This window comes from Oryzias latipes, chromosome 3, assembly GCF_053564925.1.
Source record: "Oryzias latipes strain Hd-rR chromosome 3, Olatipes_Hd-rR_3.1".
Classification (NCBI taxonomy): domain Eukaryota; kingdom Metazoa; phylum Chordata; class Actinopteri; order Beloniformes; family Adrianichthyidae; genus Oryzias; species Oryzias latipes.
In genome coordinates, this window is record NC_136239.1 from 6294398 (window position 1) to 6366486 (window position 72089).

General features: G+C 42.5%; 2 protein-coding genes across 2 annotated transcripts; both read right to left on the bottom strand.

Moving 5' to 3' along the window:
• Positions 1–17686: 17686 nt before the first annotated feature.
• Positions 17687–24304, bottom strand: fgf4 (fibroblast growth factor 4). The gene is made up of 3 exons (XM_004066804.5): positions 23851–24304; positions 22691–22794; positions 17687–17917 (listed from the first exon to the last, which is right to left on the bottom strand). Exons 1-3 carry the CDS (start codon positions 24134–24136, stop codon positions 17741–17743), a joined length of 567 nt encoding a protein of 188 aa, XP_004066852.1. The 5' UTR covers positions 24137–24304; the 3' UTR covers positions 17687–17740.
• Positions 24305–29203: 4899 nt separating this feature from the next.
• Positions 29204–34631, bottom strand: fgf3 (fibroblast growth factor 3). The gene is made up of 3 exons (XM_004066825.5): positions 31139–34631; positions 30502–30605; positions 29204–30364 (listed from the first exon to the last, which is right to left on the bottom strand). The coding sequence occupies exons 1-3, from the start codon at positions 31380–31382 to the stop codon at positions 29975–29977; spliced, it is 738 nt and encodes a 245-aa protein (XP_004066873.1). The 5' UTR covers positions 31383–34631; the 3' UTR covers positions 29204–29974.
• Positions 34632–72089: the final 37458 nt, after the last annotated feature.

Here is a 72089-nt window from a genome sequence, read left to right on the forward strand (position 1 = left end):
AATAAAATTAAATAAATTCCCTTTAGTGCTATCAGTTGTCTTTACAGCGTCACATGGTTTGGCACCTGCCCACCTGTCTGAGTTGTTGCACCCTCATGCCCCATCTCAATCTTTACGGTCAGCAGATCAGCTGCTTCAAATATTACAGACGTAGCTTATGGTCAGACCAAACCACGCTTTTGGTCAGCTGCTCCAAACTTTGGAGTAACTGTCTAATTTTTAAGTCTTTGCATAACAAACACATTTTTGACTTAGCTTGTAATGCACTGATATCTTCTTTCATATGAGTTCCTGCACGATCTTTCCACAGCTCTTATATGCATACTGTCTCTTTTTTTGTTGATTCTTTGAAACTGTACAGCACTTCAGGTCTGTATAAATCAGTGAGCTGCTTCATGAAAAAGGTTGGCCTGTTGACTTACACAGGGTCAGGAACTGGTGGTGGAGAACCCAACATGCAGGAGAGCAGGCTTGGTGACAGGAAACAAAACAAATAAACAAATACATAAATAAAGTAAACAAAAAAACAAATAAACAAACTGAAACATGACAAAACTAAGGGGCGAAACAAAAAGGTGACACAACAGAGCAGATGACCTGACAAGGATGACCAGAAACCAAGACACTTAAATAGGCTGAGGGTAATTAACTGAACTGAAGACAGCAGTGGATCATGAACCGGAAACTGGAGTGACTGACAAAATGAAAACCAAAAACATGACCACAGAATCCTGACACACAGACAGCTGATAACAGGATGGGCTCCATCTGTACTAAGAACTGTCCTCACATCTTTCCTTTTCGTATGGAAATGTGCTTAGCTAATGTTTATGCCAGTTCTAAGCGCTGTAAGTTGTGTCACAATCTTCAAACATGACATCAAATCTTGGGCCGTTGTATTATCAGTGCAGATCCTACAAAGTGTGGTTTAAAGCATGAAGACATAAATAAATGCAGAGTCCTGATATTGTCATATAACTTGTGTGTAGATGGTAGATGTATTAACAGAAGAGGTTAGCTTGACATTAGCAGTGTCTCCCCACCGGGTCCTCAAGTCCCCCCCTGTTCTGCATTTTTAACCCTTGTGCTATCCTATGACCCCCCCCCTTACATTGACGTGTTCTCCCTACCATGACAAAGGTGGATAAAGGTGGAAAGATTTCATGTAATCCATGGACACCAGTGAAGATCACAAATCATTGAAGAAAAAAGGTTCAGCACACTGTCTAGTGGGTCTAGATGACCCAACTCCCAATGTTAAAGTGGCTAGGATAGCACAAGGGGTTAACTAAGGTTGTGTGGCACAGTAATGTTCTGAGAGGTCAGGACGTTGTTGATAGCAGATCCTTTTATCAGATGGAGTCCAAAAGTCTAAGTGGCATCAAGCTATAATGTGTAACTAATGATGGTTTTCAGCCCTCTCTTTTCATGCAATGCCTGAACTCTCCATCCCAGGAACAACGATAATTTAATTGCTCGCTCAGCTGAATGTCATCCCTTCTAAGTTAGTTTCTGTTTTTGCACAGAACCTTAACAGCTGGTTGCCCTGTTACTCTTTTAGTGACATCCTACAGACCTCAGGCGACCATGAAGGCTCAAAAGCTGCCGAAGCGCCGAGTCCTCTGGGAGCACTACTGGAGGAAATACGGAAAGCAACAAGAGATCTGAGAGATCAAGTATCAAAAAGAAGGGAAAACTGGATGGTTGTATAGCATGGCCAAACTGAGGCTGTAGCATGTAAATGTTTGCATTATCATGCAGCAATTGTTCTTTGGCAGCAAAAACATGGATGTCAGGATTCATACATGTAACAAGCAAATCAGTCTTCCAGTAGTCCAATCTAAAACTAAACCACTAAAGTTAAATAATTTCTGTCAAGTCATTTTGTGTTGTTTCCAGATCAATAAGTTCCCCAAAGATCCTGTGGGACTTCCAGATCCAGAATGATAGGATGGTAATGGTGAACCAACCAGACATGGTAGTGGTGCATAAAGAACAGAGGAAAGCCGTTGTGGTGGATGTGGCAGTGCCAAGTGATGGAAACATCAGGAAGAAGGAACATGAGAAACCTGGAAAGTGAAGGTGACAGTGGTGCCTTTGGTGATTGGAGCACTCGGGGCAGTAACCCCCAAGCTGGAGGAGTGGCTACAACTCCTTCAGATACCAGATACCTTAGCTAGGAACAGCTAAGTTACTGCAGGACCCTCAAGCTCCCAGGCCTCTGGTAGAGGAGCTGAGCTTGGAGGAGAAACCACCCATGCAGGATCAGACAGAAGGGAATCTTTTTGGGATGGTGTGTTCTTATATATAACACCAATCTTTTCATCATTATAATTAGTGTTATAAGATAGTCTTGTTAGTTAATTATATTGATTGATTGATAGTTGTGTTGATAATTCTTCCACTTTAAAGCAGATTTTTTTTAACCAAACCATCATGTTGGATTCAGCTAATCTTTGTCTGCTTCCTTCTGGTTCTTTTTCTTCTTCTAGTGATCCCACTGCACAATTAAGTTACACAAAAATGTCACATTCATTTATTTGTGCAGTGGGTAAAGTCTGCAGATTGGCTCAAGCTGAGCTTTGGGAGCGGGTCATTCCTCGTTCCAACAACAGGCTTCTTTCCGATCTTATCACATTCTGGCCTCTGCTTCCGCTGGGCTGCCTTGCATTTACATACAAGTTAAACTATAATCAAAGTAAATATCACCATTCACGCAAATGCACTCTGAGGCCCAGATTTCAAAGCTTATCTCGGAATGTGTTTTTTTACATTTGAAAGCGGATCCTCTTCTTGTGTTTTGTAGCACTTTGACAACATTTCATGCAGAAATTGGGCAGATTAAAGGAGGATTTGGAGTTTTTTCAGTGTTTGTCCCTCATTCCGAGCAGCTAGAATGCTACCAAGAGCATGTTATGGAATCCAAAGCGCTCATTCTAAACTCACTAAAACCCACCAAGACCACAAAGATGTCAGATAGAACTTTACTTTGTTCAGATTTCTTGTTTAGCTTTCAGTTCTTACTCATTTTAATTGTTGAGACTCTGCTGTGAGTTCAGAAGAGAACCCGGGTGAAGAAGCTCCAGCCATCAGCTGAATTCTCCTGATCCAGAACTTTATATGAAACATATAAATCATTTTCCATCATTTTATCACTCTTTTTATCATGGTGTGCGTATGTGTGTGAGTGTGTGTGTGTGTGGGGGGGGGGGGGGAGGGGGTTGTCGGCACGGTTTGTCTTGTCATCTTGTTTTTAAATTTTATTGTATTTCATGCACAGCACTTTGAGTGACATGTGTTGTTGTAAAAGTGCTATATAAATAAAGGTTGATTTGATTTGATAAATAATATTTGTTTCCTCTTTGAGCAAAAAAAAAAAAAGTTATTGTTGGAAAAAACAGGTCAGCTTCTTCTTCTTTCTCATTTTGCTCATGAACCTTATGAGCAAAAATGTCCGTTTACTTCTGCCAGTAGATGGCGGCCTAGAATAATAAACTCATCTGCTACAAATGTGATTAAAAAAAAAGTTTGTTATGAAAATCAGCAATAGTTTTGACTTATTGAGCCATGCAGAATTTTCTTTGCAGTTTTTTAGATTCATTGAGGAGGAAGAACGACAATTTTCAAACAAGAGCCTGAATAATGGCCAAGCATCACCTGTGTGTCTAAGTGACACCACTTTACAGCAAAACAGGAACAGCCTGAATAAGGAGGGCTGCATGGTGGAAGACTGGTTGGGACTCTCACCTCATCGTCAGACCCTGGTCCTGTTCTCCTCGGCATGCATAGCTTTTCTCCAGTTTCCTCCAACAGTCCAAAAACCGGCTACGTTGGTTGTTCAATGATACTAAATAACATCCACTTCTGCAGCAGTCCAGCTGACTCATTGTGCAGCGAAAAGAGAAAACCTTTGCAGCTCTGATGAAATAAAGCCTCACAGCTAACAGTCTGGTCGATCTTCAGCAGGAACGTGAAGATGCTACCAGCAGAACAGATCCAGGACATTGATCAAAGGATCAGGAAGAACAGATTTAATGTGGACCTCTTGGTTCTATTGTCATCAGACAGTGGTTATGTTAACAAACATAACCACTGTCTGATGACAAAAGAATCAAGAAGTCAGTTAGTAACTACAGACACTATGAACTTTACTGCATCAAAGATTTAATGTTGGTTCTATAGCTAGTCCTGCCTTTACACCACCAGACAGGTACGTCGAAGATGTGTTGGGTGGAAGGTGTGACATTTACCCATAATTCCACACTCCTCTGGGGGGGTGGGGATTCTGCAAAGCAGCAGCAGGAAACAGATCAGACAGATGAGGGCAGCAGAGCAACAGGAACTGCTGGCTCATGACAGCGCCTCTTAGTGTTTACAGCTGGCTCAGACAGAAAAAGTGTTCTGAGGAGCCAAACCGGGATGTCTATTTCTGCAGCCAGTGGTGCATCTGCACAAACAGCAGGTGGCATTAGCAGTTTTAACCCTTGTGCTATCTAAGATGACCCCTCCCTTCCATTGAGGTGTTTTCCCTACCATGACAAAGGTGGATAAAGGTGGAAAGATTTCATGTTATTCATGGACACCAGTGAAGATCACAAATCATTGGAAAAAAAGGTTCAGAGCACTGTCTAGTGGGTCTAGATGACCCAACTCCCAATGTTAAAGTGCCTAGGATAGCACAAGGGTTACAGCCTTCAAAACAGAACTCCCATCACAGATATGGACCTGGACCACGTAGGTCACGTCGATCTTTCTGCGTCATATTTATTGCTTCTCAACACATTGTGCTCTAAATGGGGTTAGAGCAGTACTACAATAGTACCTGTACTCCTCACAGAATGTAATCTATAATGTTTTTAGTACAAAACACAAAAACTATAACCAAATGTCCCTCACAAATAGGAAAATTTACAGTAAAAGAAAATATATCTGACAAACATAAAAAAACCCATAAAGAATACAAACAGAAAAAGCCAGCTTTAGGAAGAAGAACATGAAAGTTTAATTTCCCCATATTGTTAATACTAATAATAATAATTGGGCCCCTGGATCTCTATGCGTGCAGATCCTCAGGTTTGAATGAAACACATGTGAATTCAGGCCAACAACCTCACCCAAAACTCATAAAGCTGTCTTGGAGATTTGATATTAAATGTGTTGAAATGATGTCACAGCTGCCACCAAACCTTCAGGAAACAGTGAACAGAATCATTTGTGACTCAAACACCAACTTTATTGAATGCAAAGCTGAGCAGCTTCCGGACGTCTTGCTGTGCGAAAAGACTTTTGATCAGGGGATGATGGGATTTAAGAACAAAAGTGTGTGTCCACCTACAGTTCCGTTCTTGAATCCCACCTCCTCCCCTGTGGGCAGCTGTTTGACATCATTGCTGACTCAGGCTACGTCGGCAGTTCCTCTTTTCATGAACTCTGCTTAAGGAGGAACTCTGACTCCAGGTTAGTTTATGTGCAGGCCTGGCTTGGATTTGGGGGAGCAGAAAGTTGCCTTTCAGGTGGGCTTGACGCCTGTTTTAGCACAAGGGCTGCATCGGAATGGAAAGACCAAAAATACATAAAGAAGCTATGAGCACACCTGTCCAAGTCTGCCAAAGGCCGGAGAGCACCTGTGCTCGGAGGCAGAGAAAAGGGGAAAATCCACAAATAGAAATGTCAATAACAAACAGAATTAATGACGAACTATTTTCAAGTGATTTACCAGTTCAATGAAGTAAATCCATCCAATTTTTTTTTTAAACTGAGGAGAGCAAAAAGACAACCGAGCAGAGGGATGACATTCTAAAACAACAGAATAGTGATAGTTCAGGAAAGTTCATAGTGTCTGTTTCATTAACTCGATGGAAACATGTCAGGTATGTGAAAAACACAACCGTGTCTGATAACAGAAGAACCAAGAAGTCAGCATAGTGACTGTTTTTCACTTGGACTCTTGGACAGCTTGGACTGGTACCCGGCCCCTGCCCGTGCTCCTTTGTCGCTTTCTGTCTTCGGGGGCTCCCCTGGTGGTCTCTCTGGTCCTGGTCTCTGAGTATCTCGTTGTACGAGGGGGGGGAGGCTCTGGGGCCGCTCACACAGGGGGCCCCGGCTGTCTGTGCTGTATGGAGGGGAAGCCACACCTTCCTGTCTACATTCAGTCCCATCATGGTCCATTCTAGTAAATACACACTCACCTGAACACACGGTTCATGGCTGCATCAGGACGGATGGATCTACGTGTGACGACACGCCTGACAGATGCATGTATGTGTGTGTTAGCTCGTACATGTGTGTGCAGAGAATGTGTGTGAACTTTTGAGTGTGTGGATGTGTGTGGTTGCACACAGTCATTTCTGACATTGATGACTTTGAGCGTCAGGAACTCAGGTTGGTTCTGCAGACATTTCTTTGGGGTCAAATCAGGATAAACTGACATTGAATCAAAAGCCAGATTGAAAATTTGAAGAAAAAAAAAGGGGAAATTTTGCAAAGTACACATTATAAACTTGAAAGAAATACGGAAATATGAAAGAATTGTACTGAAATATTTAATCAAATAAACTATAACCCTAAAACGGTTACCAAAGTTGAAAGATCTTTCTTTGCAACAGCAGCTGTTTTGTGTTTTTGATTGGTGACACACTTTCACCTCCAGAACAGGATCTGATGTCGCTGCCTCTTTTGTTCTGTGTTGCTAGATAGAGTCACGGTTTTTCAGCCCAAAAGTCATCTTAAAACCGCCAGGTCCCACAAAAAAGAAAAAATAAACCTGACAAAAAAAAAAGAACACCCAAGAAGTTAATCGGGGATTAATTATCTGTACTTAGCAGTAATTAATAAATGAATCAATTAATTTTGAATGAAAGTCCAACTTTGATGCATTTTTAATGATTTTTCATCCACAATTTTGCTGCCAGATAGATAAAAACATTCAATCATGGAGTCCCATTGAACTTTGTTAACGACTACAAGATATGAAACTTGAGATGCACCCCCCCCCCCCCTTTGTTTCTTAAACATTTAGATAAAAAAAAAAGAACAAGAAAATAAAAACGTGTTGGTAACATATTCTCATGATCAAAATTGGACATTTTGTTTGCATTTTTACTTTTCGTGAATTTAATTGACATAAAAAAGAGCAAATGTCTGGTTGAAATTTTAAAAACGTGTTCTGGTACATGAATTTTTTTAATAGCCTCGTCATAAAATATTCAAAACTTATTCAAATATCATCTGAGATTACTCCAGAACCTATTCGGCATTTTCTTAATTTTGTGCAACAACAGTAAAAATCCTTGCAAAAACTTTTATGCATTCATAAACAAATGATCCATAGTTACTTTATCACAAAAAGCTCAGCTGTTTTTCCTCACTTCATGTCTTTTCAGTTGAGCTTTAAATCAGATCGGAACACTTATTAATGTTAGACAAACATGAAATAATAATTATTAAATGGAAATTGTCAAACATGTATTAAAAAATAATAAAGTGTTACATCATCAGCATACGCTGAGTAAACTAAAGGCACAAATTCAACCCAGTTCACAGGATTTCAAGATCTTTTGTGAGGCTGCACTCCGTGTGCTGCTTCACCTCACAGCCTGTGCTGTAACTGACCAAGAAATATGCAAAATACCCAGATGTGAACCCTTGTGCTATCTTCGATGACCCCCCCCCCCCTACATTGACGTGTTCTCCCTACCATGACAAAGGTGGATAAAGGTGGAAAGATATCATGTAATCCATGGACACCAGTGAAGATCACAAATCATTGAAGAAAAAAGGTTCAGCGCACTGTCTAGTGGGTCTAGATGACCCAACTCCCAACGTTAAAGTGCCTAGTATAGCACAAGGGTTAAAGTCAAATAAGGATTGAAATTATACATAAAGAAATTGCATTTATGGAAGAGATTAATGGACACATTTATCCATTAAGGCGAGGACGATAACGTTGTAGTATTGTCTCATGACCTTCCCCTGACTGCACCTCCCTGGTTGAGAAATATTTTGATGAGAAATACAAACCGCCAAACCAACCCCAAACCCGTCCAAATCATGTCAGACAGCCCAAACCAAATTTTGCCTGCAAATTCAGAACAAAAATCGCAAAAACACAGCTCCTCCCTCCTCTAACGTACACTAACTCAGAAGAGGGATGAAACAAGCGGCGCCATCCACAGGTGCTGTCCTGGAGAAGAAATGATGTCATCATAACCTCTGTTACCCAATGTCAATCATGTCCCAGTAGCCAGTGGGCTCAAAGCCCCACCCCCACGTAAAATTAGTCTCAACTCCAAAAACAGAAAACAGAAAGCCTGGATTGAAACTGTGGCTTGAGGACTGGAAGCGAACACACAGAAAAACAAAAAAACAAAGTTGAAAATTCACTGCAGCAGCTGTTAGCTTACATTCACAATGTGAATGTGCATTCAAGAAGGCACTAAATGCTTTAGCATATGGTGTTTACATTGAATGAGCTGGAAACGGTGTCCCATTTTTTTGTTTTTCTACTGTTTATTCATGCAGGTCCGCCACCTACAGTTGGAAGAGTTTTGGTGTGAAATGTCAAAGCGATGCCAATCTGGTGAATTTTTTTTTTCTTTCACAGCTCTACTCTGATAGAGGAAAGACTTGGTGTCACGGAATTCCAGCCGGACACAAACTGCAATTATGAATTTCCTTACTGATCAATTTTCCAATGCTTTTAACTTCTGTGAATGAAAGTGGGCGCCATAATAATCTGAGTCCCTGACTGGTCAAAGTTCAACCTGGTTTTAAACTTGTGTAGCGACGCGTGAAGCAGGAATGGTGAACACAGAAGCCCAAAACACACAAATACACGCGTTTGTTAGACTTTTCATTGGAAGTGGTTGCTTGAATGCACCTTGCTAAGGCTGAGGTTCAATAAACAAGGTTTTATATATTTTGGTAATGGTTTGAAGTTTTTTTGTTTTTCTTTCAAAGTTTTTAGTTTCTTCCAAATATTATTTTTAAATACTTCTTTCAAGTTTACATTGTACACTTCTGAGTCTAAAAGAGTTGATACAGTTTCAATTTACCATCTAGTGTTACATTCACTTTACAATGATCCTTATTTGACCCCATCGTTTTCTCTCTTTATCTTGTTTCTCTCCATTTTCTGTACAGTTGTAAACTTTAAAAAATCCAAAAAAAATGTTTCACAAATTTAGAAAAAACAAAGTTTAGTGTCACATACAAATGATACAAATGTACACACAGTTCATAGAGTAGAGTTCATAACAGAACCTCTACTGTAAAGATCAAATCCGTCCAAAACAGGAGGCACTCTGCGTTTGTCTGCTGGTTCAGCTGCTGGACAGCAAAGAAAGGTCATTAGAATTCATACAAATTGTCAAATTGTGCAAACATTTACATATTTATTAGTGAAAAATTATGAATATCTGTAAAGATGTACACGTACTTCAAAGAAAACTCACTTGTGCCATTAAAAGTTGGAGCCTAAAGTCTTTTTACTGTTAACAACTCTTGTTGTTGATATTCCCTCATTAATACAACTGTGTTAGACAGTTTCCCTTTTTTTTAAAAGGAAAAATTATGTTTAAAAAAAATCCCCCTTTTCAAAGTAAAGATGATAACATACATCTAATTTAGAATAAAACATTTTTATTCCCAACTTGGTTTAAGCTGGACTTTAACCGTGTGCACAGCACATACAGTGTTCCACATGAAGACCTGTATAAAACTACAGGACCGCTGAGTAGTAACAGATACAAAATAGTCATAAGACCACAGGACTCAGGTTGGTCATAGTAGTTTCATGACCAGACTTCACCTGAATGCAGAGCAGCAGGCGGCAGACAACAGAGGGCATACGCAACACAACAGGAGTAAAAACGACAAAAATGACAACAAACACAGTCATTCGCTGCTTTCACTAATGCATGACCCATGCTGGGTCACTAAATGGAAGTTTGAGATGTCAAAAGGTTCACTGGAACCATTTTGTAGAACTATGCTGGGAAAAGGTGACGCCACATGTGGTGAACGTTTCTAGAAAGACGGTTTTAAGTTCAGTTGCTCAACTTCAAGACGTGTGTGGACGGACTTTTGCAAAGACATCTAAAATCACTAGGAAACCCACTTCAAACATGAAACAAAGTTTTTCCTGCTTGAGGATTTTTAAGGCAAAGCTTAAACAATCTTGGAGAAACGATGGAGGCTCTGGTGCCTCTTGGTCATCTGTAAACCCTGAGATGAGTTTCAGAACCAGCCTTTGACGTGAAACGACTGACGTTTGCACACGACACCATCACTGGACTGGATCAGGATGGCGGCGAGCCTGTATACAGAGACGTGGAGTGGCTAGTCTTCTGGTGCAGCCAGAGTTAAACTCACTGATTTCAGGAACAACCCCCCCCACGCTTAAACACACACTTATTATCCTCAACCGTCCCTTAAATGGATGAACACCGGCTCCTAAGGTCCACCTGAAGTTGACCTCCCACATAAACTTATTCCAGAAGAAGGCCCAGCAGAGGTTGTACTTTCTGCACCAACTTAAGAGGTTCAACCTGCCTCAAGAAGTGCTGACTCTCTTCTACGCTGCAGCCATCCGCGCCCATCACAGGCCGGGTTTGGATCCACAACCAGACATGACAGGGACAGAAGTCAGTGAAGTCAAATTCTTTGCACGTGCATTTAAACTTGGTCAATAAAGCTGATTCTGATTTGAATGAGAAACTTACTGAGCATCTTCTGAGCTGCAACAGCAGACTCCGTGCTCTGCGATCAGCTGGACAGCAGCTGGATAACCAAATGAGCAGGTGAGGCTGGATCAGCAGAGGGCAAAAAGCGATTCTAGTGTAAACAAGATGCACTTCATGCAAAACAGAGCCACTGCGGAGTAGTGAACGCAGTGTGAGCTCCACATCTTCATGTGTTTGTGCAGTTGTATGCCACTGGCTTCAAGTGGAGGGCATTGTAAATAGTTGTTGTAAATAGATCATGTTTTTGGAGCATCAGAGGCTACGTTCGTCTGACATGAAACCTGCAGGGCTCAGGACCTTCTCTCCAATCTGGTTTGGCAGAAATTAAAGGCTAAAGCCACTACAGAAGAAGTTTGCATGACATTTGCTTAAGTTATTTGCAACTGAAAAGCAGAATGTGGATGAAGAGTGGATCACCTTCATGCATCATCACTTCTGCTCCAGACTTACAGAGTAACTGAAGAAAACACGCCAATCCCAAATGGAAGCCAGATTCCTATGTTAAATATTCCACTTTCTGTTTCTGTTTACATTTTTTAAAATATTTTAATTAAAAAAATGCAGAAAGGAGGGGAAAAAGGAGAAATGACAGCTTTTTGTACGTTTAAGCTTTGTCATTTCTAAAAACGAAATGAAAACTATTATTAGGCATCAATGAGCAACATTTTATCCGCTCCTTTTTGATTGATTAGATGCTAAAAGTAAGCACCACTCCAGCATTTACTCTCAGCGATAAAAGAAGGGAAGAAGTTGGGAATTATATTGATCACGACTACAAAAGCAAAAGTTTTGATATAATAATATGATATTGAAAACTTAGTTCATTATTATACAAGGATTTCTTTATGTAATTCTCATAACAGTTTCCTCCAAAAACATCCCATCAGGGTCATCCTGAGTTCAAACTGCAGATTTTGGAGCAGTGAAATCACAGACCTTAAGGGCTCATTTTCATATCATCATCATCATCATCATCACCAATGAGTTATTTTCATGGCTATCCAGAAGTAAGCTGACTCGATCTCCGACGCACCGCCTTTAGCTCCTTGTGGGTGCCGCCCATTTCATGCTGTCATCCTAGAGTCGGCTTCAGCAGCGTGTCTGCATTTCATCCAAAAAACAAACAGAGTATAAACTTTTGAAAGATGGATGTGCGTGTCACAGGAAAGTGTTTAGCCAATCACTGCTAGCTCCATGGAGAAAGTGGGTGTGTCTGTTATCCTGGAGGCGGTGCTGGCAGTGCAGACTCTTCCTGGAAGGGGCGGTTCCCCACTTTGTGACATCACAATGTGAGGACCCACTTTTTTGTGGAGTGGGAGAGGCTGGTGCTGAGAGCGCAGGTTTTTAAAGGAATCTTCAGAACAGATCAACATAATGCTTTAGGGTTTTTTATAGTAAGGAATGAATATTATAATTCACTAAAAACTTTTAAGAAGTTTTTTTTTCATGATAGACCCATTTAATATAACAATTCCTTAGCAGATTCATTAGAAAAGCCAAGTGCAGAGTGTTCATGAGGCTAAGAGTACCATCTGAACAAAGACTTGATCAGCTCAGACAAGCATGTTAACGTTAGCCTGCATACCATCCAGCTCTGAAGTCCACCATGAACTCCTTTATTTCCTAGTATAGTGGACTTATGGCCGTAGGAGTTGGATCTGGGTCATGGACAGTGGACAGGAATTTAGGAAAAGCTGCAACTCTATGACACTGCCTGAAAAAACAGACCACAATTTGTTGACAGTGTGTCAGTCAAAGTTCAAATTTTACCAAATTGAAATAATGTTGAGATGGAACACTGTAACCAAGAACGCCAACACTCCTGCCTAAAGAGCCACGAAGGACCCAATGCTGTCTCCATAGCAGAATGTGTCCGTGAGGTCCCAAAAACAAGAACAGGGGCTGAGAGTCTCCAGCTGAGACTGAAACAATCATTCATGTTTGCAAATGAGAATAGGAGGACTATTGTCTTAGATACAAAACTGATACTTTCTAAAAAAAAAAAAAAAACACTTTAGTTCACATTAATAAATAATAATATTCTTATTATGAATAAACTTATGTTTTTAAACCTTTATCTAACCAAAAAGGTCAGCTGAGAGCCACCTCTCATTAACAAAGACAGGACTGGACCAGAGCCAGCAGCTCCATATCATCTCCTCAAAAAGCATTCAGGACTCATATGTTCCTGCCAGGATAAGAAATGACCTCTATATGTCAATAATATCAACAGTGGGACTCACATAAATTCAAAAACCAGATGACCAAAACATTTTTTTTTTGGTTTTACCACACACCGCTATTTTCAAAACAAAAGCTGCCATTTGAACTGGTTCCATCTCAGCAAACACAGAACTGCAGGGGCTGAAGGTTTCCTTGATGATGTGGCGCATTTATCTTTTCACTTTATATTTAATATGGTTGTAAAGATCTGCCTTTAATCTTCTTGTGTTCTTTTGTTTGGATGTTTTCAGAGCCCCACAGTGAGAAGCTGTTGGTGCTTCATGTGCTCAGTAACTGTCACAACAGAAGCAGTTGTTTTTGAGAACTCTGCAAACATTAAAGGATTTCTTAGCTTCTCTCAGAACTGATGTGCTCCTGTAGAAGGTTTGGGGATATTTAAACGTGTCTACATTAAATCTACTAAAAGCACCAGAACATAATTTAGCTTCTGACTTTGAATGCATTGACTCACTGTCAGGGTGACCAACGTCTCTGCTGCCACTGAAGATAAGCAACAAATGTTACTCGACGAAGGTGATATTGTCGATAGATGACAATGTGAACAGAAAGTCTGTTTCTGACAAATAACACCGACAGAAAGTTTTCATAAAAAAGTTGTTGTTTGAGAATGAGCCCAAAGTCATTGACAGCATTCTGTACCTTCAACCACTTTCATCCAGTTCTGTTCATTTGAAACTGCATCTCCCTCCCAATGGAATACTAGCACCTTCAGTCACTCAGGGTTATATTTACAAAATATATAAAGAAAAATATAGGGTTACTACCCTGAGTGTATGGTGCAGTCCAACAGCTGTCTATAAATATTTCTCCCATGATTATCTTTTCTAAAAGTATATCATAGGGTAAAGATAGCTGCGACATGACAAGGCGCAACCACTACAACATGGCCACCAGAAATGAGTACTGGACTATAAAGTGGCAGAACTGAGAGAGGAATCGGACTCAGAGGGAAGGAAAACTGAGTCAAATCCAACTCAAGTAAAAACAAGTTAAGCCAATTCTCCTAAACAAATTAAGAACCTGGTTCACAAAAGACTGCCGGTTTATCTCAACACAAAAATGTATGTAGGGTTTAGGGCAGGGAATCCAATAAAAACTCACTGCTGTATGCAACGCGTGAATGACTGTAACTGAGAAATCATAACTCCAACACTTATTCTCGACCTCTCAGCCGAAAAGCATCAATGATGCAGCTTTTCTCTGGGATTCAACCCCCAAAGACCCATTCTGTAAACGTTTCCTACTCGGTGCAGAGGATCACTGCAGAGACACTTCAGAGTCTTGTCTGTGGTGTTCATGAAAGCTCTTTGACATGTTCTCTGTCTCTGAACGCTCTGTGGAGCATTAACTTCCACTGGTGTTCACGTGCGTTAGGACAAGAGGAGGCATGATGTCTGAAAGTGAGATCTACAAGCACTGTTGGTGGATTTTTTTATGCCACTTAGTTTGGTTGTTTTTGCCTATTGGTTTGGTGTTTTTCCAAAGTACGCCATGACTATCAAGCCTAGTACTGGTAGTAGTACTTTACTAAAGTGAGGTAGTACACTTGAAGTTGACTTTTTATATACTATCTATATGATGTAAACTTAAAGTTTTAGTCTAAGGAGAAGTGTTCAGTTCGTATACTGGGTCGCCACAGCAAATCAGCCGTGACTGATTCACACAGAAGGTTTGTCAAAGTTTTTAACGCTGCGCGCCCTTCCTGACGCAATCCTGTATTTTATCCGGGTTGGGGACAGGCACAGGGAAACACAGACTTTGGCACGAGGGGTCTTGCCCAAGGGCCTAAATGAAGAACATTGCGCCCACTGGGAATAAGCCTGGTTCCTCATGAACCAGTCCTACGTGCAGCCAACAGAGTCATTCAACCAATATGCTGTACTACAACGTATACTTACTAAAAGGAACTTCAAGTGAACTAGTATTTTGCTAAGGCTGGGATTTGAACCCTCAGCCAGCTGACGGACACACAGTTGCTCATCTCACTGAACTACACCAACATCAGAAAGCATGTTTATGCTTAAACACTGTTTCAATTCAAGCTGCAGTTAGACGTTGTGATTGTGAGAGTCTAGTGTGTAACTGTCACTGCCAGTAAGGTTCAATAAAGGCTAAATGGAAAAATTGGGATCTTTTCAAGTCAAACTTCAACCAATGAGGCCGTAAAAACACAAAAAACTAACAATTACTGAAAAAGTGACCTTATGTTAACTGAAATGTCTGCAGTCGCTCATAAAATCCACTTTTGATTTTTCAGACTACACTTTTGATATGAGCACAGATGACCATCGTATTCTCTGAGGAAAGAATAGACCATTCCTGCACATTAAATGATAACCAATGTCGCACTGCACCACAGACTAGGGGTTCCCTCGTTTGTTTTTAGCAATCCTCAGCTTCTGGACAAAAAGGCAACACTTAAAATAGTCTTAAACCACTGGTGAAGCCATTGTCTGACTTTCCAGCTCTGTGACCCGGCTTACAAACCTCTACATTCTCCAACATATATAATGTCAGAGAGGATTCCTGTCTCGAATGCGGGACATATAGATCTGACTTAGATTGACGGCAGAAAAGTTCAGAGTTCACTCCCTGACAGAGCTAAAAACAGACACAGTGAAGGTTGTGGGTTTTCTTTGACACCCCCTCCTGACGCTCCCCTACTGCCTCTCTTCACATTTCTCTCCGTCTCTTAATGGTTAGATGGTAAGATGACCACTTCCAACCAGATGTTTCCACCAAATCTTTGCTTCAGAAAGTCCACGTTCTCTTTTGCGATCAGCCACAGACCAGAATCATTAACCAACTGTGGACGCGGGTTTGAACACAAGCCTCTGAATACGCGCCTCTGAACACCCTTCTGGTGGGTTTGGATTATTATAAGGGAGGGGCCTTAGCACTGAAAGACACATTTGCCTGATATTCAATCTATTTGAATAGATCAAGGCATTCAAAGCTTTGCAATGTTCCACAAACTACCCGGTCTAAAAAGACGATTTGGACGGCCCTGCAGTTTGAGGCACACAGTGGTTTTTTACAAACATAAACCAACAACTTCAGCAGAAAACATAATCTTATGGGGGAAAAAAACTGAATTCAGATGGAAATTTAAATATGAAAGCATTGGATGAGGGAGACACTGGAGGTCTTTAAGTTTTGATGCTGAGGTCACAATGTCTTTTTCTGAAACTTGTCACTGTTGGAACAACAGAACAATCAGTGGTCCTGTTGGTGGCACACTTCCTGCTTAGGGAAGAGCCATGAGAGGCCCTGGAGTCCTGTTTGAGTAAAAGGGCCTGTCAACCCAATACAATGTTTTAATTTTTTAAGGATAAATTTAGTGACTTAATGACATTTTCTGGTTATGGGTGCACATGATCTACACTGATGCTTGCTGCTGCTGTTGTTTTCTTGATAAAACCAGTTTGATCACATTTTCCTCTGTTTCTGTTTCTTTTCTCATCTCTTTTTTCTTATGGAACATAACAAGTCTTAAGCTACATTTCTCGCAGACGCACATAACCTGAAAGCGGTTGTCCCATTGTGCATTCATCTGAAGAATGACGATGTAGTTAATATCCTATATCATGCAAAATCTACTTTTGGATCTTTTAAGTGTATTATAATGTTATTTCCTCACAAAAAATGACCCCAAAGCGGTATTTATTTACACCTTTCTTAGTATAATATCTAAAAACCTGCTCTCTGAGCACCAGTCCCTCCCAATCCACGAAAACGAGTGTGACATCACAAAGTGAGGGACAGCCTCTTTCAGGAAGAGTCTGCGCTGCCAGCACCGCCCCCCAGGCTAACACACACCCAGTTTCTCCCAGGTGCTAGCAGTGAATCAGCAAAATCCTTTCCTGCACATCCATCTTTACAAAAGTTTGAATGTTGTTCATTTTTACGGGCAAAATGCAGACATGCTGCCGAGGCGACTCTAGGAGGATGTCATTAAATGGGCGGCGCCCACAACGAGAGAAAGGCGGTGCCTTCAGAGTTCGAATCATCTTACTTCTGGGTGGAAAAAGGAGCTTCAAAAATAACTGATATATCATTAAAAAGTTGTTCTTTAGTGTGTCAAACGTATTGTCATATATATGGATATAGTTTACTCTGAAAGGCTTAAGAATAGCATGATATAGGCCCTTTATGGTTAGTCGGTGCCTGTGAAGCAGCACCGGATGTACAGCAGTGGAAGACGGAGACAGAAGAGCTCAGATAACCGGAAGTCACTGCAGCTTCTCAGACAGAACCATCAGACGATACTTGTGCCTGGCTTTCTCTTTCTTTTTAACTTTGTTTGTCTCTGTTGACGAATATATAAAATTTAAACACGTGCACACAAAAACAAGACAAAACATGGAGCCCTCGAGCATCATGTGTGAGCTGATGCCCATTTTCCTGTGAGGGCAAACGAAACTGACACCCAAACAGAAGACTGTGTACAATAGCAGCAAATATGTGTCTGATAAATAAAAAAGAAAAGCATAAATAATTCTTTTTAGCATCTTCAGGCCCCCCACCCCCCCCACACATATTGAAAAAGACATCAGTTCCTATAAAAGTACAAAACAGCTCTTGAACATCAATTTAAAATGAATATGTATGTACAGAGTAGGAAAACAAAAGTGATACACTTGCATAAAGGTTAGACTGAAAGTGCATCACAACCCCCCCTCCCTCCCCTCAGCCCCGCTCATCCTCAGACCTCCACCCACGCTCAAATATGAGGTGGTCTGCGAAGGCAGCCACTAGATTCTTGGCAAGAAGTGTGTGACCGTCATGGCAGGTGACACTCTGCTTCCTCTTTTTGTTTTCCCGTTCTTACTCAGGCCGATGAACATCCTCGGGTAGGCCAGCGACTCGTAGGCGTTGTAGTTGTTGGGAAGGAGCTTCTCTCGGAACTTGCACTCGTTGCTGTAGTGTAACTGAAAGAGAGGACAGGGGTTTTCTTTCTGCTGATTGTTTGAACAAAGCGACAAAAACAAAGATACTGGGGCATTCTTGTTTGAGGGGGATTTCAAGTTTGCATTGTTCCAAGTGATTTCTATCAAACAATCACTTTATTTCTGACTCTTACTGTGTGCTATTGTACCAGAGGCGTTTCAGACATGCTTTGTACAGGAATTACAGATTGTGAAACAAGAAATGATGTGAGGCGGGAAGTAGGACGTATCTGACAGGTTTTTGATTTTCTGAAGTCTTCACAAGACACTGTTTGACTCCTTTTAGCAGTTACCTTATTTTTGACTGATTATATCTTCTTTTTGTCTTTCTTCTAAGCCAGGTAGCGACCACACCAGGCTTGTCAAAATCCTGTGACTGTTCATCTTTCAATTCATCCAAGTGTCCACAAGGAAGTCCCTGAATCCAACATTGTCCAAATTTGTCCCATGTCCAAAACCTTTGACTCATTAGAGTAGTGTCTTTAGTTGATATAAAACATAAAAAAAGAAATCAAATCTTCGATATAAATGTATTATCTGATTTTTTTTACTATGCTGTAATGGTTGCCAGAGTAACACCTGTATGTATTTGCTTTTAGTGCTTTATTTCTCCAAGTAATCTCAATCCAGATTACTGTGGATGTAAAGACGCTGGTCTCTGGTCACTGGTCACAGCAGGGTGGGACTTTCATTTTTAGAGGCTTTAATCGAAAAAACGGCGGATGTAACGTGGATTAAAACGTTAACGAACAGCCATAAAGAGCAAGGAAAGAAAGTGCAGCAGGTTTTTTTGTGCTGTAAGTTTTTTCTCATGTGAAAATCACTTTATTAGGTACATGTACATGTACACTTTAGTTAGCCCGAGACAGATCTACTACACAAATCAAAGCACAGGAAGCTTTGGTACCGTAACCATTCACCCTGCAATAACTGTTCGGGCTCCTTTCGACTGAGGATAACATCACACTTGGACAAACTACGTAGCGTGGAGATCTGCTCTGGCTCTACCTATTTTCATTTCACGTTTCCTTTTGTAACCTGAAGTTCTTTTCCCTCATAAGTTGTGTCTGACATTATTCTTTGTAGTGTTTATAGAATAAGCGAGCCGTGTCTCTGAGCAGAGCAGCTGGAGTCTCGTAGCTTTGTGTTCGCAGGCAGGGAAGATGATTTGTTATAGCGTGCGGTCCGTAGAAGGGTTCGGACTGCAGTCCATTCGGCTGCAAATGCACTTAATAATAATCATAACAGACAGAACGATAATCTTGCTCTATGTTTGCTTTGTTTGTTTACAACAGACCGCTTCATATCTTCTTGTACGGTAGTATCGTCATTTGTCCAGACCAATCACTATCTGACACGTCATCGGAAAGACGGACAGCCAATCACATTATGTGACGTCAGCACTGGTTGAAGGACCCCGAACGGTTGTTGCAGGCTGAACGGTTATGGAACCTACATGTGTATTAGCATGTGGTCAACAAATGCTGACAATGGAGCAGCATCTCACCCATGCAGAATTAAATGAATCTTTGTTTACTGCTTAATTTTTAATTATTGGCATAAAATTTTGTTTCATTTATTATTGTGACAAAAACATTAATTTTTGTATGTTTAAGCATACAGTTATATTTGTTTGTTAGTTACATAGGTGTCTGACTTGACTTTTGATTTCTGTTCCCCCCCATCATCTTCCCTGGTCTGGAAATGTCAGACCCGAAAGAGGTAAAGCAAATGAAGGAACAGATCAACATTAGATCAACAACAGTGAGATTAATACACGCTATTACACGCTTCCTGTACCTTTAGTTGTGTCGTAGCTCTGTCTAACTAAAGTGTACATGTTTATTTACCTAATAAAGTGATTTTCACATGAGAAAAACTTACAGCACCAAAAAAAAGAAACAGCTTTCTTACCTTGGTTTTGGGCTGTTAACGTTTTAATCCACGTTACATCCGCCATTTTTTTCTATTAAAGCCTCTGAAAAGTCCAGCCTTGCCGGCTCGCCGGATTTGACCTGCAAATTTCGGCCAATCAGATCAACCAGAAAGGGTACCGCCCCCCAAGTGACAAACACCCCCCCTGAAAACTGCACGCAAATCCAGCAAGCAGGCAGGAGCGCCGCTCACTTAGGATTGCAACAGTGCAGTTGTGAAATGCGAGGTCGCTCGGTTAGCATTGGGCTGACGCGGTTGTCAGGTTCACTCTCGCTCACTCAATTCCTGATCTTATCTTTGGGCTCGCTCAACTACCGGCAGCCGTGGAACGCCATAAGATTGGCTCCAGGGGGAATGGAAGCTTTGGCACAATTCCACTGAGGAAGATCTACCTCCTTCTCAGGTACGCCGGGTTGTTACGCAACTCTTCACGCCAACATCAATTAGGCCTTCACTCTGACCTAACAGCTAAATCCTGCGCCCCTTTGTGCTCATTCAATCACATTTCCACTATTAAATTCATAGCCGTTGATCTCCCTGCCTTCCGGACAGTTTCTTCGGCCCTCCTCCACCCCGTTCTCCACACGGCATTATCATCCCATCATCACACCTCCATCAGAGACCAGGCTTTGGCGTTTAATCATCTATGGTCTGAGTTTGTCCCACACATGAAAGACGTTTTCTGTCCAGAAAAAAACCGCCAAAGACTATTGACTTATTTCATGCACATCTTTCTGTATCATACAGAAACTTTTACTTGCACTCTTATGATATCTCCTTGTTGAAGTGGGGAATTAATAATGTGTGAATTTGATATACATTTTTTTTCTAAAGTAGTTCTGATTTTTGTTAAGATGGGGTGGGTGTAGTTATTTTGCTGCAGGGTGAACCTCTGAGCAACAGAAGACATACCTGATTCTGGAAGCCTCTCACTCAATTATACCATGGTCCAGGTCAATACTCAATTCTGATTGGCTGCTGGGTGTGGATTAAAAAGTGATAATCCAAACTGATAATGCACACCTAAAAAAGGAGTTCCGGTCATATATCCTAAATGTTTTTATCACCTTGTTGGCGTCTTTGAAACAAACTTTTGCTTCTTCATTTGGACAAAAACAAGCGGTAAATGGATTGGATTTTTCTGCTCTTTTCCAGACGCTCAAAGCACTTACATTGTGGCCATTATTCATTCACTCCTCATTCATACTTGGTGACGGTAAGCCACAGCTGCCCTGGGGCAGACTGACAGAGGCATGGCTGCCATTTCGCGCCTATGGCCCCTCTGACCATCACTGGGATCATTCATGCACATTCACACACCAGTGGAGCCGCACTGGAGGCAAGGAGGGTGAAGTGTCTTGCCCAAGGACACAAGGACATTTTGCCTGGTGGGAGCGGGGATCGAACTGCCAACCTTTCAATCATTAGACGACCTGCTCAACCGCCTGAGCCACTGGGTCTCAGTCTTCGTTGTGTAAAAAAAATTTAGCGTTCATTAATCAATCAGAATTCTTACATCGCCTCCGCCATATCTGTGGTCCAGGTCCAGCCTTCCACACCGCAACACAAGCTTTACGAAGGAATTCTATTTCCACTCTGTTGATGCGTCAGTTTCATGGCAAAACAGGAACAGGAAACAGGCCGGGTTTCAAAATAAACAATTCTGTTGTCCTTTCAAAATAAAACTTTATAAGTCTTAATTTCATATTTATAGTGATGCGCTCACGCTGTGACGCACGTTAACACAGCGTCAAGTTTAATTGTGGAGATTAAAAAAGAACATCATATATGACACAAAACGTATTTTACAAGGACTCAAGGAAGAGGCATAGGGGTTTATTCGTTGAAGTGTTGGCTGAGGGAAGAGAGCGAGACAAACTACTTAACACAACCACTCCTCTGGGATCCGGGGGGGTGGGTCACGGACCGGAGACGGAACAATGTTAACTAACTGACAGCTGTGTGTGAGACGGACTCCTCACGTAGCGCGGTGGAGACGCACTGCAAACAGGCCAGTGTCCATTCAGGGTCAAGTCTATGAGCTGATGCTTCATTTAACACGTGACGATCAGCATACAGTATATATATGGCTTTCATCTGCCGCTGCTGCTGAGGTCGGTGTGGGCTCTTCCGTAACCATGACAACCCACCGCACCATGTATCAAATAGTCCAGTTTTGTAAAAAAAAAAAGGGATTCAACCAAAAAATAACTAGAAAGTACTAATAATTGACTGAATATTTATTTGGTTTGTAAGTGGCCATGGTATAAGCGGGATGTTGGCATTTGGACCGCGAAGCGACAGACGGTTGCTTTAATGAAGTCCATTCATTTCTGATTGTGGACACTTCATGTGGCATTATCCCATTTCCCACTCCACGTTAAAAATCATAACTTCAACCCTATTTTTTTTGCTTCTTTAGTCTTGCTGTTCCTTTGTCATTTACAGTACAGTGTTCTGAACCTAGAACACGTCATCACTTGTGCTTTTTAAGAAATTTATTTATACCAAAACTGCACATATTTCTAATGCAGAAAAGTGGAATATGTTCTAAAATATTCCAAAACTGTTGACTAATTCTATATGAATGGGTTCTTGAGTAGTTCCTATATGTTTGCATAATATCTATATAATATTGCATCTATATTTTTCTTCCACTAAAAACCTCCAAAAATGATTTCGTAGTGTTCTCAGTTTTGTCCTAAAAACACAACCCCATGATGAAAACACATTCACTTTAGTGTAATTAACTCACACGTGCGTGTGTGTGTGTGTGTGCACATCTGTGTTTATTCCATGCATGCGATCCTGTGGACTTACAGATCCGTAGAGCTTCCCTCGGTGGTTCATGGCCACAAAGCGGTTGCTGCGAACCCCCAGCAGGGTGACCACCCCTCTCTCCACCGGAGAAATCTGCAGGAGACCTGCAAGGGAACCACAACACCCACTGAAGTGTGCTGACACGGTCAACTTCCTGTCGTCATTCCTCACACATCTGACTGCGTGTGTACATGGCAAATGCTAAAAATTTGATTAAAGTATAACGTGTTTGTTTTTTTTAAACTGTAGAAGACATGAATCCAAACCCATTTACTGCTTGAAGTTTTAGTTTTGTTGTATTGATAACCAGGAGATGCAGAAACAGTTTAGTACATCAGATTCTGAGATTTGGCTGCAAACTTGTTTCAGTGAATTTATAACACGCTTGTTTTTATTCTTCTTGTAAGGATTGTGTGAGCACAGAAGTGTGATGCAGATTCTCTCTGAACCTTGACAAGTTACACACATTTGTTTCTCCAAACCAAACAGCACAGGATTGTGTGCTGTTGAGTCTGTTTTATTTCTATGTCTAGAAATTGCAAGAAAAGGTCTGAAGGAGAGGTCAGGACCTGGCTGGACTGCTGGCCACTGATCGGTCACCAGAGCAGATGGACGGACTCAGACAAACTGAGTCTCCAGATTCAAGCTGTCTGGAAATGTCAGCCTTGTTGGGGTGTTTGGCTGTTGTCTGAGTCTTGTCCCAGAGGTTAGTCTGCCTTCATGGAGGCTCTGTCCTAACTTTAGGTGCTGGCTGGCTGCTGGCCTGGTTCACAGCAAGCTCTGATTACACAGTAGGCAGAAAGCAGCATCAGATTTTGGACGGAGTGGAGCCAAAGATGTTCACTGTAAAGTTTTTGATCAGTCTTTCCTGCTGGAGCATCTCCCTGCTCAGGTGAACTGAAGCAGGACAGGTTTGGGTCAGACAGGTGGGTGAGGGGGGTCATTTCATTTTCCTATTTTACAATAAAAGGATGACAAACTGGATTCTGTGAATGCCCCCCCCCCCCCCCCCCCCCGTTTCCTTGACATTTTAAAAACTAGTTTCTCTTTTTAATTCAGATTTAAATGAATTTGAAACCGTCGACATATTACAGCAAATAGCTCGGAGTTTTGTGTCCAAAGTGAGCGCGTAATAAATAAACTCAATAAAAGTGACTTACTGTAGCGGTTTTCGTTATGCACTCCCGTGATTCTGCCGTCCGGTAACACTTGCATGTGAAAACCGATCCCCACGTTGCAGTAGAGGCGCCTCAACCTCTTAATGCCGAGGAGGTAGTCGCTTTCCCGGTTAATCTCCTCCCGCTTGTCCCCTTGGATCCGTGCCAGTGAGCGGGAATAGAGGGTCTCCCAGTGGTCCGCCGTCCCGTTCAAACCGGGGGCGCATCCTGCCAGTCCCGTAACCATTCCAAGGACCAGGACGGTCCTCAGGGCCGACAGAGAGCCCATCTCGGCGCTGTCTCTGAGCGTTTGCCCCTCCGGTGACGCGAGCGTGAAAGGAAGACGCAGCAGAGCGGTGGAAAGGAGCGCGTCAAAGTTGCGCTCATTCCCAGACCGACAGGCGCACTCTGGCCTCAGCGCTGCAGCGACATGGATCTGTATGAACGGGGAGCAGCCATGCCTCTATATTTATACCTGCAGACACATTACATCACAGCTCCACACTCAGGAGAAATACACATGGATGAACCCCAAACTCCCAGTCAGTCAGGCGGAGCGCGCACAGACAGAGCGCAGCGTTCAAACAATCAAATAATGGCTGTCTTATCTCGAAAACGTTACGAGCTTGCAGAAAATATGGGAATAAAGGCTTCATTATGATGGAAAATAAAAGTCTTTGTCTGAGGCGCACATTATCAGCAGCAGAATATCATAATTGATGTATGGGAGGATGTAAAATAGGAAACAGCCACGTTTACAGACCGTGATGTGGAGACAGGAGACAGATCTATAAATGAACAATAACAGGAAAAAACACAGGTCCAAATCAAGCAAATGAAAAAAGAGCTCACTTAAGACTGGTAGAAGGGAAATCATGTGGCAGGCCTCCACAGAAACAATGGCAGGGCTAAACAGAGCTGCAGCCTGTTGAGAGGCCCCATCAAAGACCCTTGCATGTGGACCATCAAGACCAGCTCTGAACCACCTCCTAAATACAAGTCACAGTTGGAAATCTGGACTCTTCATGACTGTCAGATTTTTGAAGTACAGGTTTCTGCAGATGGAACGGAGAGCCTGTCTCTCCAAAGGGTTTGGTTCACTTTTAGAGGGGCTCTAACAAAAGTGCCATCACACTGTGTGGCAGCAGACCCTTGCTGCTCTCCCATTGCCAGTTTTTCATTGATAGGACTATGTCGTTTTCTCCAACACAGATCAAGCCAAACAATTCCTCCTCCTCCTCTGTGGTGTTTTTGTTTTCATGTTGCTATTATCTCCTAAATCTCAGAGGTGCGTTTTTATTTGACCTCTGTGCTGGCAGCTCTTTCATTTGTCTTCATTCTGAGGTGAAGGTCTTCCCCGTGTTTCAGCCCCCTTGGGTTCTTTGATCTCCAGGGTGGCTTTGTCCTTCTCCCGTTGACCATGCATGAAGTGTTTTCTCACTTCACATCTCACTGAGCCTTAATGTACAGCAGCGTTGCTCTTTTGTGTGGAGCAGAAAATGGGCAGATCTGCTGGTGCGTGCCGTGGTGGCCCAGAAAATTACAAAAACACAACAAACCTCCAGAAAGATCAAAGTGCTTTGATGGGAATCAAGGCTAAACAATAAGAAGCAAAAGCCCCCCCCCACTGGACTCAGCTCTTGGATTTTTTGGGCCCAAACTCGTTAGGACTTTCAGACTTGTCTGTAGATCTCATTTGAGCAGATCCATCAAACTCTGTACATGTGACAGTTGTAAACAGTCAGTGGACAGCAGCTTGAGAACCAAAAAGGGCTTTTCACGCCATCTTGTTGGAGTCATGAACACTTTGCAACGACACCAAAACCCTCTCTCCTTTGCACACAAATGTAGGGACTAAATGGATTCAGTCGTTTCTGGATCTTTCATTGACATTTTTTATCACCATAAAGGTCGGTTGGTTGGTGTTCTGAGAGTTTCAGCTTTGATGGAAATCAGATCTTCAGAGAACCTAATTTACTTCTGATTGCCTCTGAACTCCAACATCAACTGTTGGACTGACCTGCAGGACACAGAAAAGAACTGCTGTGCATGTAGGAAAATTCCCTCCACCAGAGGGTTGTGCCTCCTTGAAGAGAAGCTCTGGTAGGTTGTTAGATGTTTAAGATAACCAATGGACTTCTGATCACAAGAATAGTTGCACAGCTATGTCAAGGAAATGGGATGGTTGGCATACCATCAGTCTGGAAAAGTGTTGGGCCGTGTGTCTGCTGCAGCACCTGGCTGAAAATCTGTCAAAGCTTCAAGGCAACTTAAGCACCAGAACATTTAGTCAATCATAAATTGTGAAGTCAACAAACCCGTAAACCCTGCAGGTGGGTCTTGCATCCTTGAACCCAAAAGGGGGCACGCAGCCCACTTCCTGGAGTCTGCTTCAAAATGAGAACATTGTGGAGTCGTGACGACAATCAAGTCCAGCATGGTCGCTGTCCATGGTTCTGCAGGCTAAATTCCTCCTGATTCCATTGAAACAGGTGAAGATGCGGCTCCTCTGTCACCGACATGACTAAGTTATGTCTGGCTTTATTTTGTGTTTATGTTGCACCCAAGTGATTGTGGTCTCACATTGCAAGTACGCAATGAATTATGCTGAGGGCAAAAAGGTTTTGGATTTCACTGGGTAGCAGCTGCAATTCAGAGCTTAAAATGTCTCAACATTCAATACACACTTTCATTGGCTCCCATCTTCAATCTTCCCCACGTAAGAACTGGCTGCTGCTTGATCTTTGAAATTCAGAGCCATTGACAACCCGTGGTGTGAAAGTCTTTTTAAACCAGTGGTTTTGTGGCGAATGCAGCACGATTGATGGTATCCAAACTGGGATATGAGGGCCTCTGCCTCATTTTCTCCTCTTGCTTGCCTCATAATGTCCTTTCACTCCACATTTCAAGTTTGGCTTTGTATTAATAAGTATACCTGAGGCCTTCCATTCACTCCTTTCATTCTGTTGATGCCCTTTTTTTTGGACATGCATGTTAAAATGATGAGTATTGTAATGTACAAAAGTAATCCAACTGGATCTCTGCATTCTTCTTTTGAGGAGCGTCCCGTTTTCTCGTCCTGGAAGCCAATTTGTTTTTCGTTCTGAGTCCATATGTGAGTAAATTAGACAGGCTGCCTGCAGGGGGTGTCACACTCCTAAACGCAGGCAGCTGAGCTGATATTTAAATGTGACAGCTGCCTGTAGAGGCTGCTGTTTACACGTTTTGATTCGTAGCAGGGACTCACCTGCATTAAAAGTCCCTTCTGAGGTTTTTTTATTTTTCCCCCTTTGCTCAGTTTTCGTCCGCTCCTTTTTACCATGTTAATTTGAGGTGACCTCGTTTGACTTAACTCTGGCCTATAGGAATCCCTCAGTTTGAAAACTAGTAACAAAGTTAGAGTCTTAAATAACCATTAGTCAACTCAGTGAACTCCTGAAAATGATCTTACACAGATTACAAAGAGGGGAAAAGCTATGTCAATATAGAGGGAATTTCTGTTGTTTTGAATATTTTTCTAAAAACTATTTCACATCAATTCCGTGCCCTGAACCAAAACCCAGCCCGAGAAAGCCAGGAGTTTGTGTTTGATGAAGCCACGTCTCCTCAGTATCATTCAAACAGCTCAGGTTATTTCCAACTGCACAACATGAGAGGATAATCCATACTGGAAGCAGCTGAGCCGGTCCAGAACTCTGACTCACACAAACAAAAGAGCATCTCGTTTAGAATTCATTTTAAAATCCTGGTCCTCACCTTCACATCCCTGCATGGACAAACCCCCCCAATCCAGCCCTACACCCCCCTCCCAAAGGCTGAGGTCTTCAGGGAAAAACCTGCTGATGGTACCCTGCACAGCTTTTAAAACCGGTGGCACCCAGACTGTGGAACAAACTCCCTCCTTCCTTAAGTTCCCTGGACTCTATTGATGTTTGAACAGCCAAGCCAAAGCCCTACTTTAGGATCCAGATTTTCAGTCCCATCAAACGAGCCGCCTCTGTATTTTTACTTTACATTTTTTATTCAAATAATGTAAAGTGGCAGAAAAACAAGTCTTCTTCATTTTTTACTATTCATTTCCTTTGTAAAAACAACCTGTGCCAGATCTTTGGTTTTTATTTTTATGGAAATGAAATAAAGCGTGAAATTGAAATGAAATTATAATTCTGTGTAATTGTAACAGCACTGTATTTGATAATTTAGATATTTCTTTTAAAGAAATGTTCATGTCCCAGAAATCTCATGTTCTCTGCTCATGAACTGAAAGAGATCCTGTTTTGTTTTTTTCCCAGAAGATGGGTTAAAATCAATACATAATTTATTATTTAGAAGCTTCCTATTGTGCCAGTTGATCACTGCCATTGTTTTTTTTTCTTATTGATCCAATAGATGGTATGCTTCCAGGTGGAAAGGTGAAGGCTGACAAATAAAAAAGGCCAAAAGAGCCCCAGCCTCGGTCAGACCTAGCATTCCTGTTGAGTAACACTAGAGTTTGGCATTCATGACAAGGTGCAACACTTTGTGTGGCACAGTTTCTGCTTTCAGGAAAGCCAGTTTTGTTTGTCAACTGCAGCTTTTGGTCGGAACTTCAAAAAGAGAAAGAAAAAAAAAGCCTAAAAGTCTCTGGCGGCTTCGCTTCCCAGGCACCCCCTGGGAGGAGCTTTTGTCCGAGCCAGAAAGCCTCCCCTGCCTGCAGGTATAGAATGACAAGGCTTTATATGCTGCTGCCTATATGGATGGGAATGTGGCAGGGCCAAAGCTTGAATGATTCCCATCAGTTGCTCTGAACCTCATCTGTGCAGTTTTGGCAACGTTGACCAGCAAACTAACATGAACTGACATGTGGAGATGGGGAGGAGATGCGCTCCGCCGCCTCCTGGTTTGGAATGAGCCGAGCTCACAGACTGATGATGACACCTGCCTCTCATCAACCGGAGAATCGACACAATGGAGAGGAGCGAGCAAACCGAAAATCGAAATGTTCCCGTTTAGGAGCTGGGCCTGAAAGAAACGGTTAGCTTTTCCCAGCGCTCCAGATGGATGGTTTACAACGGTTTTTGGTGCATGTGACTTCGGAAAGGAGGTGAAGCCCTTTGGGTCTGAGTGATTTTGCACTTCTCCTGAGAAACAAAATCTCCTATTGTGCACCTCAGGGGCTCCCTGCTTTCAAAGAGCTGCAGCTGAATGAACAGAAGTGGAGGGAAAAAAGTGTTTGCCACACATAAAATCAAACTACAGGACTGGAGTTAAAGAAATGGAAATAAAAAAGCTGCTTTCCCGCCGTGTAAACAAACGCAGGAGTCCAGAGAGGAGCAGCACGTCAAAAACCACCGTCAGTAAATAAAAGAGACTTTCCTTCGTTGGGTCAGTACAATTTATGTTGGAACCAGACAGCGAATAAAAACCTTTAAAAAAAAGGGCAACCTTAGTAAAATGCATCATCAATAACTTACAAGATAGGCACCAAATAAATATTCATGTCATTAGTACAATATACAAAGTATTTCTCTCAGTTTACAGACAGTAGACTATCACAACGTAGGACTGTCACAAAAACAGACAGCAGTTCCTGTTTTGTAATGTGAATCTGACTAAAAACAGAAAACTAAACAAGGTGCTTTGCCTCAGAAACCCTCTTCAGGAGCTGTCCTGCTTGTTAGCGTTTCTAAAAATCAATCTCCTTTTTTGTCCTTTTTTTTTTTTGCTGTGAGGCTGCCGCTCCTGAAGACGAGAACAGATCTGCTCTCCATGAGGCCCTTTCTCAGTTTGGTAAAATGGCTGCTTAATCAAAGAAACTTTTTGAAATCAAAAGGAAAGGTATTTTTGTACATGTGTCCAGAGATGAGTAACATTTTCGTTGCATCAACAGGGTTAAACAGCGGTCTTTATGGAATGTGTGATGATGGCGTCTCCAGAAGATGACCTTTGTGGGCCCCTTAAGCTTTGGTGGTGTCGCAGTTTTCCTTCGTTTGGAGATTTTGTTTTTCTTTGTGCACCAACAACTCCAGCAATCCAGAAAGAACGATCCCAGTTCTGATCCCACATCCTTCATGGCAGCAGCAGAGCTACAGTATGTGTCCAGATTACCGGTTTGAGTGGAGCTGAGGACCCAGAGGTCAAACGTCCTCTAAAAGTCTGCCGAGTCCTCCGGCTGCTGATCTTGGCCCTTCCTAACTCGATGCCGGCGCCGGCGCCGCTCGCCACGATGACTGCTGTGATGCAAGTGTTGGTGTGAAGCACGACTGTCCCTCAGCCTCCTCACCATCTCATGGTCCTTGTTGCCCAGCAAGCGAGGCAGGAAGAGAGAGGCTTTGTCAGTGCTACGAGTTTTAAAGCCTCGCCGTGGCCGCCCTTTACCATTGATGGAAACATACCACAGCTTTTCGGTGCTGGCCCGCCGTTTGCTGCCCCCTCCTGATGGCTGAGGCAGCTCTGTGGAGTGGTAGCGAGATGCATAGGTGTTGTATCCCAACTCAAGGATGCGCTCCACAAATTCACACTCCTTGTTAAACACTTCCTGAGAACATGAAGAGGAAAAAAAAGGACATTTTAGTCCATCCAGGAAACTTCACAAAGAAACTCCCTAACCAAACAGAGAGATTTGTGTGGGATGTGCGTAAAAGATGAAGATGAGAAGATGAAGAAGTGACTTACCGAAGCATACAGCCTCCCTTTTTCATTCATGGCAAGGTATCTGCCAGAGAAAAGACCTTTAATGGCCACGACGCCCACTTCCACTGCAGTGATTTCCATGATGCCTGCAAGACACACGAACCGTCAGCAACCCACGGAGCACGGAGGCCCTTTCCACAGCACCGCGGCGTCTCTGCTCCATTCTCCTCACTTTGTGATGTCACGGATCATCGCATAAAATCATTTGGCGTGGCATTAAAGGTATTTTTTTTATCTTCTGCAGGTTTATCAGCGCCTGATTGACCCGTTCAGCGCAGTGAAACGCCTCTATTAGAGGCCGATTAGATGAACGCGCCCGTTAGGACCGCGCTGCTGTCTGACACGCACAGACAGAGCAGCCCACGCGTGACACCCACACTTCCATCACTGCTGTGCGGAGACAATTCAATGTCGAAGGTCAAAAGAATATTCAGTTCACGCATCAGAAGACAAACAAACGAGTGGATTAAAGTTGAAAATCAATCACAATAATAGATTTTTAAACTTTGGATAAAAAATAAAAAATGTGAGGCCAATATTAGTTTTAAAAAATAAAAAATGCTCCCGGATCCACGCGCGCGCGCGCGGACCTTCGGTCCAAACGCGCAGGCCTACTCACTCAGCGGGTTGTGCTCCTCCAGGGTCCCGTCTATCTTCCCGCTGGGGTGGATCTGAAGGTGGTATTTGGTGGCGCAGTAGAGCTTCCTGCGCCTCGGCGCTCCTCCGAGGTGCTCATACACGCCTCCGCGACCCCCGGCATCCCTTCGCTGCCGGGGGTCGCAGGTCTGGCCCGCTGGGCAGCGCGCCCTGGGACAGACGGGGTCCAGGAGGCTCAGCAACAGCAGCAGAGGAATCACCAGCATTGTGGCATGGCCGGCGAGGTTCGGCTGCGGGGAAAAAACGGAGAACTTCTCCCCAGTCCTCCGAGTCCCATCCAAAGTGTGAATGCTGGAGAACCCAGCAGCCCCGCGCGCATCCGAGCCCCACGGGGCAACAGTGACAGCAGCGCCGCTGTGGAGCTGCGAGCGTCCTCTGGAGCTTCTGGAACTGGAAGCCCTCCTGTGGAGCGGACTGAGAGCCTCTGCTCACACCGAGCGCATATATAAAAGAACCTTGTGGCGACAATAGGCTGAACTTCGACCAATTGATACAAAGGAAAGGGGGAGGAAAAAGGTATCAGCCCTGTGTGAAGTGAGAGACAGGGCATGGATAAAATTACATAGTGGCTTAGCGCGGAACTGCTCCCTCTCTCTCCTGCTCTGAACTCCTCTTCTGAATATCCGAAAAGAGCAATTAGACCAACCAAATTATACAGGCGCCCGAGCCTGGCCCGCCACCACAGCAGGTGAGGAAGACTGTTGCTGGAACCTTCCTCAGAAAAACATGCTGTCCATCCCTCCATTCTCCATTCTCCCACACTGGACGCTTCTCCTCCAACCTTCGCGTCACCTCAGCTTTCTACTGACATGCTGTCATTGGCCAAGGCTGCTCAAGGCTTTGATGATACATTTTATGTCCGTTATTGAGAGATGCAGCCGTCCCAGCCACCTCCAGGCAAAGGCAAGAAAGCCCGTCCACAGCAGCTAATCAACCAACGGAAGCAGTGTTTGGATTGAGGAGCAAGGGCCAGAGAACAGTGCAAACAACACTCATCTGAACCAGGAATCTTCTTGCTGTGAGGTGATGGTGCACCCAAAAAACAGCCCAGACAACAACCCAACTCAGCAGAATTCCTACACACTCATCTGACCCACTGCCAAATCTACTTGACTTTCGATGATGTCATTATTTACTTTAGTCATTTTAGTACAAAGAACTTGATGTTTTACAGCAAAGCCTGAAGTATTTATAGCCCATAAGGCTCTAGGGGACCAGCAAATTCATGTCGAGAAAACGGCTATTTTTTTAATAACCTTCCTGTTAATGTGCTGGTTCAAATGTTTGCAACCAAAGCCAGTAAAACAAACAAACCCCCCCCCCCCCCCACACACACACACACAAATATGAAAAAGTTGCATTTCAGAAAATGAATGGTAAACAGTGTGGACCAAGTCTGATTCATGACCGTTGTTCCATTTCCAGAGGATCTGCAGTTCCTCGCGTTCTCATTCAGGAGCTGGTGGTGACGGACCCAAACGGCAGGAGACCGGGTCTGATGGCAGGAACTTCAGACTTTAATAAATAAACTCAAAGTGTAACAAAAACACGAAACAAAGGCAGGAAGAAAAAGGGTGACAAAAGCCGATGACCTGACAAGACCGACCTGGAAACCAGACACTTAAACTCACTGAGCATGATTACTTAAATCAAGACAGCTGTGGACGGCGGGCAAATGAAACCAAGTGAGGCTGTGTGACCAGGAAGGGGGGGGGGGGGTCAACACATGCAACGTGACAAAAGCCAAGAAAAGTTTGCAGAAACTTTGCAGACATCTTCATTTTCCAGAGTTTAAAAGTTTTCAACAAGCAGGAATGATGTGATGCAGAAAACCTCCGGAGGCAAAGAGGTGACATCTCACAGTGAAGAAAACCCATTTTTCTGTCTTCAGAAAGTCAGCTTTGCTTGCCAGTTACAAGGAGAGCTTCTGTGTTATACATGTCTATACATCCGTCTATCTTACTTTTTCATCCCTCACCCGTGGATTGTCCCAGACTTTTCCCATGCTAATGCCTCAACTCTGGCTAGGCAGCAGCCGGTGGGCGGAAGAGCAGCAGGCTAAATGACTACTGCCTAAATTGCTTCCATCTTGGTCACATTATGACTTGCATTCTGGTAATTAGCACCATCATCTACAAATCTCTCTGCCCTTTGGCGCTACTCCACATAAGGCCTCTGCTGAGAATCCCCCAGAGAGTAGACGGTTAATTTGTTTTCCCCTCCCATACATCACCTCGCAGGCTGTCTCTGTCACTTTATTTATACTGATGATCAGAAAAAAGGCGGCCCTTTTAATTACGAGTGTGCATAATGCCTGCAAACCCCCTCACAAGTCAGACAACATACCAAAACACGGGGCAGGTCATGTGCAGAAGAGCTTGTCCTGGTGGCCGTTTCTCAGTGAGATGCTCCTGATGTGGTTAACGTTTGGGAGAGGGTGGAACGTTAGATGTGGTGTGCTTGTTCCCTCAGAAACTATTTTAATTATGCTCCCCTCCACGCCGCCCACAAAGCATCTCAGCAATAAGCAGAGCAGGGGCTCTCGATTTGAGAAGCACATACAAACCTACACATCTTCCTCTTTGCACCAAGACGTGTTTGGGTTTCTGTTGCAAGAATAGAACCAATTTAAGTGCAAAATTGGGGGTAATAGTCTCATCTTGAATCCAGGCAACATTGAAGGTATGTTTTGATTTTCTGATGAGCAAAAACACTCTGTGACTAAGTTATATAGTGTCTCCAGTGAGGCTGAAATGTTGAGACACACCAGAGGGAGATCTAAAGGGAGCCGGCAGGAAATAATTATGAGAAAGACAGACCTGAGCACTGCAGGCCAAACTGAAGAGACCTGAAGCCTGAAACCCAAAGGGAGCAAAACACGTCCCGATCAGAAACAAAGCAGGGCCGCCGTCCGTGAACTGACGAGGAGATTCACAGCAGTTCAACAAACCGATCAATTCAGAGGTAGGGATATTAACATCATAAACCTTATAAAGGAAAAGGCACTTTGATTTTTAGCCAAAAAGATGAACTAATGCTAAGAACTCTATTGTATTATAATCTCTTGCGCTGAACAACAGCTTGGGCCCATATCAGTGTGGGGTCAAGGCTTTGCTGTCTGACATGCGGGTCAGAGGAAGGAAGGAGCTGATCCATTCTGCTTTCTCTGAGTCACAATCAATGTTTCATTTTGTTAAAAGTTCTGAAGAAGTCAAGTGTGGGGTGTGACTAGGGTTGGGCGATGTCCCCTAATTTGGCCGTTGACGATGTTTGCTGTCAACCATCGGGATGGACGATGACATCGTCGGGGGGGGGGGGGGGGTATTTTTACATTTTTCGTTCTTATATTACTGCTATTCGTTATTTTGCTTTTTTCATTTTATTTCCCAACTAATGGTTAATCCGCGATGATCCAGTATAAACTGAGGGAAGTGACTTTAACAAAAAAGTAACAAACAAGATAGAAAAGAAGTGTAGTCGCTCCCGAAGTGAAGTGGACCGGCGGACCGGTCCACGCGGACTTAAAGCTTTGTGTTTGATGGGAAGGGGGGGGGGGGGGTACATGAGCGGTATGTGTGGGAGATTTAAGACTGCGATCCGTCCCGCAGCTCTAGGGGTACAAGCAACCGAACTCAGAACCGGGTCTAAACGTGTGTCTGAGCACAGCTCGGACCGTCTGCACACACAGCGGTTTGAGCTTCAAAGCAGAAATGTCGCTCAGTCCTTAGAAAACATTCAAACAATCACGTGGATTTGTGTTTTCAGTCGTGTCCCGACTAAATAAAGGCTGATGTTATTCCCACATGTTTACGTGCAGCCAGCAAGCAGCACCACCCAAAGCTAATGTTGTTAGCCCGTGTTAGCATACTGCTAATCCTGGCTTCGTTCAGAAAAAGCACTGACCACTCCACACGGATTAAAATTCAAATGATGAGCGAACAGGTGTTTCATAATAACCGTAAAATTATTAAAAGCACGTTTAGAAGATCATCTCGTATTTTACCGAGCTGACATGTCAATGCATATAGCCGCTCGGCGCTGTTATCGTTTTGTATTGAATTGTTATCTTCAATAAAGTTTGGAAAAAAAGCCGCTCGGCGGAAGTTGTATCCCCTTCCGGTTTTCAAACTGCGCATGTGCGAATGATTTATTCCGACCGAAAGTGTGACCTTAGTGAACGTTTTTATATTCTGAAAACATTTTTCTGGGCCATCTACACGGTTGGATTCTAATTCGACCATTGATCCCATCAGGATATTTTGTACATGTAACCGCGGCTTATGGTGTCGACGCGCAACGTGGCGGGGGCGTGGCATCACGATGGTGGTCTCTCCATCGGGATGTCAGTCACCCATCACGATGGACGATGATATCGTCCATCGGCACAACCCTAGGTGTGACTATAACCCATTTGTAATGGATAACAAGTAAATACAAAGATGGCATTTCTTTCAAAAAGGTTTTTTAACTCAGCAAAGAAATAATTAGTGAAGCCAAAGCACTAACCAGGACATTTTAAGGCGTTGATGGTCACGTCAACAAGAGACAATATAACAATATAACAACAGAGGTGAATTCTTTCTTGCAGTCATAGTTTTCAATGGAGCATCAAAAGCTACGAAAATGATTTGCCTTTTTTAAAGTTGACGAAGAGTCTTGACAAACGTCAAGTAAATCCTGTCAGCAGTTCCACTGGTGGGTCAGTAGACGGAGCATCAGAAAAACCACAAACTTCCTCACTTGATCATGGAAATGAACATTTCAACAGCAGTTAGACACAAGAATGCTGGCAAAGCTGGAGGACTGTTAGAAACAGTCTTTCACCCTCTTGTCAAAAATCTGTTGAGGACCAGGAGCTGTGCCAGTTGAAGACTCATTCCACCAGAATCGACCACCGAGCGCCACAGGAAGTCACCTGCGGCCTTCCAACTCAGCAACTTCCTCCTCCTATGGCCAATCTCGACCAAATGGAAACTTCACTAAAATAAAGGCCAAGCTACAGTATTTTTACATTTCCTGAACTGAAATGTGTTATTACTCAGACCTGGCATGTGAAATGTAGACATTTTAATTTTAGTTCTCATTTAAGTTAAATAAACTTTTAGCCTTGGAGCATCTGCATCATAAAAACGAAATCCCTCCCTGGAGGATGGAAGCTCTCTGGTTCTGGTTCTGGTTCTGATCCGTGCCCTCCATTTTTGCGACATCGTAGTCGAGCGGAAGATATCACAGAAGTCCCAGGAGAAAAACACAAAGACAGTTACTACGTTTTCAAGGCTTTCAAAGTTATAGCATCACTTTTTTGCCAAATTGCCTGACTGAAGAAAGTCCTTAAAAAAATCCATCAGTTAATGAGACCCATTGTCGTCATTACCTTAAGTTTTAAAGTCAGCCACCTCATGACTTTGTTTTTTTCCCTAGTCAATGCTAACAAATGCAGTTTACTGCCTTTGAACAAAACAAATGTTTTAGTAGGACATTAGTACATTAGGTATACAATTCTTAACGACACGGTCTAAAAAAAAAGACAAAAGAACATTTTGAGCAAAGGAACTTTGAGGCTAGGGTCTACTTCAGAAAACTCCTGGTTTTGGGGGCCTACCTGCTTATAATGCAAGCCGTCCTTGACTTAGAGGTCTGAACATTGGGACACACGAGCACGCCTGATCCAGGCGATGAGCAGCAGGCGGTGCAGGGACAGGTGGAGTCCAAGCAGGGCGGTGAATACTGAGAACCAAGGCTGGACAGCTCTGGTTTGCTTGATGCTGGTTTGGTAACTGTTGTGGTGTGATGGGTTGTTCTTCTGTATGAGATCGACGGCACAAGCATTTATGTCGTTTTTTAAACCAAACAGAATTCTTAAATGAAATTACTTTAAAAAAAATCTTTTTGAAAGAATGCGGCATGGTGGTGTTCGGGGTGTCTCCTCATTTTCACCTTTGCAGTTTTTCCCATGTGGTCTTGTCTTGATCATTTAAAAATCAACAAAAAGTTAACATTTTGTCCAACTGGAAACAGTTTGACATCCAGATGGTTTGATTTGATTTGATTTATTAAACAGGAACATTTTAAAACACAACTTGGTTCGACCCAGTTTAAAAACTGATTTTCAGCAGGTCCCTGCTCTGCAGTACATAAAACTCACCACAAAATAACTTACAATCAAGAACTTGCAATTGCTCTGTAAATCATCTTTGTATCTGTATCTGTAAGTATAACTGCTTGTCAAATTGGTGATCAGATATAGCATTTCCCCGGTTCTGAATGATATATTTGGTTTCTTGTTTTGTTTGTTTGGGCATCCCTATGGAGAAAATACTGTCCTGAAAGAGTAATCCTCAGATGTAGATGGATCCGTGACATTAGCACACCATATTTGCCCTGATGTTCAACCACTGGTGTGAATCCTGATCAGAAATCGATGGATCTACAGAATAAGATTGGAATTCATTCTTAATTATAGATTCTTTTGATGACCCCGACTAGTAAACAGTAAGCTTTTAAAGCCTAAAGGCCCGTTCACACCGTGACGAATTTCGCGCGCGATTTTCGCCGACGTTTAACGCCTCGTGACTAAACAAAGGGCACCAATGAGAGTGTGCACACCGACGCGAAAAAACGCCACGCGTCAAAGCGTCAAAAAAAAAACGCCTCGGGTTCGTTTTTTTTTTTTGACGCCTCGCGTCGAAATCTATTCGACCAATGAGAATGGCGCTTTTGCACACGTGTCTGGAGCTTCTGAAGTTACAGTAAAACACAACTTGGGGGCGCTCAAACACAAAACTGCCTTGCTGAGCACACATACCAGCGAAGAAGATAGATGCCGAGTTGCATCTACACAGCCGCGAAGCAATAATGACGGACATTCTAAAATATCCCCGAACCAAGCACCAGTTGGAGCTTCTGGTGCTTGAAACATTCATGTTTTCTTTGTATTATTCTGACAAGCGCGTAAATACTTGCTCTCTTCTTCTGAGTGAAAAGCGACTTTAAGAAGCGTAAAGTTGCGCAGCGCCACCTTGTGTACAGGAGTATTTCTGTTTTACATTAAGCGCCATCTAATGTCAGGGAATGAAATTGCATGTTCGCTCGGCTCATCGTCAGCGAAAATCGCCTGGGTGTGAACACAAAAAACGTCGCGAAAAACGCTGGTGAATAACGCCTGGCGAATATTCGTCCCGGTGTGTACGGCCCTTAAGTCACATGCTGGGGTTGACCCGTACTGGTGCTGTGGGGTTGTAGTTTTTTTTTTTTTTATTCATTTGTTTCTTTTTCACTTGTCCTGTCCAGAAGCAGAGCACACCGATCAGAGCTGAAGGCCTCTTGTGTTGGACAGATTTTACTGTTACAACAGGGGTTGTAGATCTTCTAACACATAAGGTTTGTATTTATACGCCTTTTGGATTTGAAAAACCCAACTTTATTTCTATTGATTGTGTTTGTTTACATTTCTTGTTGGACCAGATGGAAAAGAGAAGAGAGAAGGAGAGAGAGGGATGTTAGAGATATAAGGGTACAAAAGAAAGGAGAGAACAAAGGGGGTTAAGGAAGTTGGAGGATGATTAAAGATATGTGTGTGTGTGGAGGGGGGGGGGGCACAAAGCAACAACATGCTGGAGGTTTATCATCATTACTGTCAGGTGTAGATGTTAGTCAAAAGTGCGGGGCCTGTCCACATACACACTCAAATAATACACAAAAATTGTCAACACATACACAATGCAAGTACAGCTAACACGCACATACTAATCAGTGACGTGCGGTGAGGTTAATGGCTGGTGAGGCACTGATGTCATCAGTCAGATTTACAAACATATGAAGCATACTGAGTAACTTATTCACCATTTGATTGACAACAGTTAACGTGTTTTGTTTAAAATATCATTTCAACATGTTTTTTTTCATATGCAAACTGCAGCATAGAAAAAAGCACAAGCCTTATTATCGTCTTACGTTTACTTGTAAATAAAGTCCATACGCCGCTCCTTCTGAAGAAAATGACTGGCCGCTTGCTATCACTTATTCTATTGTTTTTTAGCGTCATAATCTCAGGGCTCACCGGCGCCCCCTAACATGAGGCACGAGAATGTCTGGCCTCACCCTGCGGCTTTTTCGCCGGCGTTTAGCGCTCAGCACAAGAAACACGTCCCACACATACAGTTATTTATAAAAACAAACACTGCTACAAACTCAGCTCATATAGTACAAGTGATTGAACCGACATACAGAGAGACAGCAGTACCGTCTGACTGCATAGGTATTGCGCAATCCAAGGTGAGGCTCAGCGGGCTGGTGCCTCATCGCAGGTCACTTAGTATCTGAACGGCAAATGCGGAAATTCAGCGATTTTGAAAAGAAAAAACACCCAAAAATGGTACATTTAAATGGAAAATGACTGCAACGCACAAATTACTGATTAAATACAATAACTGAATTTTTTTTTCTCTTTTCTTCCCATAATGACAGGTGAGGCACAGCCTCACCTACCTCTCCTGACTGCACGTCACTGATACTAATGCATACAAAGACACACATGAAAAGCATTTCATTCTATCACACATCCTATTAGTGCAAAGATGAGCTGACACCTGTGCTCAGGTGAGTGTTTGTGTTCTGCTGAGGTGAATGATGGAATGTAAAAAGAGGGGGAGTGCCCTGATCACCCCCACACCAAGACCCCCGGTGCAGCAGCAGTGGAAGCCAGGGCCCTCTGACACCTGCACAGGACAGCAGATCAAGGGATTCTGCCACTGGGGTACCCCATGGCCCCACCCAGCCCCAGACGAGCAGCCCACCACCACCTGGGATTTCTGAGCATCCCCCCACCCTAACCCCCGACAAGAACAACTGCTCCTGAGGCTCCAGTTCCTCCCTGCAGGGTTAGGGTAGCGGCCAGAAGATCAGTGACCCCACCTTCCTTGTGTAACATGTGAGTGTGTGTGTTTGAGTGTATAGTGTGGTGGGGTACGGTATATGTAAAATTGGAAGGTAGGGAACTGAGAGGACATCTTCTATTTGCTTACAGGGATGTCCGCCCAGCCTCCCACCAAGGGTCCTACATGTCTATGGTGCAGTAAAAACCGAGAGTAGAGGAGTCAAAGGCAGCGCTGGAACCAAAAGGAGGGGAGACCACTGCCAGGTAGCCGTACCCCCGAGGTGCATCGCAGACTGACACCCCCCACCCCCCTCAAAAAGTTTTCATGTAAGAAAGTATGACAGCTTTTTGACTCCCAATTGATTAAAACAACCGTCCCCCAGCTCCCCCCCAAGCATTGGGTCCAAAGTCCCCGCCCCAGAATTATTACACAAAATACAGCAAAAAAGAATAAAAAGAAATCAATAATATTAACATTAAAGCAAACAACTGGGCTTTAAAACTGCGTTGTACTTGTATTTATGGTGTAGCTTCTTGACCAGACAACACCCTGCAGCAATTTTGGGGCTCTGTGGTTTTTGAAAGGAAAAGGTTTGGAGGCTTCTTTAGATTTGAACAGTTTGAGACAGTCGTCAATAATGTCTTTGTTAAGGGACACAATGTGAATTTGACGTAAACTTTTTTAGTTCCAGTTAAATTAACCCTTGTACCATCTTAGATGACCCCACCCTTGCATTAACGTGTTCTCCCTACAATAACAATGGTGGATTAAGGTGGAAAGATTTCATGTAATCCATGGACACCAGTGAAGATCACAAATCATTGAAGAAAAAAGGTTCAGCGCACTGTCTAGTGGGTCTAAATGACCCAACTCCCAATGTTAAAGTGCCTAGGATAGCACAAGGGTTGAAACAGTGTCAGTATGTCCTGTCTAATAAAGTTACCTTGTTGCCAGATTCACCATCTCTGGTACTTCCTATTGTTTTGATTTACCATGCCGAAACATCAGCATGTACCCGACCATTTGACTTCCTAACCAATCATGATCTAGAATGCGACTGTTTGGCGTCGCCAAACACCTGAAACACCCTTTAATCAATCAATTACAAGACACTTAAGTACTGTAAAGAGCCTCACTCAGTGCGAATTGTTGTTTGTGCCACTCTGCCTACTTTTCCGAGCGTCATATCTGGACCTGATTTTCTGATTTCCTGACCCAGTTTTGTCTCTGACTCCATTTGCCTGCCGCCTGTACCGAATCTGCGGTTTCTTCTCTGATGCTCCCATGCTCACCATTGACTCCTGCCTGTCCACTTAGTTTTGTGGACTTTAGCTGTTCTAATAAAGATGCTGCAATTGGAACCAGCCATCTGCCTGTTTTGTAGGGGTGTGCATTGGCAAGAGTCTGATATGCGCCCCACGATGTTACGTACCCGATATTGTACCAGAACACATTTTCTTTCTTTTTAAGAAAATATGACTTAGAAAAAAACTCTACCTGTATATCAATACGTCATTATAATAAAATTGTAAAAATCAGTTTATTTAATGATCACAATGTTAAGCATACACATAAGTTGCTTTTACCCAAGAAATTTCATTGTGCTTTTATTTTGGTAACTAAAAATAAATAAAGGGAACAGCCGACAAGTATTTTGACAACAAAATATATTTCAGTGTAAGAAAGAAAAACAAAATAAATGTGCCTTAATATATAAGGTTATAAAAGTATGATTGAGGAAATAAATAAATAAATGTTGTTTATTTTCAACATTATTGTAGATTCTCCAGTACTTGTACCCCTTGTGCTATCCTAGGCACTTTAACATTGGGAGTTGGGTCATGTAGACCCACTAGACAGTGCTCTGAACCTTTTTTCTTCAATGATTTGTGATCTTCACTGGTGTCCATGGATTACATGAAATCTTTCCATCTTTATCCACCTTTGTCACGGTAGGGAGAACACGTCAATGTAAGGGGGGGGGGGGGGGGGGGTCATCTAAGATAGCACAAGGGTTAAACAGTTCAGGAGCCTGAGCTGTGCTTCAAAAATAAAGGGAAAAAACAAGACACTAATTCTTTCCAGATAAACATAAAGTGTGATGATTCCGCAGCATGACAGGATGAAGGAAAGTTGCTTTGATGTGGCTAAGATGCTTTATTTAAATGATCGTCTGCACTGCATCTGCAGCTCCGATTTCTTACATGCGGAAGTAAACTGTTAACGGTCGTAGCCATGAAGTTGCCCTTTTTTTTAGAGCGTTGTACACATCACTCTGATCCATCAGGTCGCTGTACAAGATTCTATTGCTGGGAGGTTCTGCAGAACTTTGGCCCACTTTGCCGATAGATTTTTAGCCGATGCTAAGTCCATTAGCCGCTGTGCAGCTGCAGTGCTTCACACGTTTTTATCTGAGCGGCTAAAAAGCACCGCAATCGGCTTTTTTTATGTTGCTGGCAGCAACATGGCTCAGAGTTTCAGTTCAGAAACAATCGGAAACATTCATCCCAAGTAAAAACTAAACAGATCATGTCTCATAACAACAACTGAGATCTTGTAGTCGTTTTGTGCGTGTAGAGCTGCTCAAAGAGGCTCCGTGTGCTCTGCTGCCAACTAGAGGTCGGAAGGTGAAGTGGAACAAGAGTCAGACACTGAAGGACGCTAAGAAATAATTAATTAGATCGTCCTGACAGCATTTTGAATCGATTCAAGTATCTCCAAATGAACTATCGCCTAAACGATTTTTTCTAACACCCCTACTGTTTTGTGACAATTGTAGACACATATATGTATTTCTTCATATCTGAACACAGGAATCTTAGAGAGGCCAATCAAAAATAGTCCGACCGTCTTCTCCTCCAGGTACGTGGAGCTGCTGCTTGATGCTTCCAGACTCCACAGCCGCTTGGAAATGTTTGCCACAGACAGATGCTGAGTTTTGGAGCTCCAATACACGTTAACTCATTGGTTCTCTTTATGCCCAAGGACTTGATGTTGTGCCGCACGCTCACTTCCTGACCACCTCTCAGTGCAGCTACCCATGAGCACGTGCGTTTTTAGAGGCAACAAAACAGCGAGCGGCGCTTTCACATCACCATTATTTTCTCACCTGAAATATTTCCAGACATTCTTGTTGCTTTCACACACTCGACAGAAGAAAAGAAGCACAGGCACACAAAGCAGTTAAACACTGAACCCAAATGCATACATTTTAACTTTTCCCTTTTCTCTCCTCCAACCACCAGTGAAAGCCAGGATTTCAAGGCTCCTTTTTTAATTGACCTCCCTAAAACTCTGCCCCCACCTCCACCTCCCAAAACCCCTCTTGGCACAAAAGGGTTTCTTTTCTGCAATAATACAAGGGTTATTAGCCAGGTCTTTTTTTGCCCCCCTCCTGCCCACTCTTCACCCTAAATGGAAGAGAAAAGGAGTTACCAGTAATCCAGAGCAAATCAAAATGACCTTTGAACCCTTTCTGCTGTACTTTTTCTCATGGGCAGAGTTCTTTGGTGAGGCGGTGATCAGAGGGCCCGGTCCAGGCGCTGCCTCCCATCTCCTGACAAATCGCTGCTGAAACTCTTTTGTCCCCTTGACTTTGATCTCACCTGCTTGTCAGGGACTTCAGAAGGAAGTCTAGTACAGTTCTAGCACAAAGCAAACAAATCTGAAACTTTTTTATTCTGCTTTTTTCTTTCTCCTTTACTTCTATTTTATCCCCACATTTTTCAATGGTTTGTAAAAGAGCTTCAAAAAGAACTTAAAGCTGCATAGAAGATGGTTTTGGAATCTGAACAATACAAAAAGGAGCAACTGTTACGGGGAGACTGTATTAGTTTTGTTCTGGTTTAGAGGCCGTAAAACAACACCTAATGAGTACAGCACAGGTCTGACCTGTCAATTGGACTTGTGATTATTGGTTTTTGAGCTGTGTTTGTTTCACTGCAGTCACAGCACACTACCGTTACACCATCATGGGTTTCAGCACAACACTAACATCAGAAGATCCAATAAAAAAGCTGCAACTCTTTACCAGTTCTGAGCCGAATCCCTCTGTGCTGCAGGCGTGTTCCGTGTTTACATGCAAACCATGTTCCAGAAAAGGAAGTCAATCTGAGTGGTACTGTTCTGAATAACCTGTGAATGTATCTTGCAGTGATGTTTTATTCCAGTCTGTGTAGATAGTTTGAATATCGGCGGCAGATGATGACATGGCCATGTGCTTTGATTTCTGTAAACATCTGTCCTCCCAACTCATCGGCCAGCTGTTTGTGTTCAGATGTCCTAGGGGCGTGGACAAAAGTTCACAGAGTTCATAGCTACAGAATGAAGCACCTTTGTGCACCTGTTTGTTATGGTATGGGAAAAAAACATTTCGTGAAAATGGAACACTATGTTTTAGTCCCTTAGTGGATTAACAAATGAAAATCATCACCAAAAATTGCCGGAAAAACTAGAAGCAAAGCCCATTTACAGATTCCAGTTGACATTTTTTGACATTGCCCACTAGAAGTAGCTCAAATTAAAGCTGCAAGCTGCGTTGTGCGGCCTGCAGGCGCTACCCACCCCTGCCCCCGCGGTCCCCCTCTGACCACCCTTATTTTACTGAGCGGGAGCTTCATGCCCCTCCCCCCTCTGCCCATGCCACTCTGGTCAGAGTTGCTTGTGACAAATTCTTTCAGAGACAACAAGACTTTTTTTCCCCAAATTGCAGCTTTTCTAGTGGATTTATCTCCATAGCACCCATTTTATTTTTTAGTCGAATGGGGTTGATGAATAGGTCTACGTAATATTTAGAAGAATTGGGAATAGAAAACATTGGGTTATCTTGCAACAGAGGCTTTTTCTTTTGGTCTATAGATTTCCATACTTTTAATGTGGTCATATCATGTCATTATCTTTTATTCAGCTTGAGCTAAGGATTCATGCATTAACTTTTCAGTTTTCCAGTAAAAATTGTGGGAGCAACAGGGAAATGGCACGTATGCGAGCTCGCCATGCTAATGCAATTCAAAGTCTACAACCTTAAAAACAAGATTTTTTTTCCCAAGTAGTTTCTCAGTGATGCTAGAGGAGTTAAGCTGTGTTAAATCGAAATCATTAGGAGTTTAAATTTGAAGAGGGTACTAAAGGTGACTGTTTTTGTGGAAATTTTAAGATGGCAGCCTTTTTCCGAGGTCAAACGTCAACAAAACTTCGGTTGTGGTTGTAGACATAAGCTGGCGGCATGAAGATCACTCGAGAAAAAGTTTTTACCTGTGTTGTGAAAAATTGTCAACAATTTTCATATTTTGCCATGAAATGGCCACAGAGCCATAGGTCCTGTAGCATAATAGTAGTCCATAATGATTTCAAAGGTTCCTTTGGATATCAATGACACATGTGTTTTGGTTTTGTTAGTGGATTTAAAAAAAATACTTTGAGGAGATTTTGGCCCCATTTATTTTTTTGACGGATTCTCCTGCTGTGATGTCATCTTGTTTTTTGGGGTAGGGGTCGTCACTAAGCTCAAAATTTATTTTCACAGAGTATTAGCTATTTGTGAATTTTGGTGAGTTCACAACCATGTGGCGGGGGCGACATTTTTGCTTGACCCTTGTGCTATCTTAGATGACCCCACCCTTACATTGACGTGTTCTCCCTACCATGACAAAGGTGGATAAAGGTGGAAAGATTTCATGTAATCTATGGACACCAGTGAAGATCACAAATCATAGAAAAAAAAAGGTTCAGCGCACTTTCTAGTGGGTCTAGATGACCCAACTCCCAAAGTTAAAGTGCCTATAGCACAAGGGTTAAACGTTCAGTAAGAAACAATGTGGTCCCTGCAGTCCAGGACTGCTGGGGGACTGAGTAAATGGTACGTGTCCCTCACCGTTATCTCAGCTTTGTTCCAGTTTAAGACAAGAAGGAACCCTGGAGCAGGTAGGACTCAAATCCAAATTGTAGCAGAACCGAAATGATTAATAAAATCTCACCACAAGCATGGGTCAAAAGGACTCAAAAACATCAACAAGGTGTCAGGTCTAAACAGGACACTGTGACAAAAAAAACAACAACAGACCTCTCCTTAAATACCGGAAATGCTAATTGGAAAATGTAAGCATCTTTGGAACCAGGGGCGAGCGCATGAGGAGGAGGAGGCAATACTGCTACCCTGCACTAATCATGACATAACCCCTTTCAAGTCCGGCTCCCAGACGGACAACTAGGCTGGTCCTGGTGATCTTAAAGGAAAGGGGTGATCAGATCCTGGTCGAGGACATGGCACTCTGGCACCCACTGCAGAACCGTAACCCTCCCAGTCTGCAACAATGCCCCACCCAACCCTCCTGGAGGCAAGGAGCTTATGAAAATTGTAGGCCGGACAAAACCGTCCACGAAAACGAGGTGCAGGAGTGGATCCAGGAGCTGGTTGAAGGGGAGAGTCTTTCGCAGACTTCAGCTTGCTCACATGGAACACTGGGTGGACTCGGAGGTTGAGGGGAAGATCAGGCTTGACTGTCACAGGGTTGATGATATGACAATCGAACACGGTCCAATCAACTTTATCACACCCTTTTTCAGCGGCACATCTGTGGAGGAGAGCAATACTCTATCTCCCACCTTGTACTCAGGAGCGGGAGTCCTTTGGCAGTTGGCAACTGTGGTAAACTTCTCATGGTTTCTTAGCTACCAGAGTCGAAAACCCTACCAGCTTCGCCAGCAGTGCCTCATTAATGCTGCAGAACCAGAAACTGTGGCTGACTGCTCTTGGTGCGGGAAAAGGGGTGGTTGGTAACCGTATGCTGCCTGAAAGGGTGAAAAAACAGTGGAGTTGATTAGTTAATTGTGGCAGTATTCTGCCCAGGGTAGTTGAGATGAGCAGGTACTGGGGTTATTTGTACAGATAGCCCGTAGGGTGGTCTCCAGATCTTGGTTGAACCTCTCCACCTGGCCATTGGTTTGAGGATGGAAACTGGAGCTCAGACTGATCTTGATTCCCTAACAGCATGCAGAACTCCTTCCAGAATGAGGCTACAAAAAACTGAGGCCCTCGATCAGACACTATGCTCTGATGAAGACCATGCAGCCGAAACACATGTTGGGAAACCAGTACGGCCATTTCTTTAACTGATTTCCCTCGCCGCCAGCTCGTCCTTGAGTGCGCTGGAGAGGCCCTGAAGAAAGACATCCACCGGACATGTAATGTTACAGCTTGGACACGAATCCAAATGACTGGAGAACTGAAATGTTTAATAACAAAAATCTCACTGCAAGCGTGGGTCAAAAGGACTCAAAAACATCAACGAGGCGTCAGGACTACACAGGACACTGCAACATAGAAAAACCAACAGACCACTCCTTAAATGCTAATTGGAAAATGTAGGCAGTGGAACCAGGTGAGAGCACAGGAGGAGGAGTCAATTCTGCTGCCCTGCACTAATCATAACAAGCTTTGTTTTACCTGTGACGTTTTTTGGGTAGGCAACTTGAAGTCAAGCTGATATATTCTCACATTTTCACTACTTGAACATCACATTTTTCTGCAAATAAGTGGAAACCAAACAATCTTATTATTTTTACTGATGGTTCAGGCTTCGGACCGTTTTGGAGCTTTCACTAAAGGGATGGACACTTCTGACTCCACCTACTTTGTCAGTGAGTGAGCTTAGACACGTCATTGCCAGGAGTTGTGACAGGATTAACCATGGAAGTTCATGTTGTTCACTTGGCCTCTCTCTGAATGTAGTCAGAGCTCAACAGTTTTGAAAGCTACGTAGATCTGCATCCTATGTTTGTCTTTCAGACTATAGTGCTGCCTTGGTGTAAAACAAATGCGATTGTTTGAAACTCAAAGCTGTTTAATAAACCAAAAGGCTTTGGGGGACTTTAAACGGCTCATTTTGACAGATCTTTGTCCTTTGAGGTTTCTCAGATGTCAACAAAGAAAAGTTGTTTATTTGCAGCTGCTTGTTACCTTTCTAAATCTTGCACAGGAAAACTATAAATGAAACAATCAGCACGATTAAAATGAAAAGCAGTGAGGTGAGGCACTAAAACTGGGAAGACAATGTTCAACTCAAACATCTGATTCAGATGAACTGGAATTTATAGCTGTATGTGAGAATGGAATTCAACTGAGAGGAGTTCCAGTCAGGCTCAACGTCTTGATTTTCCCCCCACACTGACGTACGTTTGGGTTTTTCTTTTTTTAGCAGAATGACAGTGAACTTTGTTGATTTGATTTTAAGTCAATGCTGAAATTAAGCTGCAAACAAAACTGAGCACATCATAAATGAGCTTTAAAGTGTCCAGTTTTCTTTAAATAAGATATTCTCCAGGGCTGAAATGTGGAACAGTGGTTAGCACTCCCGCCTCATGGTGAGAAGGCGCTGGTTTGAATCCCAGCTGGGACCTTTCTGTGTGGTGTTTGCATGTTCTCCCTGTGCATGTGTGGTTTTAATCCGGGCACTCTGGCTTCCTCCCACAGTCCAACAACAGGCTTCATAGGTTCATTGATGTCTCTACATCAGTGTGCATGTGGGTGTGTTTGAGTGTGTGTGGCCCTACAACTGACTGGTGTCCTGTTCAGGGTGGACCCTGCCTTTGCCAAGAGTAGCCGGGTTGGCTCCAGCAGCTTCATGACCCCAAAAAAGAACTCCACGGGTTCTAAAGATGGATAAATAAACACATGTTTCTCCTCTGCTACTTCCTTTTCTGCTTGATTTGTGCCAAGTCTCCTTTGAAAAAGAGATCTTATCTCAAATGAGAATTCCTGGTACAAATAAAGCTTAAATTAAAAAAATGAGAATTGTTTTCTATGTTGACCTTTACGCTTGAGACAAAAACAAAAGATGTTAAATGTTTTTTTCTTTGCAAATTATGGTAGCAACCTTAGTGTGAAGGAAGAACCTTCATGTCCAACTATTGAACCAAAAGTGCAGCAATAATGATGTCAACCAAGAGAGGAACTGGATAAGGGCAGAGCTGCCTTGAGGTAGTAATACACAAAGTTTTGACTGTTTCTGAATGTGCACTCCCATTGAGCAGGGAGTCAAAGGGTTCACAGATGAAAATATATGTTAAACCACTGGTAATAATGCAGTTGGTTTAGTTTTGTTTAGTGAATGATGTGATTCTGAGACTCCAGACTCCCATATCACGCAGGCTTCTGATGTTCAGGGCAGCCCAGTCCTGGTCCTGGAGAACCAGCATCCTGCTTGTCTTACAAAAAACCCCACTGCTGCTGATTATCTGAATCAGGTGTGTTAAAGAGGAAATGATCCGATTCAGCGAACAAGCACCAGGTAAAATGAAAAACGGTCAGAGTGGTATCTCTTAAAGACCCTTTAACCCCTAAAAACCCTTCTGATTTATTTTCAAAGCATTCAGTGTTTTTTCCCCAATTATGATTATGCCTTTTTAGCCGTAACCCTTGTGCTATCCTAGGCACTTTAACATTGGGAGTTGGGTCATCTAGACCCACTAGACAGTGCTCTGAACCTTTTTTCTTCAATGATTTGTGATCTTCACTGGTGTCCATGGATTACATGAAATCTTTCCACCTTTATCCACCTTTGTCATGGTAGGGAGAACACGTCAATGGAAGGGTGGGGTCATCTAAGATAGCACAAGGGTTACATCTAAAAACCCATGTTGTTTTCTAGGACATAGGTGGATGGTGGATGTGGATGGAGGTGGATGTATCAGAATGGAGTGGAGCAGGGAGATTTAGACCCACCTTTTGGAGCTTCTATGTCAGCGCTCCAAGCTTTTTCAAACAGCTGATTCACCGCCGTTTGAATTTAGAAATACTCAGAAATGACATTTTGAGAATCATTTTTGATACACTGAACAAAAATATGAACGCAACACTTTTCTTTTTGCTCCCATCTATAGCTGTTTTTTACACACATAATTCAAAGCAATATGCACTTCCCAATTCAATTTGTAATTTTAACATACAATTTGAAAATGAATCTTGCAATTGACAATTTAAAATGAAAAATTGCAATTCAGCCTAACATTAAAAAAAAAAAAAATCAGTTGCATTTGAAAATGTTTTACCACGATTCAGATGAAAATGCATTTTGCAATTTAGCCTTTTATACAATATAAAAAAAGACATTTTAATGTATTGTTCACTTTAAACTCATTTTAAGTAACTCACCATCTTTTGCATTTGACTCTGCCATGTTTTTTTTTGTGTCAAAATGTGAAAGAAATTGAAAAACAGTGCACCCTCCTGAGATGTCGGATGTCCTCCCTGACACAACCCTGCATTTTATCCAGGTTGGGGACGGGCACAGGGGTACCGAGACTTGGACCCCTTGTGGCTTTATTAGGTAGTGATTCCATGTCCAGCATGGTGATAGAAAACCTCGTAGAACTGATGACGCTCCCCTGATTCGAATAATATTTGTCTGAATTGATCTTTTCTCAAACAAAAATACAACATGATTTTTAGAATTGCTACTATTTAGCTTATTTTTTTTCTTGTAAACCTGTCCAATATTAATCGAATCAACGTGCAGTTCAAGCCTAAATTCAAGAGATTTTTATTTTTAAACGATGAAGGAAGATTATGGAAGTTTTTTTAATCATGATCCAAAATAATATGCAATTCTCAATTGAGAATTCAATATGCAATTCAGTCCTGGAATATGAAAATACATTTTGCAATTTAGAATTCAGTATTAAGATTTACAATGTAAAAGGACAATAAAAACAATTAAATAAGAAAATTAATTGCATTTAAAATTGTCATGGTTTTTTAATGTTAAAATTCAAAAAGCAATGCATTTTGCATTTTACAATTCAATATTGAAAAATTATATGTCAATACATGGTTTGTATTTGTCAAATTTCAAATCGAAATGCAAATTGCCAGACACTCATCAGGGTGGAGCCTATCACCTCCTTAAATTAGCTAAATCCCGCCTCCAACTTCCTGCTTGAGATCTGTCTATGGTCCATGGGCCAGAGTGTAAATCCTAACGCAGAGGATGGAAGAGCTTTCCTCCTCTCAGCACCAAAAACCGTTTCTGTTGTGGAAACCAAACATTTTCTGTCTCCTACACATCATGAGGGGACATTTTTAACCCTTGTGCTATCCTATGACCCCACCCTTACATTGACGTGTTCTCCTTACCATGACAAAGGTGGATAAAGGTGGAAAGATTTCATGTAATCCATGGACACCAGTGAAGATCACAAATCATTAGCCGCGTTTACATGGGCAAAAGTAATCGGAAAGAACGCCTGATCGGAAAGAAAATGCGTCATGTAAACACGCCGTTCGGAATACTCTGCCCCGATCAGACTCATTCGGATCAAAATTTCTTTCCGATCGAGATAGGTGGGTTATACCGATCGTTTATCCGATCGTGGAGCATGTAAACGGTCATTCCGATCGTGTGTCACTACTGCTCTGGGTTACGTCACGCATAGATGGTGTTTCGCTGAGAGAAAGCTTTGGAGCACATAGGGGACCGACCAGCTGCTTGGCGGAGGCCCCGTGAAAAGCGCCGCTCTGCTCTCACCCCGCTGGCTCTCTGCCTCTCCCCCCTTCACGAGGGGTATGCGGGGCAGCAGCGCTTCGGTCCACTGGCACCCGAGCCCCGGTGAGCGAGCAGGCGCTTCATAATATTCATAACATTAATAAAAGCACGTTTGGAAGATCGCCTCGTCTCGTGTTACAGAGCTGCTGCAAAAGTCTGTGGCAGCGGTCTGTTTACAACGGGACGCATCTCTTCTTCCGGTTTTTTTTTTTTACCACTACTGCGCATGCCCAAATGATTAATTCCGACCAAAGGTGTGCGCCATGGGAACGTTTGTTCTAATCGGAAAAAGGTTTTCTGATCCCATGTGCACGGGTGAACTTTAACCCGAACATTGATCCGATCAAGATATTCTGCCCATGTAACCGCGGCTAGTGAAGAAAAAAGGTTCAGAGCACTGTCTAGTGGGTCTAGATGACCCTACTCCCAATGTTAAAGTGCCTAGGATAGCACAAGGGTTACGCATAATGTCGAAGGATATTTATACAGAATTTGTCCATCTAGATCTAAACAAAAGAGCACATCCACAGACATATTTATACAGCATAAAAAACATACATACAGGGGGGCTTGTGTGATGGTTTAAACTTAGACTTTGTGATGAAGATTTTCCCTTAAACGTCAAAGTCGACAAACTCGACAGACTAGCGACCTTCGCCCACAAGTGGCCGGGATAGGCTCCAGCAGCCCAGTGACCCCGAAATAGACAAAACAAGTTTAGAAGATGAATGACTGAATGTGCAAAATGTATTTTCATATTCTAAGACTGTAGTGCATATTGAATTGTCAATTGAGAATTGCATAATGGCTTGAATTAAGACTCAAAAAAACTGCCATAGATGACAGACAGTACTTTAAACAACCTTTAGAAATATTATATAAATATTATATAAAGTTCTCAGAATTCAATTCTTCATCAAAGATGTACAGACACTGACTGCATGAAAATTCGAGTTCAACCAACAACTTTAGCAAAAGAAGACAGTTGTAGCTTTTGAGTAAAGTAAAATTCACTTAGGACAGCTGTGTTTGAAGAGGAGGACACCATGGGCTTTCTGTCACGTGCATTCAGTTCAAAAGATCATCTTCAGAGGACGAGCGACAGAAAGACAAACAGCAGGGTTTGTTTCTGTCTCTCATGAATTCATTGTAGTATAAATAGGTTCTCATGGAGAAATTGTGAGTGAGAGGACAAACGCAGAACAATCTAAATGATACCCAGAGGGCAAAGGAAGCTTAAAAAATACTTTTTTTCTTCTTTCTTTGAGAAACTGTATATTCCACCAGGCGATAAATGAAAATAACCACCTCTCTAATGTTTTTGTTTGATTCAACCTTACGCGCTTTCTCTTTCTTGTTGGTCTCTCATTCTTGCAGTGTCACTCTTTGTTTGGCATTCACCCGTTCCCTTTCTGTAACCAGATAGGTCTGTCCTATAGACCCGCAGCTCTTTGATTGTTACCTGCAGGTTTCAGATGCCTGCAGAGCAAGCAACAGGCAAATGATTGTGGAGGCATGAAATTTAAGATCCCATCAATGACTGCGACACACACACAGAAATAGGCTCTCAGGCACACACACACACACAGATACACACAAAGAAGACACAAGTACAATTAGAAAAGAATATCCTCACAAATGTATTTTAAAAAAAACAGACAGAACACGCAGCTGCTCATCGACCGGCACTTCCTGCAGTCAGGAGGCGACTGGACCCTCGTGGGTGGGACAGTCACTACAGACGACAGCGAACCAAACGTGCGCTTTAGAAGCAAGTGTCCGTTTGTTTCTCGAGCTGAATTCTCAGCCTCAACAATGAACTTTATGAAGAAATACTGTAAGGAGACACCATATAAATGTCTGCATCACTGCAACTTAATATATTTTTGCAAACTTTCACTAGGGGTTTTAAACAGGACTGTGCAAATCCCTCTGAGAAATTATAATCTAATCCTTCCATCCTTTTTGCAATTCACCGCTTTTGCTCAGCTTCACATCTGAGAACAGCAGATACAAATTGTGTCTGATTTAACCAACTTTTTTCATTTCTACTGCGTTTCTTAACATAAGATTTTAGTCTGCTCTGTGTGTCATTTACAGTTGTGCTCTCCAACCTTTGTCGGGCCACGGACTGGTTTAATGTCAGACAATACTTGGCTGAAGTGGGCGTCCGATTTCTTTCTTTTATGATTTATTTTTAAACCTCCAGCTTCCCTTAACTTTTGAAGATAAGGTTTATCTTCCTCCTTTATAAAATATCTGCAGCTGCTTTAAACTTTGTTTGTTAGATTTTGTGTTCAGATGTGATATAGATTTTCTCTTAACCCACAACTGTCAATGTGGAAGCAAAAAAATCTGACACCAACTTCAGCCTCGCCTGACTTTCAACAGATAAAGACATAAAAATACGGATAAATACAGGTAAAAAACGGTCACTAAAAATGGTATTTTCTCAATATAATAATAAATGGTGGCACAGTGGTTAGCACTCTTGCATGTTCTCTTTGTGCATGCGTGGGTTTTCTCTGAAGACGATGTCTTCCTCCCACTGTCCGAAAACATGCTTCATGCGTAGGTTCATTGCTTACTCCAAATCACACGTATCAAACTCAAGGACCGCGGGCCAAATGTGGCCCGCCATGTCACTTTATGTGGCCCGCGAGAGCATAAAAGTTTTTAATTTCTTAAAATAAATATAGTATATATCTAGGGGGGATTGGACTTGAAATATGGGGGTTGGGCAACTAAACATTAGGACTTAAACACTGTCCATATGACCTAACCTGTCAGAATCAAATGTAAACTGATTTATGCTAGAGTAACAAGCAAACATATGTTTCTATGCAACTGGAATTGTCACTTTAAAAAGTTATAATAATTAAATAATGAGTTATTTATCATTAGGGAGTAGTTACATTTATTTTTCATTACATTTAGTTACATGTATAAATTATATCTGGTCCTTTGAGGACAGACACTATGCTGATGTGGCCCTCGGTGAAAATGAGTTTGACCCCCCCGCTCTAAATTGTCCATAGGAGTGAATATGAGTGTGTATGGGGGTCTGAAGTAAAGACTCCTGGTTTTTGTCTGTTAAATGCAGATTTCTTTTAGTTTGAATCTGAACGGTCTTCTTCTGTTTCGCCTTTTCTGCCAAAAGAAACTGTCCAAAAACGTTTTTTATGTTTTGTTAACTTTGCTAGCTTGGTGGTGTAAATTTAGCGCTTTAAGGAGCCGCTTTATGAAAGTCACGGATGGAATTTTGGCACGTGACAGAGTGAGTTGACACGTGGCTGAGGGAGTCCGCTCTCTTTAAAAAAAAAAAACTCCCTTCAGAATCAGATTCTTAGTAAAACAAAAAAAATTAATTGTCATGTGTTTTTTTTTCTTTGTTGCCCAGTACCAACTGTCCCGCAGACCAGTGCCGGTCTGTGGCCCAGGGGTTGGGGCCATGCACTGATCTAGATGCTGAATACAAAAGTAAACAAAAAGACAAAGTTTTTTTGTAAATGTTTAATCTATATGGTGAAGTAAACTTTTTCTTATCGGTTGGCTGGGTGAAGGACTGTCACAGAGTCACGAAATATGGTTCAATTCCTAGGGTGTGCAAGGAGCCAAAATCCAGTGTAACTGCTGCCTATCTGGGTTTCCCTGTGCCTTGAAAATACAGGGTTGTGCCAGGAAGGGCATCCAGCGAAAGAACTCTCTGCCAAACCACCTGTGCTAATCAGAAAAAGTTAATTGGCTGTGCTGACCACTAACTGGATAAGCTGAAAGGTGAACATCATTTAATGCCAAAACAACTGCCTGAAAAGCTTCAGACCTTCTCCACAATCTGCAAACAGGACCGAAAAACCTAAAACCACAGAAAGCACACAAATGTACAGAGCTGTGAAGCTGTCACTGTTTCTTTTGTCCATTGTGAGTCATGTTGTCAGCTGTGTCTTTTGGTCTTGCATGTTATAAAGTAAACGCACACTTGGACATGAAATGGATTTTGGTTGTCTGTTTGTGTAATGCACTGTAAAATGTGTTAGCTGATGTGCAAAAGTCTGTTTTCCCCTTTAACATGGTGCCAGCAGAACGCCACATCCTCAACCATGAACCATGAATCCAAATGATTTGTGCTGTTGTTTGAAGCACAGATGACGGACACCAACTGTGAGAATGAAAACTGAATATCAGACTGCATTCACATTCTTGGTATTAGCCCTAACATCCAGAAGAGTGTTAACATGAACTACCTGTTTCTCATTCAGTGAATTCTTTCTGCTGATAGCCGCGCCTTTCTGTTCCACCACAGCGACTCATTTGCATCACAACACATTTCTTTCCTTGTTCTCTGTTGATGGGGTTGAAATTTCTCCTCACATGGTAAATCCACAGCAGCCAGCAGGATTGGGACGAGTGTGTGTCTGTTGTTCAAACGCCTCACTGAAAGAAAAATCCTATATGGAGTAAAAAAAGCCTTGGTCACATGCACAAGTCGACCCCCTGTACCGAGTGCTGCAGGTTTTAGGGCTGCCTGGGTCTATAGAGGGCCGTAGATAGCTGTGGCTGCATCATAAGAGGGGGGGGGCACAGGTGTGTCTTGAAGTTTCCTTGTGACTCCTGTGACCACCTTAAGGGACATCATGAAAATGGAACGTGCCATTGTTGTGTGTACTAAGTGTATCGTGCAGTATTTGTACATAATGGAAGTTACACGCACTTGTGACATACAGGTGATGTTGTTATATAGTGTCCTAACGCCACACTCTAACGCCACACTCTAACCATTAGTGAGATGCGAGTACTAGCTAATGACCACACACTAATGCTTTACGCACAGAGTGTGCACGTGAAATGCAAGTTCCTACGAGTCCACACAAACTACACTGTGATTGTCTAGTTTTCTCATTTTTTACAGCTAGAATCCACACAAAAGGTGCGCAAAGAGTTCACACCTTTCACCTGAACAGCTCCCTGCACAGAATGTGGCAAGGACAGAAAAAATGACAAATCTGTACAACACGCCTGTGTCTCACCTACTTCTCCCGTGCGTGTTGGTTAAGTGTTTACCACAACCTGATGACTGCAGCATGCCTGTAGAAAAGAATGTGAATGAACATTTTTGCCTTACAGGCTCACCGTGTTGTACAACTTTGATATTTTCTCCACAGCTGTCTGCGGGTGGAGAGGATTCAATCAGCATCCTGTGGTAGGTGGAAAACTACCACCTGATATGGTCAGAGGGATGGAACCTGACATTATCACAAATTACTGCATACTTGGGTAAAACATTTTGATTCAGGTCCCTTTCATCATCAAATGACACTTTAGAGGTTGATTCAGAATTTGTAGAGATGTTGGGTGGTGTACAGCCCCAAAACAGGCAAAAAGAACTAGCTCATCAAGGTCTAAAGTAGAAACATTTATAAGACTCTTTTTCCTCAGTGTTCTGCTGAACTTTGCCCTGTGCAGTTTTAATCAACTTCAAGACGACTGATTGTGCCCTACACCCGCCCCCTGGTCCTCGTCTGCACACGTGCAAGTGAGTTCTCTAGTAGTTGAAGTTTTGATGTCCTTCTTCTGGAAAGACCAGAGAGCAGGGCATGACAATAATCCAATCTGCTGGAAATAAAAGCATGCATTAGGACTTCTGTGCCTGCAAGAGAGAGAAATGAGTGGAGTCTGACAATATTTTTATGGTGACGAAATCCTGTTTTTGTTGTATTTTTACTTCATAGAATAAAATTAATCTTAGACTAAAAAAATAACGCCCAGGTTTCTCACACACTGAGAAGTCATATAATTTTTTAGTTTTGATAAAACAATTTCTCTCTTGTCTTCAGAAGCGATCACTAAAACCTCTGATTTGTCCTGGTTGAGATGTAAGAAGTTTTCTGCCATCTATGACTTTATGTCTAAAATACAATTTAAAGTACGTTGACTCTGTCACCAGGAGACACAGCGATGTAGAGTTGTGTGTCATCAACATAGCTGTAAAAACAAACGCCACAACTCCCGATGACATCCCCATGTGGCAACATATATTGATACAAACATAGTGGGCGTAAAATTGAACCTTGGGGAACCCACAACTGATTTCTTTGAACTTTGACGAACACATATCCATAGTTACATCAAATCTTCGATCTGTGAGATAGGAATAAGACCACTTAAGAGCAATACCAGAGAGGCCCAAACCTCTCAGCCTGTTAAGTATAATGTGATGATCTACTGTGTCAAACACAGCACTCAGATCCAGTAGACCAGGACCAAAGGTTTCTGACAGTCCAGGTTACATCTAATATCATTTACCATTTTTACAAGGACTGTCTCTGTGCTAAAACCAGATCGATACTTTTCAGAGATGTTATTTAAAAAAAAACACCACAATTTTAATTGGATGAAAACATTTTTCCCCCCAAACATTTTACTTACAAATGGAAAGTTGGATAATGGTTGATAAATACTGAAGTTGTTAGCATCTAAATGACTTTTCTTCAGAAATGGCTTTCGTTCAAAGACACCAAGAAAGACAGTCTGAAGAGAATAATTTACAGTATTTAAAAGCTGAAAGTTGCCATCCAGGTTCAAGTCCTGGCTGGGGGACCTGAACCACAACATAAATGGGGGACCTTTCTGTGTGGAGTTTGCATGTTCTCCCCGTGGATGGTTAATTGGTTCATCCCGAGGTGTGAATGTGAGAGAGCATGGGTGGGTGATTGTGGACACTACCCTGTGACAGACCGGCTATCTGTCCAGGGTGCTCCCTGCCTTCCCCCACGAGTGGCCGTTATAGGCTCCGGCAGCCCCGTGACCCCGAAAGGGAATAAACGGAAGAAGATGAATGAATGAATGCTCAAAAATAAAGCTCAAACTCAAAGAAGTAAAATGCGATTAACAATGATGTGCATCTGGATTGGGTCTAAAAGACAGGTGTTTAACTGAGAGAAAACTTGACTTGGTGCCGTATCATCAACCAGGACAAAACTTTCTAGTGTTTCCACTGAAAATATACAGTGAGGCAAACGAGTACTTAAACACCCTGTGATTTTGCAAGTTCTCCCACTTAGAAATCAAGGAGGGGTCTGACGTTCATGTTAGGTGCATGCATCACCACTGTGATGGATGTAATGTAAAAAGAAAATCTGGAAATCCCATTACATGATTTTGAAATATTTTTTTGTGGTTTCTATTTGGGAGAATCCCAGGCTGTTGAAAAATACTTATTCGCCTCACTGACAATGCTGTAAATTTATGAAAAACAAAATCTTCTTGAGTTAAGAGGCTAGATCTAATAGCATTAATTTCACTCCTGAAGTGGTTTGCATGGAGATCCTGTGAGAATCTCTTTTAGTCAGAGTATCTAAAAACTGAAAGATACATTTTGTATAGTTAGGTTACAGAAGTGGAGAGTTCCAGCTTGTTTTAATGCATGACTTTGAATATCATTTGCCGTTCTTTAAAAATTTATTGTTCCATGGTCGTCTGGGTGAATTATCGATTCTGACTTGCTGCTGGGTGTGCATTAAAAAGAGACACACCACAGTGATAACCGCATGCCTAAAAAAGAAGTTCCAGTCACATAACTTAAATGTTCCATATCACTGCTCTGGCTTCTTTAAAAAAAACTTTGTGCTTCTGACTACGGTCGGAAAGGCAGAAAAAAAAAGTAATCGCGGGAAAGGTTCAACACCACGCTCGGCCATTTCGCTGGAAGTTTTTTTTAAACCACCCGGTTGCGATAAGAGCCCTGGAGTTTGGCCTGAATAAAGCTGTCACCCCAAATATGAATCCAATCGGTGACCTCGCTTCCCTTCCACTGACTGGTCTCAGCAGCATCGTCCGCCATGGTTGATGTTTATGTTCTCGTTCCCGCCTACTTCAATGCAGAATTTTGACTTTTGTAGCGCATCGATGACGTACGGGTCGGATTCATGTGGCCTGGCTGGTCAGACGGAGGTCGCATGTCAAAAGATCGGACACGTATTGGATTCAAAACCACATACCCAAGTGGCCTGGGTCACATTTGAAAACATCTGATCTGTGTCGTTCAGACTGTCATAAAAAGATCAGATACAGGTCGCATAGGGGAAAAAAGAAAATCGGAATTGGGTCGTTTCAGCCTGCAGTGTGAACGTAACCTGAGTCTTCCCTGTTAAACGTCTTGAAACCACAACGAACACGCATCAAACAGTTTTTAAATCTTTTAACTTAACTTTTATTACATCTTTTAGAAAAAACAGCTTACACGTGAGATTGTGGAGGGGCTGTAGATCAATACAGACTATGAGTTTCTCCTTTTTTTTTTAACTTTTGGGTGCTGGTGTGTCGCTGGATTTTTGTCAAGGTTAAAGTGTGCCGTGGCTCAAAAAAGGTTGAAAAACACTGACTTAGTGCACAGTTAATTTCGTGTTACTCCGCCTCCTCTCTGCTCTCTTACATTCACCTTCCATGGCTCTTTTTGAAATGTTGTAATAATTTTTTATTGCAAAGCTGTGCACAAAGTATTACTTTGTCTTACATCCCTCTCCTGTTTTGTACAGTTCAGTTACCAATACAGCACTGGATGATTATGCAAACGTCAGTTGAAACTCCAAGACCTTTTGTGCATACACATTGATTCCTGGCAAACGAGTCACAGGTGATGATGGTTACCTTCAGCTGACATTTAAAGCCTTTTGTTTCAGCTTGTGTGCATGTTTTCAGAACAAAATCATCAGGGTATGTCAACTTTTGATCAGGGTCATAAGGTTAGTTTCTGTTGGCAGCTGTGGATCAGTGGAAGGGCGGGTGACCTTTGATTGGAATATTGCAGGTTCGATTCCTGCCTTGCCTACCCACATGTCAAAGTGTTCTTGGGCAAGACACTGAACCCCACCTTACCTCTGGTGGAAGCTTGGTGCCAGTGTTCGGCAGCTGAACCACCATAAGTGTGTGAATGGGACTGTGATGGAAGGTAGAAAAGTGCTATACAAGTATACGCCAATTGTCATTAGGATTTTAAAACTGTAAACAGATTTTTTTTAGATAATGTCTTCAACCAACCACTAACTATGAGTGGAAATAAGTTTTTGTGTTGTTCATGTTCTATGAAAAATAACCAAGAAATTATGATTTCTTCCAGAATATCTCAATTTATGAGCACAATTGTGTAACTAAAACCAACGAGTATAAAAGTTCTAATAATGTGACGACCACACACTAGGCAAAGTCCTGGAGCGGATCGATTAGGCAAGAGCGACAACTCCTTTTCTTCTGCTTTTCTGTCAAATCTTCAGCAGCTGATGTCACTCAGAACCTTCATCATTCCCTTCCCTACTCATCATCGCTTCTGAGATGCATTTACTTCTCTGCTGTAGTTTTGTGCTCATGTTTAAGTCCAGATCATTTCATGTCTTGTTAAATTTCTGTTTTTGGATCTCAATTTACTTGTGGATTTACAGATCTGGATTAACCCCCTAGATTGTTTAATGGATTTTTTCTCTCAGGTTATCACAGCTTCTCGTCCTGCCTGGTCCTCTGAAATGTTATCAAAGCCTCCTGAGCTTCTACAAATACAAATTAAATTGGTAAATCACTTGGAGAAGAAATTAAAACCTTAGATTCCTCAGGAATACTTAGGAAAACGTCATCATTGTACTATTATGATATTTGTGGCTGATACTCAGCACACACTGGTGCAGATAAAGGCAGAATGAGGAAGGTTTCTGTCAAACAAATAAATGGGATTAAGAGAGCAGCTGCTGAAATACCATTACAGCAGCAAGCACATATTTGAAGCTGCTGGTGTCTCTGGAGTCCATCAAGGTGTAGGATCCTCCAGTGGAAGCGCCTGTTCGCTCATCATTTTATTTTTAATCCGTGTGGTCAGTGCTTTTTTTTGTGGAAGAACGGAGCCGGAAGAAGCCAGGGTTAAGAGAGGCTAACACGGGCTAACAACATTTAGCCTTTGATGGTCATAAAATCCATGCGGGAAATGCTGCAATCTGCATTTTGGCTGCACGTAAATATGTAGGAATAAGAATAGCCTTTATTTTGACGGAACACGACTGGAAACATAAATCCACGTGATTGTTTGAACGGTTTCTACGGACTGAGCGGCATTTCTGTTTTGAAAAGCTCAGACACCGCCCCAAAGCCGCTGTGTGAGCTGGCGGCCCGAGCTCCACAGTCCACAGTTCTCCTGACTCTGGCAGCCGCTAACCCAGAGCGGCGGGTCGGAAGCCTCCCCTCTGGAGTGCACACGTAACAAAGCACCACCCCGCTGTCCCCAAACACAAAGCTATAAGGCCGGCTGCTCTGCTCAGAGACACGGTTCACTTGCGCGGAGCAGCCAGTCGGTCCTCTGTGAGCTCCAAAGCTTTCTCTGAAGCGCCGCACCGTCTATGCATGTCGTTAAACCAGAGCAGTAGTGACACACGATCAGAATGAACCGTTTACATGCAATACGATCGGATCAACAATCGGCATAACCCACCTATCTCGATCGGATAGAAATTTTGATCTGAACGAGTCTGATCGGGGCAGACTATTCCGAACGGCGTGTTTACATGACGCATTTTTCTTCTTTGAAGTTAAAGTCTGCTGTTAATTTATAAAAGTTCTCTGCCAGACTATTATGCTCCTGTTTGTCTGCTTTCTAAAAGCTGCATGACCTTTCCATGACCTTTTAATGACGGCTTCTAGTCTTGGTGTCGGTGGCATAGATCTCCTCTTTGACCAGTTTATTATAAAGTCAATAGGGGTTTATGGTGACTAGCAAAGGTGTGTAAATAATGTTCTTTACATGCTTTCTAACCTGCCTCATTTCTTTACGAAAGTGGATCTGCAGTGCAACAATAGAGCTGATCTACTGCAGAAACATCTGAACACTATGAACCAAGAAGACCAAAAACTCCACCCTGCAAGTTTACTCCATGTCAGCCACTGCAGCCCATGCCACGCCTTTTTATTTACCCACGCAGCTCACCTTTTCTATTATCTCAGAGTTGTGGTTTTCCCCAGTGTGCATTTTCTAAAAAGGAGGACCCTCACCACATTCCTCATCTTTCCAGAATCCTCTTCTTGGCACAGTTTTGCTGAGAGACAGAATGTCTGTTCTTATGTTGGGGGATTGCAGGTTGAAATCCAAAGTGGGGAACAACAAAAGCTTTAAAATGGGACCAAATGCTTCCTGTAAGAGCTGGACTGGGGTGGGGGGTGGGGGGTGTAAACCACCAAATGGTTCTCAAAGGGGTCTATGGCCATCTACAGTTCAATGGTCTTTAGAGGATGGGTCAAATGACATCTCATGAGACTGGTGTGAACTCTGGGTAAAACCTCCCCAGATCACAGAGAAGTGTGCAGATTTCAAGCCTTTCAGGATCCAAGTGACACACCAGCAGAAAACGTTATTTTTTACATCAATCTAGAACCCTACATTTGGTTGATCTTTCTGCTTTTGGCGTTTTTCAAAGGGTGGTTTAATAATAGAGGTGACTGTTATGTATTGTTTTCAGTTTGAACAAATATTCAAAATTCACATTTTTTCCTCTTCACTCATGTTACGTTTTTACGGAGCCCCTAAAGGGACATTAAAAGAAGGAAAGAAAAAAAATGAACTGAAATCAGTTTTTATTTTTCTACTTCAATTGTTTTCCTTATTTAATGTCCCTTTAGGGGCTCCAAAGGTTACACCTCAGCGTGAAGATTTTTTTTTATCTATCAACAACAATTCCAACTCGGTTACGCCCCTTTGCTTGTACAGTGACTTGTGGAATGAATCGTCAGAAGCCCGACTTCACACGCCACACCACTTGATTTCTGCTTGGGTACTCTGTGTGTGTGTGTCTGTGAATGTGTGTAAATGTTTTGGTGGGTGTGGTGGCCCGTTTGAAGTCCTTCCTTGTTGCGTCTGTGTGTGGTCAGACAGACAGAGACTGACAGAAAAACGGGGATGGACTGCGACAGGCCAAACAACAGGTGTGTCTTTTGAACATGGCCTGCCGCCATGTGAATGCCCCCTTTACCTTTAGCTCTGCTGATTCATGTTTTCATCAGCAAAAGAAAAGGCTTGTCCTCCTTGCTGCTGACTGTCTTTCATCTGCGAGAGACAGACAGCCCCTCTCTCTGTGCTTTTATGTCTACTGTCTCTTGCCCTTGATGCTCTTATTTCTTCCTTTAGTTATGACTGGGCCTGAGCTTTACCTTGTTTACAGGCACTGGCTAATCACAGCCCTTCACCCAACAGCACTTTATCATGACTTCAGCTCTGCCTTCTGGAGATCAATATTTAATTTAAGGGTTGCTTGAATTAAGATCTTTCACCAAAGAAGCATCTTTCATTTTCTGACATTTCAGTTTTCACTGTACCAAAGAAAATGGATGTTAACATTACGTTCATAGGGGGGTCTGTCAGAATCGTACAAGTGTCAAAGTAAACTATGCTTTCTAAACACAACAATGTTGACCCTTGTAGATCACAAATGGCCGGCAGCATACTCAGATTTAATCACATTTTCTAAAACAATGAAAACAACCAACAACAGGCAGAATGGACTCGTGCTGCTGCAAATGTGACGTCTCTGATCCAGGTAGAAGTCAGGGCCGCCGCTCGGCACTAGCATGTGTTCTCTCTGAGAAAGGGCAGTTTGTGTTAGTCTGGTTCATGTCTGTGTCTTTAAAATTGTCTTTGTCTGTGTGTGTGTGACTCCATCGGTTCCAGCAGTCGCACCATGGACCATAACAAGGACAGGCTACTATTAAAACCAGTGATTATTCATTTCCTCTAAGTTAGATAAGATGAGCTGGTGTGATGGAAGATTCGACAGGACCTTTGAGCAAGTCCTTTACTGAAATCAGGTCTTATGTTTTCGTCATCCCCAAATCAGAAGGATAAATAACAAGTTTTTAACTCTTAAATGATAAATTATTCTTTTTTATCCATTTTTAAACGGGTCTAAGGAAAGACACAAACAGATACAGACCATCAATACCATAATTTTATCATAAAGAATAGTGAATACTTTATTTCCCACATTTCTTGACATCTGATGCCACTTCTAAAAAACAATAGAAAATTGCTAAGAAATGCCAAAGTTTTCTTTGTGATGCTAATGAAGATATTCACCGTTGACTGGCTTACGGTGGCCCTGAAGGGGAAATCACATCTCATCCTGTATTACATCATTGAAATTGTAATCATATTACAGCTGCCCACATTTCCTTTTTCTTTGCTGCTGCATCATTTTCTTTTGTTTGTTCTCAGAAAAAAGCAATAATTGTGATAAAAAAGACAGATCAAACTTTCTAGAAACAAATCATAGGTTGTGACTGACTTCCCACCCTAAGCCCTAAAAAACTAGATAGTGCGGCAAAATGTATTGCCGTGAATTTTAAAAGCAATTCAGACACCATGCTCACCACATTTTTTTGAAACGGCGGACATGAGCATCGATGCACACTGGTTTTTCTCAGAGACTTTTGGGAAATTTCCAGGGCACTACAAAATGGCGAGCGCACTACATATTGCACTATACAGGGCTTATGGGGGGAATTCAGACATACCCATCCAGTTTTATCCCAGATTTCAGTCTGCTGAATGTGTATTTTGAAACACATCTCTACTCAGAATTCTGTCCAGCTGGCTTGTTAATTGTCCACAGTTGGTTGGAGTTACAATCAGCACAGTTGTCTCCCAGTCTGTAATTATGCGTATCTTAGTTTGTTTGTTGTTTCTCTCAGTTATTATTCTCACTGTTCCGTTGGTTTAGCAAATTAATGTTTCAATTTCTGGGACCTGCTTTATTCAGATTTGCTCACATTTAGGTCAACAGATGTGTGAATGTTCAGGTAGAAAATTTTCTGAAAAGAACGTAATAGGTGTGCCATCCCACTGTTCTCAAAGTGACTATCAAGAACCCTTTCAACCATCACTCATCATGGGTTATGGTTTTTAGATGTTTATTCAAGTTGAATATTTGTTCCAGAACAGGTATTCAGAAGAGTTGAACTTTCATATTAAAGTACAGACAAGAAGATAAAAGATGGGCAAAGCGAAGGGGCGGTTGAGATGACTCATTGGTGGGTATTGGGGGAACTAGTTTATTAGCTGGTTTTCCTCATCTCTACCATATATATTATCAACAAAGCTCAACCTCTGCAATAAACAAACCAGACCAAAGTCGTTTGTTAAGAAAGATCCCACCACCTCCTCAGTCTGGTTTTTAGTCAAATTATTTTATTTTCAAAAACTATGTTAAATATTAGTGCTGTAATGCAAATTGCTGTAAAAATCCTTGTTTTGAAGTATTTCCATTGAAATTTGTGACATTGTGGTGCAGTAAAAGATCAAATTACAACTAAAAAAGTGGCTTTATGAAGTTTTTTTTTTTTTTTACAAGACTTCTAACCTTTACTTTTAAACCAACAAGGGTTTTTTTTCACTTTCAAACAATTAAGAGAACAAGAACAAACTAAAAGGAAACCAGAATGCTCTAATTTATCACATCAAAAAACCGTAGGAGCAATTTTCTAAACTTCTTAACTTTTTATCAATACGACATATTTGAAATGACGATTTATCGTATTTCGGGCAGATACTCGCTGCAGTGTTTTACGTAAGGGGTAATGGCCGACGAAGTGTGCGGTTACTACTTTTTAACGCACGCCGTGGAAGCCTGACTTCGCGTCGGACGGTTGCTTCCGCGAAGTGCGTTAAAAAGTAGTAACCGCACACTTCGAAGGCCATTAACCCGCTTATACCATGGTCACTTACAAAAGCAATACATATTAACCAGGTTTTAGTCCTTAATTCTTGTTTTTTTTTTTCGATTTGTATCACTTTTCTCATAAACAGCGTACTATATGTTACGTGATGCGGCGCATCGCGCCGCATCACGTAACATATAGTCCGCGTCGCGTAGCACCACCGCTGCAGTTAAGATTCGGCGATATATATGCTGATCGTCCCGATGGGTTGAATAAAGCATCAATTCAGAGGGAAAGTTAATCGCTTACCGCTTGTTTTTGCCCAGATGATGAAGCAAAAGGTTGTTTTACAGAAGCCGGCACAGTGATACAAATCATTTAAGCTAGCCGACCGGAACTTCTTTTTTCACCGTGCGGTTATCAGGTTTTAACGCATACCCAGCAGCCAATCAGAATCGAGTATTCAACCGGACCATGGTATAAACGTAAATACCCTAGGGCGGTTCAGTCAATTAACTCACCTGCTCAGCGTCCTATTTAAGCCCAGGTGCGCAGTCGTTCATTCTCTTTCTTACCTTCAGCGCTCATTCTTCGCCCCACCCTCCTCCCCGGCTTCCACCTGTGGGCTCCGTCAAGGGGGGGTTTTGTTACCCGAAAGTATTATGGAAATGTCTCATGGAATTGAACGGAGCCTTATGCCAAACGAAAATATGTGAATGCCAACTTAAAGAATGTGGAAAATGTCAAATAAATATTTCTTACTGCAAGAGTTGTCTGACTGAAATGGGCAGCAAGACAGTAGAAAAGACATGAGTGATTTAAAGTATATTTTATTCCCTTTGGTGAATTTGATCATTCTGAAGACTGGGATGAAACCAAAGAGAAAGAAAGAAGACACATTAGAAGGAGATGAGAGACGAGGAGGAATTGAACTGTTTAGACTTAGTTTTTTTTAAAACAAACTTTAGCTTCATCATCTGAACAAAATCATGCAGGAAGAGGTGAACTTTCTCTCTGAAATGATACTTTAACTTCTCATGACGGTTGTTTTCCTCACAGAAGAAAGAGCGAGAGAAGAGTGAGGAGGTAACGGTGCGGTATTACCATGACAACGTGAAGCACTGCTTTTTGTGAAAAACGATTTAGACTTTAAAATATTATATATAATATAGATAATTGATGTAATAATTATATTTTTCATAAATTACCATGGTATGGGCGAGATAATGCTTTTCAAGGTTTCCATTATCAGACATGAAAGGACTTGATGCATGGAAGCCACCGTCCACTGTGAAAATGAGATTAACGCGATAAAAAAATATGATGGGCTAAACTGTCTGTAATTAATTAATCACAATAAATGTGATTATTTGACACGCCTCATTCATTCATTCATTCATTTTCCAAACCTGTTCAGTCTCCTTCATGGGCACAGGGCTGCTGGAGCCTATCCCAGTTACTTCTGGGTAAAGGCGGGCCACATACTGGATCACCTACTGGTCCATTTCAGGGCGAGCGGGGTTCCATTCTTTAAATGAAGTGGAGAGGCTTTACAAAACCTCAGAAATGAGTGAGGAAAACAAAAGTAGGTTTGTGGATTAAATGAAAACAGATTGTGTCATGAGGGGTGCCAAGTGGTGTCTTGGTGACTCGCCCTGGCTCTAGTTTGTTTCATTTATTTATCTTTTATAACCTTGACCTTCTTTATCTTTCATAACCTTAAGGCCCGTACACACCGGGACGAATATTCGTCAGCTGTTATTCGCCAGCGTTTTTCGCCACGTTTTTTGTGTTCACACCCAGGCGATTTTCACTGACGATGAGCCGAGCGAACATGCAATTTCATTCCCTGACATTAGATGGCTATTAATGTAAAACAGAAATACTCCTGTACACTAGGTGGCGCTGCGCAACTTTACGCTTCTTAAAGTCGCTTTTCACTCAGAAGAAGAGAGCAAGTATTTACGCGCTTGTCAGAATCAAACAAAGAAAACATGAATGTTTCAAGCACCAGTAGCTCCAGCTCCAGTTCCAGCGATGAAGAAATTATTGTTCTGTAGAATGATGAAAGACGCCGGAAAAGACGTCGATTTTGGGAACATCCCATAGTTACGATAAGAGAAGAACATGGGGAGTTTTATCGACTGGTACAAGAGCTGAAAATGTATCATGAGCGTTTTCGGGGATATTTTAGAATGTCCGTCATTATTTCTTCGCGGCAGCGTCTATCTTCTTCGCTGGTGTGTGTGCTCAGCAAGACAGTTTTGTGTTTGAGCGCCCCCAAGTTGTGTTTTACTGTAACTTCAGAAGCTCCAGACACGTCTGCAAAAGCGCTGTTCTCATTGGTCGTATAGTTTTTGACGCGGCGCGTCAAACCAAACGAACCCGAGGCGTTTTTTAACAAATGACGCTTTTACGCGTAGCGTTTTTCGCGTCGGTGTGCACACTCTCATTGGTGCCCTTTGTTTAGTCACGAGGCGTTAAACGTCGGCAAATATTGCGCGCGAAATTCGTCCTGGTGTGTACAGGCCTTTACGGCGGCAGTTTAGCTCAGGCGGTCAGCCGGTCGTCCAACAACCAAAGGGTTAATGGATCAATCCCCGCCCTCCCCAGCCAGCTGCAAACGCAGCCAGCCTGCAGCCCCCCACTCCCCCCAGTAGATGGGCCAAAATGTGAAGAAGAATTTCCCCATTGTAGGATAAGAAAAGTTTCACTTCTTATTATGAAAAGTCACAGTCCTCCTTCTTACAACAGGCCCTTTGCTTTTGCGCTGGTCAGTTGAAGTAGTACAATTTCATTCATTTAGAGAACTGCCTCTGCCAAGTACCACTGAGACGTTCAATTATTCTGAGCAAAGATTTTGTAGGTTATAATCCCTTTTTCAGTGGGCAGAAAACATGTTTTTCACCAGCTTTTTTCTACAAAACTCTATAGCTGACTTTGATTTACACAACAGCAAGAACGTTTAAAAGCAGTGTCCAATCTTTCAGGCTTTCTCCCAATGAGAGAGAAAATTAGGTAATAATCTATAAAAGTCAAAACAATATTTATAATCTATAAAAGCAAACCTTTTCCCTAAAATCAGATCAAAATAAAATAGAAACGACTTAAAGAAATTTTCAGCAGAATCAGACTTTATTGTTGTTCACCTTTCAGCACAAATGTTGCTACAGCGAATCAAATTTCACTGATTACGGGTAACGTTTGATTCTGATGGTTGTGGATAGAGAGAACTGAAAAGACAGACAAATGCAAAAACCCTGTCAGTCATCTGTTATAAGAGCAGGAAAACTGGTTAGAAACTGCAACACAGAGAGACGACAAAAGAGACTAACACAAAAAATACTGGAACACCAGTAATCAGAAGACAGCTGCCTTGCATTGTTGCTCAGGATAATCCTACAGACCAGGGGCCTCATTTATAAAACTTTGCGTAGGATTTGCGTCAGAAGTGGCGTACAGATGAAACATAGGACGTGCGTACGCACAGAAATATTCGGATTTATAAAACCGTGCGCACGCACATCCTACGCATCTTTCCCTTAATAAATCACAACCGATTCTAAATGCAGCGCAGCTTTTGCGGCTACATGACACGCCCATAGTTGCCCATAAATAGTCCGTGAAACGCCCACAAATTAATATTTATGGCTTGCTAAACCATGGCAAACACAGAGGGGAAATCAAAAAAACGTAACTTCACTCAATGTGAAGTAGAAGTTATCGTTGGCGAGGTGGAAAAGAGGAGAAAAGTGTTGTTTGGAGGGCACAGTGTGGGCATTACTAATGCCAAAAAGGCACGTGAGCGGCAGACGGTGGCAGACGCCGAAAATGCTGTAGCCTCATAACCTCGGACCGTGGCCGAAATAAAAAAGAAATGAAATAAATGATCGGACATCAAAGTCGAGGCAAAAAAACGTCTAGCGCTGCATCGGCAGAGTGTGTCCGCCACGGGGGGGTGGGGGACCGGAGCTGACCCCTCTTGATGAGAAACTGGCCGCTATTATTGGAGAATCCCTATTAAGTCCCCCTTATCGGCGTCCTCCTCTGCCTCAGTCACCTGACTGAGACGGAGGGGACGCCGACGCGCCAGGGTCAGGGTGACACAGGTAAGAGAAATAATTCAAATGAATGCAGTCAAGTCACATGTATGCAGGCTACACAATTACAGATTATTAATATAGAAAAATTTTATTTTAGTTGCTGGGTGTTCCAGCGGGGCCAGTGGTTACGATGCTGCAGCTGAGCAGCCGTCTGGACCCAGCGTCTCCAAGGCACGCGGCTCTCAACCCTCCAGCAGTGGGCGTGTCCTCACCGATGCAGTCCTTGAAATGCAGAGGGAAGTCAGTAGTTCAATCAGAGAGGTGGCCAAGGAGTTGGGCGAAATCAAGATCGCCCTGACTGAAATTAACTGCACGATGAGGGAATTCTTAAATAAATAATATTTTCCACACCTTTTGTTGTTCTTTACAAGCTACGCCTCACTTCCAAACGCTGGCGCACAGCAGCAGCAGCATTTGGCTCAAATGCGTGGGGATGGGGTTCAGGGTCGGGGCCAACACAGCAATCGGCGCCAGGGGGTAGAGGCACGTTTTTAAGCTGTGCCACATTGTGTAGCACAGCACATGCCAGCACGATTTGGCACACACTGTCACTTTCACGTGTTTCTTCCATCTGCCGACGGTGTCGCCGTTTCTCATTTCACCCGTTTTTGTGCGTACGCCTGGGTCAGAGCTTGCGTGAAGGACCGCACATTTTCCCGTCAAGTTTCCTTTTTATAAATCTCAACTATTGCGTAGAGAGTAGCGTACGCCTTCTTATGTGCGTACGCGACGTTTATAAATGAGGCCCCTGGAAGGAGGAACAAAGCGTTTGGAAATGACTAAATCATGAAGTCCTCAAGATTAGACAGCGCTTACGTCCATTTAAACATTTCCATGATGCCAACAGGATTTTTGATTGTTTCTGTTGTGAAAATGCTACTAGTGAACTGAAGTGAATCTTGGTGAAATGTAATCGTCTTGTCTACTATTTTTCGCAGTCTGATAACAGGAAATTACACCGACAAAAAAGAAAAACAAGGGAAGGCAAACCATAACAAAACGAAGAGACCGAGCAGAAACATCACCTTAAAAACCGCTGGTTAGGACGTAAGCCGCTGCTAATTTCCCATCATCCCTTTATCTACACTCTATCCTGCTAGTTAACAGCCACTCACAAATCCAACCCAACATTGGCGGTACAACAAAAGTGGTGAGCAATATCAGAGCTTTCCAGCCGTACAGTTTAGTTCTAGATTCCAGCTCAGTCGAGGAAAACTAAGACGTTCATGGATCTATTTGTCTGACGGTGGACGATCAGAATAGAGCAGAGCAGGGAGACTGTAGCCCGGCCATCTCAGATGCTGCGTCACAAAAGTGAGTGTTTTCACACTGCTCATGATTCACCACGATTTGAATGCGGACATACTCAGAAACGCAGTTTTAATCTTTATTTTCTTTATATGTGTCCTCCATCATGAGACAAATGCTACAACTATCAATGAATCAATGAACCTGTGTCAAATTAAAGGTGCACCAAACCAAACAAGGGGCAGTCAAAAGTCTGTTTTTCGGTCAATTAACTGCGTTCACAATAACTCTGGAACGATAAAAGTTTGCTACGTTAGGAGGGTTAGCATATTCACAATAACACTTAAAAAAACAGACTGATCCCACAAAAACAAACATTACTATGACAACGCTAACTGCCAAACCTGTTAGTAACACTTAAAAGAAACACTGCTACATAACTGTTAGGGTATTCATAATAATAAACA

Coding starts and splice junctions, on each gene's coding strand:
- fgf3 (XM_004066825.5), bottom strand. CDS start 31,382: ATGCTGGTGATTCCTCTGCTGCTGTTGCTGAGCCTCCTGGACCCCGTC. Junction 30,606..31,138: donor GGAGGAGCACAACCCGCTGA/GTGAGTAGGCCT, acceptor TGTGTCTTGCAG/GCATCATGGAAATCACTGCA. Junction 30,365..30,501: donor AAGGGAGGCTGTATGCTTCG/GTAAGTCACTTC, acceptor TCATGTTCTCAG/GAAGTGTTTAACAAGGAGTG.
- fgf4 (XM_004066804.5), bottom strand. CDS start 24,136: ATGGGCTCTCTGTCGGCCCTGAGGACCGTCCTGGTCCTTGGAATGGTT. Junction 22,795..23,850: donor GCATAACGAAAACCGCTACA/GTAAGTCACTTT, acceptor GTTCCCTTGCAG/GTCTCCTGCAGATTTCTCCG. Junction 17,918..22,690: donor GAGGGAAGCTCTACGGATCT/GTAAGTCCACAG, acceptor CCTCTCTTTCAG/TTACACTACAGCAACGAGTG.